Source organism: Neoarius graeffei, chromosome 28 (assembly GCF_027579695.1).
Source record: "Neoarius graeffei isolate fNeoGra1 chromosome 28, fNeoGra1.pri, whole genome shotgun sequence".
In the NCBI taxonomy this organism is placed as follows: domain Eukaryota; kingdom Metazoa; phylum Chordata; class Actinopteri; order Siluriformes; family Ariidae; genus Neoarius; species Neoarius graeffei.
In genome coordinates, this window is record NC_083596.1 from 12,582,712 (window position 1) to 12,654,800 (window position 72,089).

At 38.5% G+C, this 72,089-nt stretch overlaps 1 protein-coding gene across 1 annotated transcript; it reads left to right on the top strand.

The window, feature by feature from the left end:
* The first annotated feature begins 9,876 nt into the window (after nucleotides 1-9,876).
* Nucleotides 9,877-37,212, top strand: tbx5a (T-box transcription factor 5a). The gene is made up of 9 exons (XM_060913017.1): nucleotides 9,877-10,219; nucleotides 11,235-11,414; nucleotides 12,400-12,494; nucleotides 14,204-14,323; nucleotides 16,427-16,574; nucleotides 21,086-21,238; nucleotides 28,773-28,864; nucleotides 33,664-33,893; nucleotides 35,322-37,212. Exons 2-9 carry the CDS (start codon nucleotides 11,274-11,276, stop codon nucleotides 35,894-35,896), a joined length of 1,554 nt encoding a protein of 517 aa, XP_060769000.1. The 5' UTR covers nucleotides 9,877-10,219; nucleotides 11,235-11,273; the 3' UTR covers nucleotides 35,897-37,212.
* Nucleotides 37,213-72,089: the final 34,877 nt, after the last annotated feature.

Sequence of the window (72,089 nt, forward strand, 5' to 3'; positions counted from 1 at the left end):
CAAGGAAGCCTTTTTTTTTTTTTAATAATAACACTAGTTTACCAGAAGGGCGGCACAGTGGTGTAGTGGTTAGCACTGTCACCTCACAGCAAGAAGGTTCTGCGTTCAAGCCCAGTGGCTGACAGGGGTCTTTCTGTGTGGAGTTTGCATGTTCTCCCCGTGCTTGTGTGGGTTTCCTCCGGGTGCTCTGGGTTCCCCCAAAGACATGCAGGTTAGACTAATTGGTGGCTCTAAATTGACCGTAGGTGTGAATGTGAGTGTGAATGGTTGTTTGTCTCTATGTGTCAGCTCTATGATGATCTGGCAGCTTGTCCAGGGTGTACCCCACCTCTCGCCCATAGTCAGCTGGGATAAGCTCCAGCTTGCCCACGACCCTGCACAGGATAAATGGCTACAGATAATGGAATGGAATAGTTTACCAGAAGAAGAGGTGGACGCATGTAGGCTTGATGGTGTTTCCAATTAACACATTTTAAACAAGCATATTGGGCTTTTATGAACCCATTTATAACACACTCACTTTACCTTTTGAAAACTTAAAAACAAATAACTGATTTGATAATATAACTGGGTAGTGTGAAGTAGACACTTGTGGGACAAAGACCACTTTCATTAACATTTACAATGTTCATTCATTTGTCTTTAGTAATAGGCTGGGTGGTTTGAAGTACATGACTAGTTTCTTAATATTTTGGGAAATTGTGTAGGTACAAAAAAAGAACTTCACAAACCGGATTAACAAAAAAAACCACTCAAACACACATCTCTAGTTGGGACCAATTATGAACTGAAGTACACTGTCAGAAATGGGGGTACAGTAGCAGTCCAATTCTGTCCTCCAAGGTACAATCTACACTAATGTACCCCCTAGGGCTCATTATTGGGCCTCAAGGTAACTATGTGTACCCTTTTTTGGGTAGGTTCCAAACTGACCACAACCCTAAACCTTCTGTTAGTGGTTACTGAAGATGAATGAATGAATTTTTTTTAACGTGTAACCTTAAAATCCCAAATCCAAAAATCTTTATCTAGCCCAAAACAAAGTATAAAAAAGTAATGATATGTAATATATGATCAGATGATGTTTTGAAAGAAAGAAACAAAGAAAGAACCCAAAAGAGGCCATAAATATTGAGTAAAGCTCATCTTGAGTAAGCTGTTTACAGTAACTGCTTACAGCACTTTTGATGCAAACCTCTCAAAAACTCTAGCACCACCATCAGGGAAAAATTGGACACACGCCAACAATAATAAAGTCACAAAGCAAAGTTTCCTCTAATCTTTGGTCATGTCAAGTTCAACAGATACCATGATATTAATTCCTGCCATATTGGATTTTCCATCATTTCACTTTTTTTTCCTTTTAAAATATGGAACTACAAATCTACAAAACCACTGATCTACGTATGTTATCCAATCATCACCAAATTTGAATCACATCATTGTGAAACCAATCCAAAAAACAAGGACCGGGACCTGAGGGACTCCAAGAAAATATCTCTAAATTCATGTCTAGGGGGCGCTATAATATCTCATCTCATCATCTCTAGCCGCTTTATCCTGTTCTACAGGGTCGCAGGCAAGCTGGAGCCTATTCCAGCTGACTACGGGCGAAAGGCGGGGTACACCCTGGACAAGTCGCCAGGTCATCACAGGGCTGACACATAGACACAGACAACCATTCACACTCACATTCACACCTACAGTCAATTTAGAGTCACCAGTTAACCTAACCTGCATGTCTTTGGACTGTGGGGGAAACCGGAGCACCCGGAGGAAACCCACGCGGACACGGGGAGAACATGCAAACTCCGTACAGAAAGGCCCTCACCGGCCCCGGGGCTCAAACCCAGGACCTTCTTGCTGTGAGGCGACAGCGCTAACCACTACACCACCGTGCCGCCCGCGCTATAATATACGAATCAGTAAAACTTCTCATAACTTTTGAACCACTCACCATCACACCATGATCCTTCCTTCTGATGATCTTCTGGAAGGAGCCGAGAGTACATTCTCAATGTAACGAATCTCTGATTTGCTGAACAGGAAGTCAGCCATTTTTAGTTTTAACAAAAACCAAGGGGTTTTCTTTCACTTCTTCTCTTTTGGATTTTGTCCAATCATCATGAAATTTGAATCAGAGTATCAAGGCACTAACCCAAGCAAAGCTTGTTTCTCACTTTTATGAGACACCAAATGGTTTGTCCAGAATGCACAAATTAATTGAATGGTGAAGTCACAAAACAGGATGTCAGAGCCTATATTTAGCAACATGATCTGATGTTAACAATCAAGTTTTGAGTTCATTTACATTACATTACCGGCATTTAGCAGACACATATCTAGAGTGATGTACAACATACCTAGACCAGCCTGGGGAGCAGTTGGGGGTTAGGTGCCTTGCTCGAGGGTATTTCAGCCATTCCTGCTGGTCCAGGGAATCAAACCAGCAAACTTTTGGTCCCAAAGCTGCTTTTCTAACCATTATGTCATGGCTTCCCATTTGCAACTTTGGGTGGCTACTGAAAACAGGACATGATGCAATATCTCAACAAATTTAGTATATCTCTTTGGGAATAAGTGCTGATGGTTCCAATCGTTTTTGGTCTTTCTTCCTTTGTTGCTATGGGTGAGGGTCAGAAAGTGCCTATCTATTTAATCACTGCTTGCAGCTATATTTATGCCTATAATTTGCTGATCTGGGAGTTGTTCTTTATATGTTGCTCATACAGAATATTATTGATCCAAATTTAGGGTTAATAATTGAACCTATTACTACTTATGCCCAGTGGAGGGCACTACAACACAACAAGACAGCTGTGGACTGTCTCTCAATGATGTTTGTGATCGTTACAATTTAATTAACCCACTGAATTATTACTAATATCACAATGTTACAGCATACCATGATAGTATTGCAAAGACTGTAACTTCCAAATACAAAAGATGTCCTAATCTCGAATGTGTCTGAACTCTTTTAATGGTTATAGTTTTTGAGCAATCACTGCCTACATGACCCATGGACTTGTACATGTATGTGTACTTGCCTATGTGGCATATATGTGCGAGGGTGTTGGGGAAGGAGTGTGTTGGTTTGATGAAGCCATTGGTGGGATGCTTGTGGAAATGAATAGGGGGGAAAAGCAAGGGACCAGGAAAGCGGAATGTTGGTCCGTGTGATGTGATTGTTAGCAGAAATGTGTCAGCCCAGGCCCACCAACCCCAAAGCCCTTGGCCCCAGACAGGCTGTGGAGTTGTGAGTGAGGCGTGAGGTATGGGGGACGACGCTGCTGAGCACTGTGCTCTAGTAAAGACCCCAGATACCTTATCAGCTATGCCTTTAGTGGAACAAGCAAACAGAGGGCATTCGGCCCTACTGGATGACCATGTGTGGCCATTTCAGGTTCCAATAAAAGCCTGACCATTGCTTTAATACTAAGTGTGTTTGCTTATTAGAGATGGAGATCTACATCTTGATTTGCGTGGAGATAATTTATTGTAAAACCCACTGTACAAATGATACTGGATATTAATCCTGCACCAAAAAACTACATTTATACTTGAAACATCACTTCTGTTTAAATGGATTGCAAGTTCAAGATAATGGCTCAATGACACAAAGAGGGCAGTATGATCCATAGCGTCGACTGGATTTGAGAAAGGAAAAACCTAATAACAAATACAGAACATGCTCTAGTGCAAGAGATTTCTTCAAACATGGCTTTAATCTGAATGCATGTTTATTCTCATATGCATGCTTGATCTATTTAACCATGTTCATAAGGATAGAAAAAAGCATATCAGCAATATCCAGATCAGCACTCATCCTCTCAGATATGCGATACACATGAGCGTTGAGTGTTGATGTTGACTTAAAAGTCAAATCCCGTAGCTCTCAACATTAGGAGCATGTCTCTCATATATGGAAGATATATTAGGTGCTCGGATTTCGTCCCTTCACTGATGATTCAAAACAAGCTCAAAATGTAGATTACTTTTGATTCTCAGTCCAGCACACAGACACACGGACACAAGCATATATGCACATGCAAGTGTGTATATGTATGTGTATATGTATGTAAGAGTGAGTATTTCAACAATATGCATGAGAGACATAAGAGATTTCAGGTAAAGTGAACCAGTGGTGGGTCTCTTTGGCCTGTTTTTCATTTGCCTGCTCAAACTGCTTTCTTCCTTCTGGAAGCCAATCTGGGCAAGTTAATGTGTGCACCATCCAACTTACAGCCAGCTGCCACCTTAACCCTCTCATATTACCCAAGCATGTGTGTGTGCACCCTCATTATGCCTACCAATATGATTAGGCTTCACATACTGGTCTTGTCAGCACGTCGGAAGTAGTAACTTTCATTCCACTATGCTTCCATGGGCATTCACGAGTTCTTTCTCGAAATATGCATATTCGCCTTAGTCCCTACCACAAGTGACTCAGAGCCAAGTTTAAGGGATTTACTCACATTTGTATTTCAGTAAAGCAATCTCATATGCTCCGAGTAATTGGACTGGAATCCTATGGTTGACATATATGACATAAAATGGAGTCAAATGAATTTGCAATGATGAAAGTGTGTGTAATATATATATATATATATATATATATATATATATATATATATATATATATATATATATATATATATATATATGGTAAATCAAATGTTCTTTTAACATGGTGGTTTCACATTCAAACATATCACATCTTTCCTGAAAAAAACCCCAACTTTTTCTCCACATTGGTTTTCTGTTTTGTTTTAGTCGATCACACTGTTCTGTTCATAAAGGAATAATAGAGTACATACGGATTCAAACTTATAATTATTCAGATGGTTTTTATTTCATAAATGACCATTTTTTGTGGTGTAACTGTTAATTCCCATAGGATGTACTGGCTAACTAACAGTCATTATGCTGATTATGTTAATTATTTCCTGATTTAGGCTATGGATAACAATTATAATGAACCTTTTTAAGTTAGCAGCATCTTTAATCAATTTCTTTAATTACTAAAACATATATCAATGTTCCTGAGATGGATTGATTTTTCCAGCCAGTGTGTTTTCCCGCATGGCGGACAGTATTCCCGGGATGGACTTTGGATCCACTGCGAGCCCAACAAGGAAAAAGTGCTTGCTGGAGATGAATGAATGAATGAATGGTCTATATTGTGTTAGAAAAATTCACATTATGTCTGCTATTTGCAGATTTTTTTTTTTTTAAGTTGAAGAAGAGATAAGTGCAGCTTAATGGTGTTGTGCAGATCTTTATTAATATATGAATATATTCTCCTTTGAATTTCTCCTTTGAAGTTTGTTTTGATTTATTTGTTTGGATATCTAAGGTAAATTTATCAAGGTATAACAAACCTATAAAGGATTGTTTCATTCACGCAGATCAGTTCTTTTCCCCTCATTCCGATTTCCATATTTGTTTTGCAGTATAGCGGAATTTCCTTTTTCCTTTTTACCTTTTTTTTTTTTTTTACGCCACAATTTCTAAAGCCTTTTGTTTTTGGTTAACGACTGTAATTTGCAAGATGTGTGCATTTTCTTCAAATACTCTTCTGAGAGACAGATTTTACTCGCAGAACAGGATACAGATCAACATATTTTCCCGTTCAATACAGTCCTTATTCTATCTTTATAATAATAACTTATTCATATAGCTACGATCACATCTGGATAAAGTAGGCCTGTTTTATTTAAAATATTTATGAAGGTTAAAATATGCATGTGAAACCTAAAACATTTAGTTTAGGATGTAAACCATGTCCTTTTTTGTGTTGATGACAATATCTTATTATAGATGAGTAATTAAACTGAGATGTCCCTGATGCGTTTCCGGTTACCTCCAGTCCTCTCTGTGTGTCGATGCTCCCTACAGTGCTATTTAAAGAAATGACATTTTTTAGTGTGTGTATCAGAAACGCCTCGTTCATTCGATACGATTATAAAATAACTTTTGCAGAGTAGATTTACAAATCGAGTAAAGTTAATCTGGGAGAATATAAGCTTATTCACAAATGCTAGGAAAAGTACATAAATTATATATGTTTTGGTATATATGTTAACTTTTTTTTGCACTTTTTAATTCTGGACGAATGTTTAAAAAAGTTTCTGCAATATATACTCCTAGTGTTAGTTACTCCTGTAAGGTGTTTTTTTTTTTTCATGTGTATCAGTTCCCTGTAGCATAACAGATTTACAGATTCCCCGTTAGCTTTACATCCTTTAAAAACCTTTTAATCTTGTAGCAAATGCAGACACAAAGTACATCGACATTTTGCCAGACAATATGTGTCAAAAGTTATATAGATAGATAGATAGATAGATAGATAGATAGATAGATAGATAGATAGATAGATAGATAGATAGATAGATAGATAGATAGATAGATAGATAAATGTTAATTGCTAAATTTGGTCTCTATCATATTGGCCAACATGTGCCATTTTTTAACGCGTTACCTACATAATTCATACCAAAATAAACCAATATTTTACGCATCGGCTGTCTGCTTTGGACTTTTGTCGGCCCGACAAGTCTGAATATAACATGCAATCTTACCATTCACTCAAGCTTGTGGCATGGTTTCTTTTCTTTTATACTTTTTTGTGACACTTGTTGACATTGACATCTGTCAGGCAGGAATTTATTTTTTGACCAGGGCAAGCGCATTAAAATGAGACTGATCACAGAAATGCGTAAAAAGCCCAAAGATGATGACTGTTACGCAGATCTGATCTGGCCTCCTGTGTGCATACACTCTTAGAAATAAGGGGGGGTTAAGGATCTTTACGGATTTTAAAAGGATTCATTGCAAAATCAAGCATTCTTAGCTTTTAAGAAGTTAAATATCTGGAAAATTTTCTGATAGGAAACACTTTTGTTGGGTTCCACATAGAACCTTTTAAAGTGTCCTGGAATTTTTAAGGGTTATACATTCTGTGTGCGCGCGCGCACACACACACACACACACACACACACACACACACAGAGCGCCTATATCAGTATGAACACACGCAGGCTATGTTTAGCAAAAGTATACGTCACAAAATGACGTGTTAAAACTATTCCAACAATAATTAACAGTTTGTTAAACAGTACATTCTGACGGTTTGATAAAGCAGCTGGAGCCCACGTGACACAGAGTCTTACGTTCCGAACAAACTGGCCCAACAATTTAGCAATAATCAAGTGAGTTCAGATCAATGGATTATCCTCACTGGAATTGTTTCGTCACTGGATGTTGTTATGACGTCATACACTTGTGGTATTTTTGATGAGTAAAAGTCTGTTCCGAAAGACTTGTGAAGAGAAGGGCGAAGGATTTACCTTAGTCACATTTTAGAAGACGTGTGTGTGTGCGTGTGTTTTATATATAATACTGAGGACCAAATGTCTCCACAAAGATAACAAAATCTGATCATTTCGACCTTGTGGGGACATTTGGATGGTCCCCACAAGGAAATTGCTGTTGGGTGTTTTTTTTTTTTTAACAAACATCGAAATAAATAAATAAATTTTAAAAAGAGCCAAAAAGTTTCCTTTTCATTACTGGGGTTAAGGTTAGGGTCAGGTTTAGGTGCAGGCACAGCATTAATTAACTGCATTAATAATTATGTCACTGGAAGGTCCTCACAGGGATAGTGAGACAAACGTGTGTGTGTGTGTGTGTGTGTGTGTGTGTGTGTGTGTGTGTGTGTGTGTGTGTGTGTGTGTGTGTGTTGGATGTGGTGGGCAATAGTTTCAGCTTCTAACGTTTCATTTAAAAGCTGCTAACTTAGAGTTGGGCAAGAAAGAAAGAAAGAAAGAAAGAAAGAAAGAAAGAAAGAAAGAAAGAAAGAAAGAAAGATTTTTATTAAAGTGCTAATAAATTTCAACAAATACATGACGCAAGGAGAGAATATTAACATGCATTTAGCGTGCATAGCACAGATACACACTGTGTGATCTAATCTGCTCTCTGACCCGCGGTTTGTTACAATAAAGTTATTATTATTATTATTATTATTATTATTATTATTATTATTATTATTATTATTATTAGCCTATAGCAATACTGGACAATGTGCAATATAATGTGCAATATAAAGTGCAATATCTCTCCTGCTGGCCCTCCCCCCTTCCTCTCTTCCCCATATCTTATTCTTTTTATATTTGTACATGTAAATACTTAATTTAATTTAATTTATCTAGAAGTTTTTTTCTCTATTTTCTATTCTCTGTTTATCCTGTAATGATGCTGCTGGAATCTTAATTTCCCTGAGGGAACCCTCCCAAAGGGATCAATAAAGTTCTATCTAATCTAATCTAATCTAATCTAATCTAATCTAATCTATTATTATTATTATTATTATTATTATTATTATTATTATTATTATTATTATTACTGTTACTGCCAAATATAAAAACGCACGCCTTTTTACTTGAACCTTTTTGCTAGACTGCTAAATATAAGCTAAGTTTATAGCCTGCATTAGTATTTTATTATGTTACTATCATCCTCTATCCTCAAAATTCACCTATTTAAAGAGATGAAAAGCACAATTTTGTTGAGACTTACTCAGTAAAACAGTAAACGACACGACTGCCCTCTTTGTGACATAGCATTGTGGCCTATTGATATGAAGCATAAGTAATAGACCCCATTATTTAAGTAATAAATACATTAAAACGCTTATGTTTAATAATATAAGATCAACACTTAGCTGGATAATGTGCAAAAACTTCAGCTGTAGTGATTGGTGTCCAAAAAAAAAAAAACCTAAAGGATAATAGTCCATTGGTTTCACTTCAACTGTTCCATTGACACATCATGCTCCTGGCGTTTCCTGTTCTCATTTGTCACCGGCTAGTTTGTGGTGACTTGAATTTCATCGTGCATGCTCACGGTGCAAGTGACATTCACAAGTGTTAAAGCGGTTTCTTGGCGTATTGTCTAAATTTCAGCTTAAACACTGTGTACTTAAATACTTTACACAGACTGACCTGCTCAGATTATCTTTCTCATCAAAGATTTTGGTCGTTGCATGCAATGCAATGATGCTCCAGCACAAAAATAAAGCAAAGGCCCTCGGTTTGATTTGCTTCACCTAACACACGCTGTAATAAAATAATTTATTTTTTTTATAGCCTACTGTTACTATAATAATCAAACTTTGCGCAGAGCCATATTGTATCCTTGCGGACCTATTTGTGGTTGTTATATTTTTGGTTATCCCTGTGCTTTTGTCTTGGTGGAAAAGATGTCATTTATAAACTTGTATATCATATATATAAAGTTAGACTCTGATCCATAACTCAGTTATAGGCTAACTCTGGTTTACGTGTGTGTGTGTGTAGTGGTGTGTGTGTGTGTGTGTGTGTGTGTGTGTGTGTGTGTGTGTGTGTGTGTGTGTGTGTGTGTGTGTGTGTGTGTGTGTGTGTGTGTAGGCTTCGTCCCATTCATCCAAGAGATTAAGGTTGACTTCACAGGGGCAAAATGTGTCAGAAATGACATTTGCAGCTGTAAAGGTCCAGCTGTTGTGGAGGATTATCAAGAAGACTGGCAAACTAGGTTTAAGAGCCTCCTGGACTGTCAGTTGTGCGCCTTCTGGTCTGGTCTTCCTTCGAGAAGTGAAGTTTATTTATTTTTTTTTTTTTGTGTGTGTGTGTGTGTGTGTGTGTGTGTGTGTGTGTGTGTGTGAGAGAGAGAGAGAGAGAGAGAGAGAGAGAGAGAGAGAGAGTGGGTGGGTGGAGAGACTGAGGACAGCTGAACCGGGGCGGACCAATACCATTCCGGCACAGCGTGTCCACGGCGCTTCCGTTTTCCAACGTCTCAACTCACTGACCAGTTGAAAGCAGCAGGCGGAGAGAGAGAGAGAGAAGGCGGTGACAGAAGTGGCCTCCTGGACGTGATGGTCTTCCTGAGCCGATGGTCTCGGCTAAACCAGGCTCACGGAAAAACAGCTCCCTCGGTGTGAACGTCAGCGCGTGCGCGGTCTCCTCCATCATCCCAGTCTTTTGCATCGAAGCCTGTAGTCTCAGTCGGCGGAGACTGTGGAAATACAGGAGAGGAAAAGAAAGGAAATCCATGGGTTCGCAGAGCAGCGGTCCGTGAGCTGGGGATAGGATATATCTCGCCTTGAAGAAAAAAAAAGAAAGAAAAGAAAAAACCCAGCGTCACGGAAAATCACGGAATTCAGCACCAATCTGTGCACAAGGTAAAATGATTTCCAAAGCTGTACTGCTGTTGTGTTTTGTTTTTTTCTTTCTGGTTCTTTAAGCCATTGTTGTAGTGAACCATAAACACATCCAGGCCCGCAGTAATAATCTGGAGCTGTGTACCACTGATAAAGAGCCATGCTTGTGTTCACACTGTGCTAGATTTTGAAATCGGTCTTTTTTTTTTTTCTTGTGTGTAGCTGAAGCAAACCGGCGTTAATCAAGCACTGCTGTAGCGCTGTTAGTCCAACTGAAATGGCCTACAGAGCCTAAATCAGTGCATGACCTTAACTACATTCTTGCCTAATGTTATGATTGACTAGTGAGTCTGTATTGTGTGTATTATTTATATTAGGCTGTACGTATTATTATTATTATTATTATTATTATTATTATTATTATTATTATTGGAGATGGTATCAGTATTAGTAGCTTATTAGTAGACTCTAGTAGTAGTAGTAGTATGTTTACTGATTAAACTGATTTCCAGAAATAAAGCTGACTCCATATCACTTTTTCTTTCTTACTTTCTTTATTCACTTATTTACTGGAAAGATTGGAATAATAGTTTAATATTTAGTCCAATATGAGCTAGAAATAAATACCTGTACAAATTAGATTATATGAGCTCGGTGTTGAATTTGTTGTTAAATATAATGTAGTGTGTTCATAGGGTTTAGAGACAACCTAATACTTTGGCTCTGAATATTTTCTGCTTTATTATTATTATTATTATTATTATTATTATTATTATTATTATTATTATTGGAAAACTTGTTTTATTATATTCACATTCATTGGATCTTGAGAAACAGAGCACCTTTATTTTTATTTTTTGCAAATTCAATCAATAAAAACTTTATACAAAACGTCCGACCAAACCACCTCCGCCTAGAATGCATTATTATTATTATTATTATTATTATTATTAGTATTATTATTATTATTACTGTTGTTGCTGTTGTTGTTTTGTTGTTGTTGATGTTGCTGTAATTATTAAATTCTGTCACCCAGGCTTAAGGATAGAAAGCGGTGGGGAAACAGGATCCTGACATGGCTGACAACGAAGAAGGTTCTGGGCTCCAAAAACCTCCAAATGATCTCGATTCAAAGGATTTACATGAGAGTAAAGCGGAGAAACAAAATGGAAGCTCCAGCAAATCTCCATCATCCCAAACAACTTACATTCAACAGGTAGGGATAGGGATTGCTTTTCTCTCTCTCTCTCTCTCTCTCTCTCTCTCTCTCTCTCTCTCTCTCTGTGTGAGAGAGAGAGAGAGAGAGAGAGAGAGAGATTCACTGAATACAGATTTAGGAAACATCAAGGATGTATTTAAATAAGGCGTGTGTAAGTAAATGGAGAGGAGAGGTTGGATAATATAATCCTTATTTATTTATTTATTTATTTATTTAGTTAGTTAGTTATACAAAGGAAAAACTACAGTGTGGAAATAATACCTACATTTATTTTTTACAGCGTCTAGTTAGAGATGGATTCAGTATTAGATTGTACTGTGTATACCTCCAGGCCCAAACTACAGCGATGATAATAAACCTTATGGATCATTCACAATACTTCACGTTCATAAGCAATAGCTAACACAGGTATGAACTGATTAATAAGTAGACAAATTTGACATTTAGCCAGTCAGAAACACTTCAAAATGGTGCAGCAGAAAAATACGGAAATGTGTAATAAGTATACGAGGATGTACGGTATTTGTTTTGTTTGTTAGTTTGTTTGTAGTAATCGATCTGCGACGCTTAAAGCTGATGTTGGCTCTATTTTTTTAAACGCATTCATTTTTTTTTTATGTAACACGATGCATATACACATTTCCTTATATTTTTATTCAACCTTAGTATTTTCTCTTTATTCGAAACTCTTTATTTTTGCCCGAACACAACTGATGGCGTAGTCTTATTCTAGCATTCTAAACTGCATTTTAATTTTATTACCCCTGTGCAAAATACACTTCCTAATATTTGTCTCAGTTCCCTCAGGGGGAAATAAATAAATAAATAAAATCCTGTGGGAAATTGAATTTTCTTGATGATTATTTTTATCTTGCGCAACTCCAGTCTTTTGTTTTGCTCCGCATGTGGTGTTCAGTGGTTCCAGCAGTTGACGGTGCTATATTTGTTCTTGCTCCATTTTGAACTGTGTGTCTTCTTGCAGGGAATGGAGGGAATAAAAGTTTACTTACACGAACGTGAATTGTGGATGAAATTCCATGAAGTAGGAACGGAAATGATCATCACTAAAGCAGGGAGGTAGGTCGCTTTATAGGTTAAACCTGTTTTGTTTTGTTTTTCCCAATAACTAACATTTTGAGGCAAAACCCGTATATGGCACAGTGAAGTCTTTTTCATCAGTTTATGACTATAAAGATCATTTTAATTGAATGTCAGTGATGTCTCAAAATATACCGAGTTTAAAAAGAAAAAAAAATCCGACTCATACAGGATAATTAATTTCTCTTCTTTTCAGCTATCCTCTATACGATCGCGTTCTTGTCTTGAGAGGATTTTAAGTGTTTGTACAATCTCCGAATGCTTTCTGTATATTATTGCTGTATATACTATATTACTCTATAGTTTACAGAACCCTAATCCTAGTTTGTCCCCTTATGTGCTCACACCATCATTTTGTTGGCCAAAGATATTATAGGATTATTATCTGAAGCTCTGAAGTGCACTTTTTCAGCTTAAAGTTTCTATTTTTTGCTGCAACGGCTGCACTTTTTCTTTATAGTATTTAGTTGCTTGTAGCAAATTCAAGTAACTGACTGCAAACCGTGCACTGGGACAAGTCGCATTCTAGCCGAGAGTAAGAATAAACGCGTTTATGCGTAAAATGCATACGACGAAATAAACGAGGAATTGATAAGAACTGTGTGTGAACCAAGGTATTTATTATTACAGTAACAGTCTGAGGAGAGAGAGAGAGAGAGAGAGAGAGAGAGAGAGAGAGAGAGAGAGAGAGAGAGAGATTATTGTTTCTCCTCCAGATTTAGCTACAATAGGTGGCTTTTATATTCAGCTCGTTTTCTTCTTTTTGGAAACGTGTTTGCCATCCCTCCCACATCATTCAAACTACTCCCGAAGGCCTGCAGTTCTCTGGACTCCAATCGGCCTCACAAGTCCAGAAACAGGCTCAGGCTTGATGCATGGGCTTTTCTCCATGCATTCACTTCGTTCACGTTAATAAGTGAAAAGGGTCAACTTGGTTGCACATTGCATGAAGTTCTGGAACAGAAATGCTGCTTATTAGCAGACTTGAGGCACAATGCACCACCACAGCCACAAAACAAAATACACAACTGTCCAGTTCTTTTACGGTGACTATATATTTTCATCTTTTTTGAGCGCTTTATGTTACAGAATTTGTGAGTCATAAACGCGTAACAAACTGATGCGTGGGCTGAAATGACCAGCCTGGTACAAAGGAATGTTTCATACAATGATCAACAACAACAACAACAACAATAATAATAATAATAATAATAATAATAATAATAATAATAACCCCTTCGGACATAACGTGTACAATAATAATAATAATAATAATAATAATAATAATAATAATAATTGTTGTTGTTGTTGATGATGATGATGATGATGATGATGATGATGATATTGCTGCTGCTTGTATTATTATTATTATTATTATTATTATTATTATTATTAACAAAAGCAGCAGCAGGAGCATTATCATCAACTATTATTATTATTATTATTATTATTATTATTATTATTATTTTGACCAAATATTTAAACAAAGCTTATGCATTGATGCTATGTTTGCATTATTATCTAATTTACATCAGTCGAATGCCTGCTGCTGATAAATTATACACTATACGTCTTAAGAATAAAACTATGTGGAACCCGGAGACGGAGGGAAATTCTACATTTGCCCATTGTTTTTAATCATCCCAGGCCTATTTTCAATGCCATAATGTTCCCATTTTCATCTACAGGCGAATGTTCCCGAGCTTCAAAGTGAAGGTCACTGGACTGAACCCCAAAACGAAATACATTCTCCTGATGGATGTCGTGCCAGCGGACGACCACCGCTATAAATTCGCCGATAATAAATGGTTGGTAGGACACCTCTGAAAGTTATTTATGCACGATAGAGTTAACTTGTAGGACTGCTGTATATTTACACAGAATTGTTTTCACTCTATAGAGGAGGCTAGCAGAATATTTTTGGAAGTTTCGGGAAGCCGGAGCCACATTCGAGCCAAGAAATGAAAGTTTTCGGGCTTGCCAATTTTGTCCTCGACTAATGCTTAGTATTCAGAGGCTGCCTGCTTCATAAGAGAGGAAAATGTAGGCATTTCTCGTTTCTCTTGTTTCAACCACATTTGGTTATTCCAAGAAACACCCCGTTAACCTCTTACTGCCTCACATTCAGGCCACAATGGACTCCTTGCACGACATGTACAGAAAAGTTTACATTTAAACGTGGGTGTATTTCTTGCATTGTGCTTTAGCTGGAAGATTTAAAATCTTATTGGGTGGTGTGTTGGTTTTTCATTGAACACGTAAGCAAACTGATGAATACAATCAACAGCATAACAAATCAATATTAGTAGTATTAGTGTAGCATTGATCAGAAGTCTTTTTCTCATTCAGAACCTGGAAACACAATGGTTTTAAGAAAGTTTGACAAACTTACATGGGCTCAAATATGTGTGAGTATAGTTGGCAAGGGGTGTGACCGCCAAACAAATGGAGTTATTTTTCTTTCTTTCAAAACAATAAACAGGACAGTTATGAAGTATTATGAAAATAATTATTTAAACACTTCATGTGTACCCCCCCACACCTCTCTCTCTCTCTCTCTCTCTCTCTCTGCTCCCAGAAACGAGGCAGAATTTAGATTTGTTTGAGGCTCTTTTCTGGATCAGCGATTTTAAATGTAAGGTTATTCAGTGAGGATGACCACATGGCAATATCGCTGATAACTATCCCTTCTGTGCAAGCACTGGAAGTAATGGCGCTCTCAGCCAGCTACTGTTTTATCTCTTTTAGATCTTTACGCATCAAACGGGTCTTTAAAAAAATAACAGAAGGGAGAAATTTGTGTCAGAATGCCACTGCACATGTGGACTAACGAGCCATGCAAAATAAGCGTGTCAATTAGATTAGATTTTTTTGGGGGGAGGATAATAAAATAAAATCCTAACCCTGTTTCAGAGTGGATATGAACTCCAATACACCTGCTCAAACTTTTATTATTATTATTATTATTATTATTATTATTATTATTATTATTATTATTATTATTATTATTATTATTATCCTCAAATCCCAAACTTGACTTATGGATTAAAATTAAAAACACTACTAGTGAATCTCATTATGTTTCCAACATGAGCTCTAAGATAACATCAGAAAATAAGAAACTATTTTAACAAACCTGTTGCTGGTACCGATCTAGTGTATTATCAGAAATAGAAAAGACACTAGGTTTGGAACTGGAAATGGACCCAATGTCTCTCTAGGCCTCCCTGCCAGAAATGTAATACTAAAAAACAGAAGATTGTACTGTATTCTTACTGCAAGGAAGAACATACTGCAATAGTGAAAAAGAACCAACTGTTCAAGGCTGGCGTAGAATAGTGTTTGGTTTAATGCCATAGAGTACCTTACATGTGCATTAGATTCAAACTCAGACCAGTTTTATAAAGTTTGGGAACCTTATTTGAATTACTTGGAGGCTGATGTCTTTGCCATTTTGCTGCAGGGATTTTCTGAAAGGTCCTGATAAGGGAGAGCAGACTGCACATTATTATTATTATTATTATTATTATTATTATTATTATTATTATTATTATTATTGTTGTTGTTGTTGTTGTTGTTGTTGCAACTTTTGGTGCGGTGTGTATGAAACTGAGAACAGTTGTTTCTGTTTTTGATTTTGGTTTATTTGTTTCTTTGAAATGTGTTTGTGTGTTTGATCTGCTTTTTTTCTGTGGATTTCATCCATCTTTTTACTTGTTGTAAAAGTGAAAACCAATAAATATATATATATATTTTAAAAACTGTTGCTGCGTAATTCCCTCACTCTCTGCGTATCCTAGAGAATTCGTATAGCTACTTTTGTATGGATTTTAGACTTAAATGGAAATGTTAGGAAAACTGTATGGGACACATGACTGACTGTGTGATGATATTTTTGTCGTGTGTTCTAGGTCAGTGACAGGAAAGGCAGAACCCGCAATGCCCGGCCGGCTCTATGTGCATCCCGACTCTCCAGCCACAGGCGCGCACTGGATGCGACAACTCGTCTCCTTCCAGAAACTCAAACTCACCAACAACCACCTCGATCCTTTTGGACATGTAAGTAAACACTGTTGTTGTTGTATTTCCTTCTTTTGCTTGTCTACTAAAAGACCTAAGGTTTTAAAACGCCTCTTGTTGCTTTACGCATATTTTATTTGGCTATTACGCATTTCAGACACACTCGACTCGGAAGTGCACTTGCAAGAACATGCATAAAACTCGCATTGTGGAAGTTTTAAGACTTTTTAAAGTGCAATTAGGTAGTCTTGCTTTTGGAGCTGCTTGCAGGCATCGGAGCTCGAGAAGAAGGTGAAGCAGCTTTAGGCGTCACTAACAAATGCCAGAGCAGAGGCAATAAGCGGTTTTTGTAATTAAAAAAAAAAATCTGATGGAGGCAAGACACTTTTAATGTACTAGAAACACCGCATGATAAATGTAGTCTGTTTTTGGCTATTAAGTGATATAACACGGGCTTCTATAATACCATGACTAAATGGTTAGAGCTACAGCTTTGGGATTAAAAGGCTGCTGGTTCGAGCCCCTGAATCAGCAGGCTTGGCTCAAGTTAGATTCTTGAGTAAGGCACCTAACCTCCAGTTGTTCTGGTAAGTGTGGTGGTGTCTGTCTAGCCAAAGATGATGATGTGATTATCAGTTTGAGGAAGAACCTGGCCATATATATATATGTAGTAATCTAGTTCTTGAAGACACTCTTGGTAACATAGACAGGCTCCTTGACCTGAAATGAAGTTTTCAGCTTCTATACAGAATGTAATCTAAAATAGATTTCCTTTGGGCTGTTTGTAATATTTTTAATAAGGTGCCACAGGAATGATTTTGTAGCCCTTGATATTAGTGAAGGTCAGCTCATGTGCTTCACTCTGTAGGTTTTGTGTGTGTGTGTGTGTGTGTGTGTGTGTGAGTGAGACTTTTAAACCTACATCTGGATTGCCAATTTTTCTTCAGTATTTTCCAGCATGAAGTACAGTAGTGTGTGGGCTTATTTATAGCCTAGCACCTGGATTGGGATGTGAGCATAATTAACATGATGGGATCTATTTTTCTACATGTATGCCTTTTCACCAAGCTTCAGGATTACTATATGTACATGCGTGAGAGTTTTGTTGTTGTTGTTGTTGTTGTTTAACTGAGATGATACATAGATTAAGAAAATCTATTTTATTGCAAAAAAAAAACCCATGCTCAATCAGAAAGCTTTTTATTTATTTATTTAAACATCCTGTCTACTGTTTAGACTTTTAGGCCTGTGTAAATCTGCGCTGCTTGATATTTTTGCAAATCTAGTCACACTGTGAAGATGCAGGATCATCCCATGTCACTATTTAGTGCTGATCATAAGTTTTCCATTGGTTTGCACTGAAGTTAATCATGCTTTTTTAAATTTATTTATTTATTTATTTATTTTTTGCCAAACCCCAGCTGGCAAAATGAAATTGGACCCCATTTGGAATGTGAGCAGTGTTGTAATTTTTTTTTTTTTTACCAGAATGCATTTTTGATTGGTTGCAGTGGTTCTTGGCATTCCCCTCCATTTTTTTTTAATCCTGAAAGAGCAACCTGGGATTTATAAATGAAGTATGGCTTCTCAACCAAAATAACAATCTATCGACTTGTTGTTCCAGGTGCTTGAAATCATTTCAGACCTATGAATAATTACTGAACATAGCGATGTCAGCTAAATATGCAGCAGACCGGACTGGATCCATTAAGGAACTACATCAAATTGGCACAAGTTTTGGGGGGATTGGTCTTAATTAGGATCGCAAATAATAAAACTTCACATCAAGACTTAATGGAAAACAACAATTATTGATGAAAGAGCTGATCACATTAGTGAAATGTGATGGTTATCCAAGGAGAGCGCATTGCTCTGAGTACTCCAAATGAAAACTGTCTGCTTTTGTCTCTCCAAATCTACTTTGATCATTTTTAGGACCAAACACCATTCCACATTCTTTCAAGAAATAGTTGAGTCACAGCGTGGCGTTTGGATATCAGTGCTGCAAACTGTTTATGTTATAATGACAGTGCAAGATGAGTGATGGACAAAGGTATACAAAATTTGTTAATCTAGACAGTTTTGAAATCCCTGTGATGTCAGGGACATGAAAGAGAGGAGCAAGCAATCAGGGCCCTCTGTGAGCCCTTGCTATGATAAAAAAAAATAATAAGAATAACTATCAGGACAAATGAAGATACAGAGCAACAGGGCACCAAACTCACAGTAATGCTGTACTCCTAGTGGGTGGTCCAGCCACAAGCATGCCAGAAAAACTGTCTTCTGCCTGATCACAATTCAGATTCAAACCCTTGGTTTGATGTAGTTCTGTGGTGAAGCTTTGCAAGCTTTATTCCTCTTCAATCACAAGCGTGGTGTGTGTGTGTGTGTGTGTGTGTGTGTGTATGCATGCATTTTCTTCAGTCATTTTGAACCTGATAACCTATATATAAGTTTTTGTGTTATACTAGAAGATCAGCCAGTACAGTATTGTTTCTCTAACTCTAACCATCCCATAAGGTCTCTGAATGGTGGACTATGTAGGTTAATAAGTGCAGGACTTAAAGAGTAGATGTTCTGCTTTGCAACCAGTTACTGCGCCAATCAATCAGTGAGCCAAGACCAGATAGAAAAATGCATGATGCATAAGAGGATGAATTCCAGAACGGTCAATATGTCCAAGTGAAACATTTTTCTAATATTATGGGATTCTCAAACTTTTTGCAGCCAGAGACTTCTTTAGTAGTTAAAAAAATAATAATAATTTAAAAAAAAACCTGACCCCCTCAGCCCACAAATATTTCATGAAATATTAAAATACCATATTTCAAATATGTACCCCGATATTCTGGTTATTTCTTAGGGCTTTTTATTCCTTATGGACATTATTTGTAACTTGTTACTTTTCACGTATTAGGTTTTGGATGAATTCAAGCGACTAGTCAAGTAGGTTAATAACTAGCCTAAACAAACTCGGTAATAATAAAATAAACTTTCGTAGTAGTGGATTGTGATTTATATGACTGTTACAAAAATCGGTGTGAATAATAATAATAATAATAATAATAATAATAATAATAATAATAATAATTCACCACCGGAAACCAGATATTGTAATTCAGAAAAAGCCGACTAGAGAGACGATCATTGTGGACACTGCTGTCCTTGGGGACTGTAAAGTCATCCAGAAGGAATTAGAAAAGTGTGACACATACCAAGATCTAGATAGAGAGATTGGAATTCAAAGACAAAAGTTGTGCCAGTAGTTGTTGGGGCGTTGGGCGCAACGTCAAACAAGTTGACAGGACACTTGAAGGAACTGGGTGTTCCAGACAGGAAAAGAACAGTACAAAAGTCTGCTCTCCTTGGATCAGCACATATCCTTAGGAAGGTGTTAGAAGTCTAAGGTCTCAGGATGAGACTTGACTGGAAGCTATTTATCCAGGGATGAACCCTGTGTTTAATCCAAATAAGAATAATAATTCACAAGGTTGGCTACACTTCAGTCTTCAAGTAAGTTATGGATTAACTTTTTGTTGTTACAAATCAATACAAATCTATACAAGAACAAACAATTTGAACAAACACAACTCAGCTCACCCCATCCCCAAAATACCAGACCAGTAGTACGGATAAACATAGCCAAACATCAAGAACAAAAATTACAAGCGGCTTATCTCATTCATGTCAACAATTTCACCGGGTCACATACCTGTAGAACACAGCCATAATAGTTATACAGTTATATATGTTATGTTGGTAGCTGCCATGCTTTCAACAAAGGATATAAATGGTTGCCAGATAACATAGAGTTTTCCAGTAGAGCCTCTAATGGTTTATCTGATTTTTTTTCTAGATGAATATGACACATAACATCTTGAATCCAGTGATTAACTATACAGATCTATAAAATCTACTTTAGTATCCATTTCTGTGTGTAGTGTATAATTATTTAAGATACATAAATGAAGCTTTAAATGTACAAGCAGATCTTTCCAAGCAAAATATAATTTGAATATTAAAGGTACAAAAAGTTGTAGCTTTGGGAGTACTACCCCATTGCCCCTTTGTTTGTTTGTTTCTTTGAGAGTGCAGGATTTCCTTGTTTTTTTTATCTCTACATAAAAGTGGGCATTAAAAGGCATTATTAGATTCTTCACGGGTGATGCCCATGACTCCTGAGTGTGTCAGTACAATTAGGCTTAGCTCCATGGATAACAGGGACTCGAGCTTCGAGTCGAGGGCTCAAGTTCAACTGAGTGAGCAGCGTCTGGGTGTCGCCAGGCCATGCCGCAAAGCAACTCCAAGTAGTGCTTTACTCCCAAAAGGTCACAGAGGTCAAAAAAAGAAGCAAAATGAAGGACAAGGTGATCAGATATCAGTGAGGGGATGGAACACATTGTGCATGTAGGCTATACGTTTATATTAGATCACATTTGAGTTTTGTGCACTGGATGAATGCGTAATGAGTGCAAATTTGTGTGTTTACCTTTCAGGAAAAAAAAATACTTTTCTGAAAACTGCTCTAACATGCTCTCTGTCCCCCTTAGATCATTTTGAACTCGATGCATAAATACCAGCCAAGGATCCACATTGTAAAGGCGGATGAAAATAACGGTTTCGGCTCCAAAAACACCGCCTTCTGCACTCATGTGTTCCCCGAAACATCGTTCATTGCGGTCACGTCTTACCAGAACCACAAGGTAAGTTAAGGAGATGATGTGTGCGCAGTTTGAGAAGTAATTTTTAGACACATCCTTCACTGTTTTGCCTTTGGTTGGCTCGGATCAGATGTTGCACTAAAAAAAACCCATCAAATAGAAGTGTATGAAGGATCAGGACATATTTCAGGACTGGAGATTACACAAAATATCACTGGGTTGAACATTGGTCAAGTCAAAGATCATTAGTCTACAACTATGTTTACATAATGTTAGCTTATTCATGAAAGAAATACTCAGCCTAATATCTATTAAGTGACTGTTATTTTTTATTTTTTTAATATTAAAAACCTTCATGCACTGTTCCATGAGTGTATTATATCCTGTTCGTTCAAAACAATATATTAAGGTCGTTTCATTTTTCCACAAAAATATAACTTCATTAGCTTCATTTCTAATTTCTAAGTCTTCTTGCTGGCTATCTTGGATGTTTTTTGGGTTTTTTTTTAATCTAAATCAGGTTTTGTTACACGTTTGAGCTCCATGTTAAATCCAGAATAGTCTGTTTTCTAATCACTGCTGTGTTTAAGCTGCTTGTCTGTAATTCAGAGATTATAAGAGAACCAGCATTTCCTGATTAGATGTGAACTTTACTGTGTAATATTTGAATACTTCAAAAACTTTGGTATGTGATTAATAAGGGGAAAAAAATCTTGCCTGCCAACATAGGTGTTTATGTGCATGTTGTATGTGCAGTGGTGGGTTGTTTTGGGGTTTTTTTTTAATCATGGTTGCCTGTAACAGTGAAACTTTCTTTACAGCCCTTATCAAAAAGAAGTATAGTTCAAGTTCATTTTATTAAGTATACTTAAGTAAAGTTAAAGTATATTTCCTTAAGTATACTTTTGTGTACCAAGTATACTGATATAAATGCACTTACAGTATACTTGTAAGTAAACTAATCTAATACTTCTTGGGACTAAATTGGCCCACTTTTAGTTTATAAAAAGTATACTTTAAGTCTAAGAGAAGTAAACTCTGAGTATACAACTAGTATTTTTTATTTTCTACTGCAAGCATACCACAAGTAAGCTTATATACTAATAGTTTACTAGTTCTATACAGTACTTGTAGTCCACGCTTTAGTTTACAAAAGCATACTTCATAGTGTACTGGAAATATACTATGAGTTTACTTGTTTTATACTTCTAGTCCACGTTTTAGTTTACTAAAGTATACTTTGTAGTATGCTGGAAATCAGGGCCGGTTCTGGAGGGGTAGCAACGGTAGCATTTGCACCCGGGACTGGTGTGGAGAGGGGCCCCAAAAAATAAGATAAAATAAAAAATAAAGAGTTCTCTCTGTTCCTGAATAAGTGCATTACTAATGGTTACTTTTTAAGGCAGCCCGCCGTGGCTGCAGGCTTATTTATTATAGCCAATTTAGTTAAAATAGTTGATGTAAAATGTTTATAGTTAGGACAACCATCACATAACTATAACTATAAACATTTTACATCAACTATTTTAACTAAATTGGCTATAATAAACACTTTTTTTGGGGGGGGGGGGGGGGGGGGGGGTTGCGCGATGTTGCACCCGGGTCCAGATTAGGGCAGAACCGACCCTGCTGGAAATATACTTTTAGTTACTGGTTATATACATCTAGTCCACTTTTTAGTTTTGAAGTATACTGCACTTACCCTTCTTGGTATACTATTAGTTTTCTAGCCCTAACCCTTACCTCATGCACACTACCAGTAGACAACTTAAGTGTTCTGTACCTGAAGTTACAATGAAGTTATAAAGGTAAGAATTCACAAAATAACAACAGATACTCAGGATTAAGAACATATTCATTTTCTTCAAAAATCAAAATTTAAAGCAACATTGTATTAAATGCCAAAGTATAAAAACATGTCAATGAGAACTGAAATTGACATCCAAGCTCTATAGACAAATAAATAAATAAATAAATAGAAATTAATTATCCCACTCAGGAGAAATTAAAAAAAAAAAACCTTATATGGAACCACAGACATATCTAAGAGTCAACAATGCTGAAGCACAACTACAGGGCAAGTACACTTAAACATAAGGCTGAAATATTTTAACACTTTATTACACTTTTGTTAAGTATATCTTGATCAAAATTTTAAGTACACAGCAAATTCCTCAGTGTTGAATTAACACTTTTAGAGTTAATTTGTGTCCAATTGGACCTATATAAACACAGTAGGGTGTTAAATCAACACTCTGGGTGTTAATTCAACACTGGGGATTTTGTTGTGTATAAGTTTAATATACTTAGACTTTTCTATATATTTTTCAGTATAAGCCAAGTATACTTATGTATAACTTTATTAAGTATATCTGTGATAAGTAAATAAAAAGTAAACTGAAAGCATACGCTCTTATTTTTAGTTTAAAAGAAATATACTAGAAGCACACTTGAATAAACTTCTTTTTTGTAAAAGAGACTAGAAGCGAGTTTTAAGATTTCTAAATGCTTTAAAAACAAATCTGTGCAAGCTGTTCAAATTATTTCTTGAAATTTTTGTGGCATAACTGGATAGTTTCAGGTTGGTTTACATCCCTGCCGAATGTGTATCTACGGTAATCCTGGGCTACAGATAATAGAAATGTGTTGCACTTGGACATTCTTAGAGGTTTGGTACAACTGCTCATAAGATTTGTTCTAATAAAAAGGTAGCTGTTTTATTTATAATAATGCCCCCATTTGTCTTTTGTCTTGTAATTAACAATACAGCCATATGAGTGCTTAAAGTCATTAAAGTCTGTGTTAGTGAAAAAAGCTTTATTAGAGGTTATCTGTCACTATTCAAACCCTCCTGCATTTAATGGTAAAAATAACAAGTTTAATTGGTGTATAAAAGAAAGTTTGCAGAGTGAAAGAGGTTAAAAACTTGTCGTTTGATCTGGGAAATTTGATTTCTCGTGCAAAATTGACAAAACCATTCAATCTAATGGTCTACAGAAAAATGGACTGGAATTTAATAGATTTCACAGAAATAAAAAAGGTAAAATAAAAAGTTAAAAAATATATTTGAATATTTCTTTGTTTCTTTTTAATTTTCTTTATTTCATTAATTTATTATTTGTTCTTGTTTGTTTGTTTTCATGAACACAATACAAATTAATTATTTTTTTTTAAAAATCCAATTGGTGACTTGGGCATCATCAATTTTGAGAAAGATTTCATGGGCATACAGTCTGGGGAAAAAAAGGCATTGGGTACAACTAAGAGTCTTTGAATAAGGAGTTGAACTGGTGCTGAATATTTTTGTTTTTTATTTTTTTATTTTTTTATTTTTTTTAAATATGTCATCGTTTGTTTGGTTGTTGTTGTTGTTGTTGTTTTTGAAGCAATCACCCTTGTTTAAAATATCAAGGACCTCATACACAACTGTACTAGCTTTCTTTCTTTCTTTCTTTCTTTCTTTCTTTCTTTCTTTCTTTCTTTCTTTCTTTCAAAGCAACTTGTTAAATGTATTTGTATATAAACTCTGCTAACTTAGCACTACTTAAACATCTTTAACAACCTTTTTAAAAAATATTTCTCAAACATTCAGGCCAAAAATATTGTCTCATAACATATTTAACTGTAACTTGAACTATGTATGCAGCATTTTGGATTTTTTTTTACTGTTAATTCTAACAACAAACATATGATAATCACAAGCATTTGTGACAAAATTATGTTACACAACAATATAATGTTTTTATTTATTTAACCCTTTAGTGACATTGGGTGTTTTTGGCTTTCTTTACATGTCTTTGTTTGGCTTAGTAAATGAAGCATTTTTAAAATGTTTCATAGTTTATATCAGATTTTTTTTCCAGCACATCCTAGACAATATGATGAGATGGTCAGGTTTTAACTTTACTCTACTATTTCAGTACAGTAGACCCAAAACTGAGCAAAAATCAGAAAATCGGATTGGCTTTTTTATGGGTTGGGTTTTTTTTTTTTTTTTTTGGCCAGACCCAAAAACAGACTGATTGATTGATTTTTCTACCTTCAAATTATAAATAGATTGGTCCTATAATATGGTCTAAGGTGCACTAATTCCGTTTTTTTTTCTTTTTATTGAAACTGCATTTACTCAAAAACATTCCTTCAGAAAGAAAAGTGAAAAGTTGTATAATACATTCTTCATAGGCTCAGGGGAATTTTTCCATAATTATTTTAAAATGTTTATTTTCACTGCTGTTTTCTGAAAATTGTCACCAGATATTTTTTATCACCCTGACTTATTTTACCCCAAGCATTCCCCATAATACTAACAATTTAGTCCCATTATGTAAAGTAGTATGTACAGGAAGTGCCAGCAGGCCAGATGAGAACAGCATGGAGCCTTGAGCAGTCTGGAATCAAATAGTTCAAGCTACCTTCTGCTCATTCATCACAATCCTGACCAGATTTCATTCAGACCATTTCTACAATGTCCCACATGCTTGAAAACACTCTAAAGGTTTATTCTGACATTCTGCAAACAAGTGTGGTGATTTGAGTTTGATGTTTTTGGTGTTTAAACCTGATCCACTGCTCAGTAGTCAGCAGGCCTCCAGCTGTAGGCAGGCAGCTAAGTAGATTATTGTGCTCCATGACTGTCGATCAGAGGCACTTAATGAGGTCTGTTCAATGCTGCCTAATAGGCCACTTGTTACACTACAGCCAAGTGTGTTGCTTGGCTTGATTCTGAGTTCATTTCAATCCTCTCCGATATGTTCCCAGACTTCCTTTATTCAGGATTTAAGTAAACATTCCTGAAGTGTCTGTTTCACATCCCTGCTGTTAAGACATTGAGTGTCAGGTGCTCGTGCACACACTGAGCAATAAGGCAGTGGGAGGCGACGACTGCTAATGATGTGTGAGCCAATCAAAACTCAGTACCTCTCAGAACCGGAAATCCTTCAGCGCACGAGACACAATGATTACATTCAGTGAGTTAATTAACTGGCGACTTTGAGAGAAAACTAATTGGGATTTTGTACAGCTATAAAATAAAATATTGATTCCTATTATAAGTTTTTGCTCGAACACTCAGGAATCCCAGAAGTATATTTCAATCTTAAACAGTGATTCATTCAAAGATTCAAAGTATGATTTTTGCTAGAATTATAAAGAAGTAGATTTAAGCACAGTATTATGAGTCAAAACATTTAAATAAGAATAAACTATTCATGGTTTTTGTTGTCACTCAACAACAAAAAAAAAACCTTAAGGTTACATGTTTTACCTTTGATTGAATATGTTTCACTGGAAACATGGATCTTTGAAATGATTTAAGGTGCTTTGTTTTTGTTTTTAGTTTGTAGTGTAAAGATTTAAAGGCAAAGAACATGCACCTTTAGAGATGGTAGTGATGATGATGATGATGATGATGATGACAGCAATATGCGACATGGAAAAGGTAGAGTTTAGTATTATAATAATATTTTTTTAAATAATGACTATAATAAATAATGAATATAAATAATAATATAATATGAATTCGACAATCTGTTTTTAAGAAAAGCGGAAAACAAAACTGTTGTGTTTGGAAATGTAGGCCGTTTCAGACCCGTGCGCTTTTTTCTTTTTTTTTTTTTTGCGCATTTTGCGCAAATTAATTAACATTGACGTATTTAAGCGATTTAAACATATCATGCACAAAATACCACACTTAAAGAAACTGTCTATCTGCCAAGATTTCAGTGTGTTTACGAGAGCTCAAAAACGAGTCCCAACATGAAGATCTTTGACGGGGTCTTAAGTGAGAGCCAACACGCAGTTTAAAGTTCCCGTCTTGTTGGGAAACACAACACACCGCCAGCAGCTCACCTGCCAAGGAAAGCCTGGATTGCGTGGGAGATGCGAGAAACCTCTGAGCTGGACAGCATCATGCACTCTAAACGCCTCTGTCTCCAAACCTTGTCATTTTATAATGTATTCAGCTATTTTTGAAATGCACAGATCATCAGGTTTAGGAGGAGAGGAGGTTTCATGTTTTGCAATATGCGATGCAACTCACTCACACACACACACACACACACACACACACACTCTCTCTCTCTCTCTCTCTCTCTCTCTCTTTCTCTCACACTCTCTCTCTGTCTCTCAATTTGGTGCCACAAAGGAGCGCTGTGTTATCTGGTTCATAACATGGAACGGTGTGGGTTCATTCATTCATTCATTCATTCATTCCTAATAATTGTCTATTTACTGTTACCATGATTTGAGGAATTGTAAAGAAACGTCCTTTTAAAATTCATCTCTCTCTCTCTCTCTCTCTCTCTCTCTCTCTCTCTCTCTCTCTCTCTCTCTGTGTGTTTAATATTTACACTAATTATAGGTATGGAATCAAGGATACATTGGAATGGACAATGCGTTTGTAATGTACTATAATAATAATAATAATAATAATAATAATAATAATAATAATAATGAGAAAAAGATCATTATTATTATTATTATTATTATTATTATTATTATTGCTGTTGTCGTCATAATCATCATCAACAACAACAATAATAATAGCAATAATAATTTTAAAAATAAATAAATTAATAATAATAATAATAATAATAATGAGAAAAAGATCATTATTATTATTATTATTATTATTATTATTATTATTATTGCTGTTGTCGTCATAATCATCATCAACAACAACAATAATAATAGTAATAATAATTTTAAAAATAAATAAATTAATAATAATAATAATAATAATAATAATAATAATAATAATAATAATAATAATAATAATAATAATCTGTATAATGATTGACACTGCATGCCAGAGTGACAGCAGGGTGGCTGCTAAAGAGCATAAAAAGATAGAGAAGTACCAACACTTCAAAAGAGAGGTAGCACGGCTTTGGGTTATGAAGAAGATGGAAATAGTTCCAACTGTTGTTGGCACCTCAGGCACAGGGACAAAGAACCTGAATCAGTCATTGGAAAAGTTGGGAATGGAGATTAGAACAGAATTTCTGCAGAAGACGGCGCTCTGAGGGACAGCCAGGATTTTGAGAAAAGTATTGGAAATGTGAAGGTAGAAGATTTGAGAGGAACCTTTGGTCATTTGTTATGACTCACTTTCTTTCAAGAAAAATGGCACAACACCTGGTTGTGAAATAATAACAACAACAACAATAATAATAATAATAATAATAATAATAATAATGTGTTTGGGTTTTTTATAAGAAAACATACACTGAATTATAGTTGAATCACTTAACATGAAGCACATACATGGTTTTACTTATAGGAGAAGGAAAAAAAAACTGTGGACTGACATCAGCTTTGTTTTATTACATTGTCCACAGCTGGAAAACACCAACAGCACACAGTGCCAAAAAAAAATAATAATAACAACAATAATAACTGCTCTTTTGATAAAGGTGACAAGAAAATGAACTTAATTTTCTTCCTCCATATAACAGATTCAGTACAGTCCATCAAACAACTCTATATCTAGAGTATGTTTAACTTTTGCAAGTAAGTTTTTTTTCTTTTGTAATGTCTGGGAGGAAAATCTGTAACTGGTTTGCTCATTGTTTTGTAGATTACTCAGCTAAAGATTGAGAACAATCCTTTTGCAAAGGGCTTTCGTGGCAGCGATGATATGGAACTGCACCGCATGTCAAGAATGCAGAGGTAAGCAAAGATGAAGTTCTCTCAAGTAAAGGATTTGTAAAGTGTAATATATGATTTGTAATTTTTTAGGCAAACTGTTATGGTCATTTATCTGAGCTGTCCTAATGGTTTATGTGACTTGTGTTGAATTAATGTATAAATAGTTTGATTTAAATCTGATTATTATTATTATTGTTATTATTATTGTGTGTAGTAAATCTCCTATTGGTAGGTCTCCTATTCAATCTTTTCATGTTTCCACAGTGCAAGCCATTAACTGCTTTCGAGTACTCTCCTGCGAGATATAGGTGCCATAAATACACAATGCATTTAAGGGTCATCCCTGACAAGAGGCTTGATTGACGTTACAAGATAAGCCGAGCCTTAAAAGAAGAGTCAACAATCTCACAAGTTCCATAATTATCACCAAGAAGAACTGTGCTAATCAATGCACATGCACAACCAGGAGAAACAGCGTTTTAGATCCAAGCCAGAAGTGCTCATTTGCCAAAAAGTAGTTTCTCTGTCTCCCTTTTCCCCAGTGAGGAGGTTCTGATGTAAGTGTAGCTCTTGAAGGAGGACCAGACTTTCGGCTGATGGCTTTCAAGGCCGATTTATCTTGGCCTTGAAACCACAGCAATATCTCAGCTTCATGCAAAGCCTCTGCGTTTCGTGCATATTCTGAACAATTGTCTGCGGTGGTGCTGCAGTTGGTCCTTTGGAAGCAAAGCCCACATGGCTTTTCCTCTTATTCACTCCAGATGACTGATGTATAACATGCGTCCATATAGTGTGGAAAAACACGTTTTCAAAGGAGAAAATCTGGTCTATGAATCGCGGCAGCCAACAAAGGCGGTGTCCAGTCTGAAATGAGAATTTGTGATACATAAGGAAAAAATACGACTGGCCTTTCCTCAGGGCAGTTAACATGATCTGTCATTACTTTTTTGGCCGAGCAAAACCATGCTTATTAAGCAGTTTTTTTGATAGATAGATAGATAGATAGATAGATAGATAGATAGATAGATAGATAGATAGATAGATAGATAGATAGATAGATAGGATATAGTTCTGTAGAGTTTCAAAATAATTTTAAGATTTTGACCAATATTCAAAGCCAGAAGGATAATCAATATTATTCTAACCACAGTCACTGGATATGAGCAATCGTGCGCTCTGACTGGCTATTTTACTACTAGGATATCAGGTCATATACCATGAATAGAGAAAAACAAAATGGTGGAGCCTGTTGCTGAACCAACTGAGGACGAAATAAAAAATTTACTTGAAAACAAAACCCTTAAAAATACAAAAAAAAGCAACAAAATATGGAATTAAAGTATTTCATGGTAAGATTGTATCTTTTTTATTTTTCAAGAATTATCATTATTATTATAGCATTTTTCATTTTTTGTATAAAATGACGTTTTGTATAAAGTTTTTATTTATGATCTGTGGTTGGTAGAAGAGAGCAACTGGACTTGCTTGAAAAGTCTTGAAGACGTTTCGCCTCTCATCCGAAAGGCATCCTCAGTTCTGTCTGTCTAATAGGGAGTATCAAGTATTTATCCTCTCATGGATCATCATAGAATCCGAATCAGAATGCTGATGGCTGCATTGTAGGTGGCTGATAGATGTCATAGACACCCACCTCTGTTCAGTGATGGTCGTTCCAGGTTGACAAAAATGAACGATCCTCTCTGGCTAAGATGTCTGCCAGTTTTCTGGAAGTCCTCTCATACTCCCGCACCAGTGAAGGGAACTCATCCCAAAGTGCGTAGAAACATATCTATTCGGATTCGGATTCTATGATGATCCATGAGAGGATAAATACTTGATACTCCCTATTAGACAGACAGAACTGAGGATGCCTTTCGGACGAGAGGCGAAACGTCTTCAAGACTTTTCAAGCAAGTCCAGTTGCTCTCTTCTACCAACCACAGATTACTATGTACCTGGATGACTGAGTATCTTCACAGATATGTTTTTATTTATGATATTTGCAAAAAAATGCAAATAAAAATGCTCTGTTTCTCAAAATCCAGTGAATGTAGATAGAATAAAACAGTTATTCCACTCAATCTTGTCGTACATGGCTTATAGCCAACTCGGCGCTATCAGCTCATGTACGACTCAATTTCATGGAATAACTGTTCAATATTCAATAGTCATCATTCAAAAGCTCCTCTTTACTGTCCTATAATTAGCATACAAGAGCACGGAGTTATCACCACAGCAAGTATGACACATTCCTATAATGCCAAAGAGGAATGGAAAATGTGACCAGAATTTAAAGCTACAAAAATGTTTCATAATAATCGTTAAGTAAGTATCATATACATCATTTGCAAAATAACAGATGTGAAATGGACATCATGTTTGTCCTTTATCATCATGCACTGGTCAAAGGTCTTATTGCCCTTTCTGTCCTTAAGCACGTCCTTATCTGAAATAAAGCAGATCTCTTCTTCGGATTTGAGCCAAGCAAAAAAATGTCCATGCGCTCTTGGGGGGGAAAAAAGAAATCTGGATCTTTTGCATGCCTTCAATATTTTTTTCAAAGAAACTTTTAATGGTTCAACACTCACCAGATACTTTAATAGGACCTGTTAATTAGGAATTGTTCAGTCAATCTGCAGCACAATGCATAAAATCATGCAGATTTTTAAACGACCAGAGCTTCAGTTTATCTTCAGCTTATCAAACATCAAACTGGGGGCAAAAATTATTGTCACTGACTTTAACCATTGTGCTTTCCAAGATGCTTTTCTGCTCACCATGGTGTAAAGAATGACTGAGTTATTATCTGAGTTCCTGTCAGCTCAAAACATTCTCACCATTCTCTTCTGACCTCTCGAATCAGCAAAGCATTTCCGCCCACAGAACTGTTGTTCAGTGGATTGTTTTGGGTTTTTTTAAAACATTGTGTGTAAATTCGAGAGACTGTTGTGAGTAAAAATCCCAAGATATCAGCAGTTTCTGTAACACTCAGACCAGTTCATCTGGCACCAAGAATCATGCTACAGTCAAAGTTACTAAGATCGTAGATATTTAGGGTTTAGGTTTTAGGCTTTTCTTCACGCGGATGTTTGATATGAACATTAACTGAAGCTCTTGACCTGTATCTACAACATGATTAGCTGATTGGATAACTGACTGAATGACCAAGTGTATCGGTATCGGTATTCCTATTAAAGTGGCTAATGAGCATAGTTAGGATGGTACACCAATGAGTTTTCCTATCAAAGATGCAAAGAACCCTTAACTATCCAAAGAACCTTTCAGAAACCCTTTTTCTTTCTCAATAACTAATGAAACATGGTGAATGAGCACTCCTTATGAGTTTTAAAATGTTATTGGAATCAAATGGATCAAATGGTTTATCATGTTTTCATAGTACTGGAGTGAATAAATGCATATTTAACAGTTATTCCATGAAATCGAGTCATACATGAGCTGATATAAGCCATGGACGACGAGATTGAGTGGAATAGCTGTTTTATTCTATCTACATTCACTGGATTTTGAGAAAAGGAGCATTTTTATTTTTATCTCATCTCATTATCTCTAGCTGCTTTATCCTGTTCTACAGGGTCGCAGGCAAGCTGGAGCCTATCCCAGCTGACTACGGGCGAAAGGCGGGGTACACCCTGGACAAGTCGCCAGGTCATCACAGGGCTGACACATAGACACAGACAACCATTCACACTCACATTCACACCTACGGTCAATTTAGAGTCACCAGTTAACCTAACCTGCATGTCTTTGGACTGTGGGGGAAACCGGAGCACCCGGAGGAAACCCACGCGGACACAGGGAGAACATGCAAACTCCACACAGAAAGGCCCTTGCCGGCCACGGGGCTCGAACCCGGACCTTCTTGCTGTGAGGCAACAGCGCTAACCACTACACCACCATGCCGCCCTTTTATTTTTATTTTTTGCAAATATCTATCGATAAATAAATACTTTATACAAAACCTCTGACAAAACAATTTCCGCTTAAGGCAAGGCAAGGCAAGTTTATTTATATAGCACATTTCATACACAATGGCAGTTCAATGTGCTTTACAGAAGTAAAAACAAAACAGTAAACAATAGAGAATAAAATTACATAAAATAATTTTATTTTTATTCTAATATATAATATTAAAAGAATTAAACAATTAATTAAAAGAATTAAAAGAAAATAATAAGAATTAAACAATAGTAGAAATAAAATAATAAAATGAAGTAGTAGTTCAAATAGGAGGAGAAAAAGAAAAAAAAACCCAGCAGAATAAAATAGAATAAAGTTAAAGTTAAAGTAAATTTGAAACATGCAGAGAAAGTAAAAATTATAAAAAATGTAAAGAAGACAATATTAATTATTTAACAGAAAGCATCTGAAAACAGCTTGGTCTTTAACCTAGATTGTTCATTTGATAATGAATGCTTAGAATGCAAACAAACCGGCGAAATGACAGGAGCAATTTGTGGAAAATATGATGATGATGATCATGATGATAATAATAATTCTTGAAAAATAAAAAAGATACGTTTTTACCATGAAATATTTTCATTCCATATTTTGTTGCACTTTTAAAATATTTTTTGCGGTTTTGTTTTCGAGTAGAGTTTTAATTTCGTCCTTGGTTGGTTCAGCAACATGCGCCGCCATTTTGTTTTTCTCTACTCACTGTATATGAGCTGATATCCTAGTAGTAGAGTAGCCAATCAGAGCACACGATTGCTCATATCCAGTGACTGTGGATAGAATAAAAGAGTATATCAGGCATATCTAATACCTATCACTCATGTAATTCTTGTCTCTTCCATCAGCACCAAGGAGTATCCAGTGGTTCCTCGAAGCACAGTACGTCAAAGAGTTGGTGCCAGTCAAAGTCCCTTTAGTGGCGACATTCAGGGGATGCCAACACCCAGCAGCATGAGCTCTCAGTACTCCTGTGAGAACGGAGTTACCAGTACCTCCCAGGATCTCCTGCCTCAGTCCAGCTCCTACCCATTACCCCATGAACACAGCCAAGACTATCACTGCATCAAGAGAAAAGGTATGCACACTGGTGTTTACCCTTCTTTTAACATGTTGGCTTTACAGTATGTCTATTTCTGTTGCACTACTACAATCAGCTCCAGAATTGTTGGCACCCTTCAGGAAAATGAGCAATTAACAGTTATTCCACGAAATCGAGTCATACATGAGCTGATACAAGCCATGTACAATGAGATTAAGTGGAATAACTGTTTTATTCTATCCATATTCACTGGATTTTGAGAAACAGAGCATTTTTATTGTTATTTTTTGCAAATATCGATAAATAAAACTTTATACAAAAAAATCTGACAATCATTTCCACATAGAATGTAAACAAACTGGTGAAATGACAGGAGCAATTTGTGAAAAATGCGATAATAATAATTCTTGAAAAATAAATAAGATGCGTTCTTACCATCAAATACTTATATTCCATATTTTGTTGTTTTTTGTAGTTTTTTTTCCCAAGTAGAGTTTTTATTTCCTCCTCCGTTGGATCAGCAACACATTCCGCCATTTTGTTTTTCTCTACTCATGGTATATGAGCTGATAGCATCATAGTAGAATAGCCAATCAGAGCGCACAATTGCTCATATCCAGTGACTGTGGATAGAATAACAATCAATATATCATAATTACCACATGCAGTGAGTGATATTCTGAGCTAAAACATATCATTTCGACACAGTAATTTGTTCAAAGGTTTTTCTAAGTAGTGCTTTTTTTATCAGCAACCCTACAAATAATATTTGGTGAAGTTTTGCCAGTGCTGATGATGATGGAGAATGATTATAGATGGATTTGGACAACTTGACCAGGCAGAACATTTTAAACTCCTATAAATAATATATTTTTTTTGTGTGTAAGGTTAATGTCATGTATTTTTTGCCCAATTTCATGAAGTGTTCCAATAATTTTGGAGTTATAATTCTGTATTTGATTGCATTTTAATAATGAAAAGGTCAAATCAACCCAATTTCATGCCACAGCCACCCATTGTTGGGAGCCAAGAGAGCTAAATTAGCCATGATGTCTGGGTGGAAGGGATGGCATTACTTTCTTCTTTCCCAATTACAGTGACACTAGATAGTTGTGGGCATGTGTGAGCTCATGTATGCGGAAAAGGGCAGATAGAGCTTTTTCCTGAGGGTGCTACCCTGGCCTGTGGTGCACCATGAGCAGCAGTTTGAAAAGACGTGGTTGGCTGGCTTCATGTGTCTCAGAGGAAACGTGTTAGGCTCCAGAGTTGGTAGCCAGAATTGGCAGGTGACCAAGCAACCCAATTTTGTTCAAAATTCTAACCCACCTTCTTTAAAATGTAAAAAGCTACCGAATTGTTCATCACAGTTGGCTATAATGTTGGTTCAAACATGGAATACTGTAATTATACCATAAAATTCCACATTAGGATTGGCACTAACTTATCCTCTCACTTCCTCTTCAGTTGAGGATGACTGTCACACAGATCACTCCTATAAGAAGGCCTACATGGAGAGCTCATCTAGCGAAGACGACCATTACTACCGCCCTGTCAGCTATTCTCAAACGCTGGGCCTTTCCACTGCCCCTTATCGGACCGAGTCTGGACAGCGGCAGGCGTGCATGTACGCCAGTGCTTCACAAGCCAGCGAGGCTGTTCCAAGCCTAGAAGACATCAGCTGCAACACCTGGGCCAGCGTGTCCCCTTATAGCAGTTGTTCCATGCAACCTATGGAGCGGTTGCCTTACCAGCACTTCTCTGCCCACTTCACCTCCAGCCCTCTAGTGTCCAGGTTGAGTGGAGTGGCTGGCCATGCCTCGCCACAACTGGGTGATGCCCACGCTATGTACCAGGGCTCGATGCCCCACCAGACTCTCAGCCGTCAGTGTAGCCCTGGAGCAGGAATCCAGTCACCCAGTGCTAGCCTGCAGGGGAATGAATACTTGTACACACACGGTATTCCTCGCACCCTATCGCCCCACCAGTATCATGCTGTCCACAGTGTAAGCATCATGCCTGAATGGAATGAGGGCAGCTAACTGGATTCTCATACACTCCATACAATATTGGAGTTGCACACGCAAAGGCATATGTGTATATTTATATTTTGAAGCTCTTCACCACACCAGCAGTCATGTGATTTTTGTCATTGAGTTTGGACACAGATGTTGTAACCGATTGCTTGGATACATGATAAATTGGTTCAAATAGCAATGAATGTCTGAGCTGTTGTCCAGTGTGATTGTTTTGTTTTATTACAACGCAGGAAAACAGATTTATTAATACTATGGGAATTTTTTTACCATGTTCTGTAAATTGTATATTGTATTCTGTAAATCAGAGCTGAAGATATGCCATGTAATTACAGTTCATTTTTAATCAGAGGATGCACTTGGGACTGCCCCGATTTTATATACTTCTTTTTAAAAGCAAAACAGAAATTGAAAAGTCCATTTTTATAGCATTTTTCCTCTTGATGTTTGTGTTATGTTTTGTTTTTGTACTCCAGGACAAGTCCTTAAGATGTATTGTTGAATTGTCCATGTTTGGCCATTTGTCCAAGTCTCAAAAGCATTTATCAGTGGACACATTCATGTCAAATTCACAAATTCTGTTTGGAGTACTGGCATTTAGTGAGTGCAGATAAATGCACAAAGTAGTTTTACACATTCAAGGTACAAATTTGTAGGATGTATAATTGATTACTCTGCTCAAGTAGCTGTTTGAAAAGAATATTTTCAACTGTCATTTCATAATATCAGAGGGAGATGATACGTACCACACGCCATTACTTGTGATTGCCATTTAATGGATTAGTAATTAAGTAATTTTAATAGCACTATTATAGCTAATGCTAACCGTCATAGACCAGTAGGTCCCTTATAACAAAGTTATAAACCAGCAGAGTGGAGGCATATTTTTTTTAAAAGCAAAAAGGTACAAATCTTTTTCAAATGACTCACCATTCAATACTTGGCGCTACAGGCACCCACCCCAACAGATGTCAAAATGATGTTTCAATAATAATCTTCTTATTATTAAACAAAAACAGTAAAAACATAACTGTTAGTTAAAGCTGAATGTCTGTATGGAATAATGGTGTACAGTCACTACATTTCTTCCTGTTAATAGTATTTATTTTTTGTTATTATGAAGCCTATCAGTGTTTTATCTGCAATATTTGTTTGTCTGTCTTTTCTAGTATGTAAGTTTAACTTAGATTCTTCTCTTTTTTTAGGAAAAAAACGGACTGGTTTAGAAATTCTGACATCTATTGACAGGTGACAGAAGGACAATTTGAAGAAACAATATAAAAATAATTTGTAAATAAAAATACAAATGTACATAGAAAACAGAATGGAAATAAATCTAAATGGTGTACTTTGAATTTGTATGGTGTGTATGATTTGGAAGTGGAACATGCAGCTCTATTAATTATAATTACATTACATTACATTACATTACAGCTAGATGGCCTTTCAATTTCATAAAATCTGTGAAATTTAGTTCCCTCTGAAATTTGGTCATTGTGATATATGTTTATTTCTGTAATATCTCACAAAATATCAGGCCATTCTGTGGCTGGGAAGTTATTTAATTTGAGGGAATTCCTGAGCAAATAATGTGCATGAAATCGCTCACTTCGCGCAATCAAGCAGACAGAGGAGGTCCGTGTGCGCATGTGCAGGTTCACTTTGAGCGTGCACTGACAGTTCCATCATTCTGTCGCTAAACGAACAGCTGATCACACCGAGGTGCTTGCTGACTGCCGATATTTATTAGTTTGGTCCTGTATTTCCTTTCCTTCATATATAACAAAACATCTTTTCTTCTCGCTTTCTTTCCATTACTGTAGTCAGTCTTTCACGTTTCATTCACATACTCACATCCTCCATTTTTCTCTCCTGTTTCAAATTTGTATCCCACAATGCCTTGCGCAAACAGGGAAAGCCCACCACGTGATGCATGATGTAATATCTTGTATTGGGTCATGGTGAAGCAGGAAAAAATAGCAGAGAATTTAGGGACATGTGGTCTTAAATTCATTAATTGTTTTATTTAAAAAAACTAATAAAATTGGAAGTCTGTGATTTGAATTCAGTAGCTTTCACTCCACTAAACAAAAATAATTGGGTGTCAGGGAAAATTCTTTTTATGACCTACACTTGAAAAATCTGAAAGGCAGTACAGTTTTAATGGCATTTACCAGACGCTGTTATCCAGAGCGACGTACAACATACCCAGAGCAACCTGGGGAGCAGTTGGGGGTTAGGTGCCTTGCTCAAGGCCACTTCAGCCATTCCTGCTGGTCCAGGGAATCGAACCTGTGAACTTTTGGTCCCAAAGCTGCTTCTCTAAATATTAGACCATGGCTTCCCCCAGTATGACAACATGTCAAATCTTGTGGTGGATGCATACAAGCACATTATAAATGAACATGAACTAAAAAAGTAGCTATTTCTCACTGCACTTGCTGTTTGTAGTTTGCCTTGATGTGATCAGGTTGTACATTTGGGCAGAGCGAATCATTGGCACGAATGACTCATGTCATTGAAAAGACTCGTCTTTAAGAAAGTTCATGTTTACTCTGGAAAGCTTCTATTCATAACCATTTGCATGACTCATTATCATTTCCATAGGAAAAGTATGAGGTCGGGTTAGCATTAATACCTTTTCTTACATTTTAATTTATATGAAATTGCAAACACAATCACATCAACTTTCGATGTGATTGTGACTTTCATGTTAACACTATCAGGGAAATGCAACAGAAATGGGAAGGTCATTAAAATAGAATTTAAAGGAAAGTGACACTGATATTTATAAATTAACCAGAAGCCTAAACATGCTCATTTCTCCCATGTTCTGTTGGTCTATTTAACAGTTATTCCACAAAATCAAGTCGTACATGAGATGATAGCACCGATAAAAATTATTACAGTCTCTTTATATGTTATCTCAGTCTATGAAAAAGTTATAAAAGTTTGCCAAAGGATTGTAACACTACAAATACACTATAATGACACATGCTCTCATTATCGTAATACAGTGGTGCTTGAAAGTTTGTGAACCCTTTAGAATTTTCTATATTTCTGCATAAATATGACCTAAAACATCATCAGATTTTCACACAAGTCCTAAAAGTAGATAAAGAGAACCCAATTAAACAAATGAGACAAAAATATTATACTTGGTCATTTATTTATTGAGGAAAATGATCCAATATTACATATCTGTGAGTGGCAAAAGTATGTGAACCTCTAGGATTAGCAGTTAATTTGAAGGTGAAATTAGAGTCAGGTGTTTTCAATCAATGGGATGACAATCAGGTGTGAGTGGGCATCCTGTTTTATTTAAAGAACAGGGATCTATCAAAGTCTGATCTTCACAACACATGTTTGTGGAAGTGTATCATGGCACAAACAAAGGAGATTTCTGAGGACCTCAGAAAAAGTGTTGTTGATGCTCATCAGGCTGTAAAAGGTTACAAAACCATCTCTAAAGAGTTTGGACTCCACCAATCCACAGTCAGACAGATTGTGTACAAATGGAGGAAATTCAAGACCATTGTTACCCTCCCCAGGAGTGGTCGACCAACAAAGATCACTCCAAGAGCAAGGCGTGTAATAGTCGGCGAGGTCACAAAGCACCCCAGGGTAAATTCTAAGCAACTGAAGGCCTCTCTCACATTGGCTAATGTTCATGTTTATGAGTCCACCATCAGGAGAACACTGAACAACAATGGTGTGCATGGCAGGGTTGCAAGGAGAAAGCCACTGCTCTCCAAAAAGAACATTGCTGCTCGTCTGCAGTTTGCTAAACATCATGTGGATAAGCCAGAAGGCTATTGGAAAAATGTTTTGTGGACGGATGAGACCAAAATAGAACTTTTTGCTGTAAATGAGAAACGTTATTTGGAGAAAGGAAAACACTGCATTCCAGCATAAGAACCTTATCCCATCTGTGAAACATGGTGGTGGTAGTATCATGGTTTGGGCCTGTTTTGCTGCATCTGGGCCAGGACAGATTGCCATCATTGATGAAACAATGAATTTTGAATTATACCAGTGAATTCTAAAGGAAAATGTCAGGACATCTGTCCATGAACTGAATCTCAAAAGAAGGTGGGTCATGCAGCAAGACAATGACCCTAAGCACACAAGTCGTTCTACCAAAGAATGGTTAAAGAAGAATAGTGTTAATGTTTTGGAATGGCCAAGTCAAAGTCCTGACCTTAATCCAATGGAAATGCTGTGGAAGGACCTGAAGCGAGCAGTTCATGTGAAGAAACCCACCAACATCCCAGAGTTGAAGCTGTTCTGTACGGAGGAATGGGCTAAAATTCCTCCAAGCCGGTGTGCAGGACTGATCAACAGTTACCGGAAATGTTTAGTTGCAGTTATTGCTGCACAAGGGGGTCACACCAGATACTGAAAGCAAAGGTTCACATACTTTTGCCACTCACAGATATGTAATATTGGATCATTTTCCTCAATACAGAAATGACCAAGTATAATATTTTTGTCTCATTTGTTTAAGTGGGTTCTCTTTATCTACTTTTAGGACTTGTGTGAAAATCTGATGATGTTTTAGGTCATACTTATGCAGAAATATAGAAAATTCTAAAGGGTTCACAAACTTTCAAGCACCACTGTATATGGTTAGTCAAAATTATGTTAACACTTAAATGGTAGAAATCATTTCTTCACAAAATATACGTCATATGTGCAAGATAATTTACAGGAGAGTCTCAACCTCTTCATCATGTTCGGCACACAAAAACCAGCAAGCAACAGCACCATTTAATCTGTCACCCATGTTGTACGTCTATCTGCAGGAGTAAAATAATCCATTAGTGTTAACATAACTTTGACTAATCCTGTATATTTCATGGTCTGCTTTATGACTATGATTCAAAGATTCAAGATTCAAAGATTCTTTATTGTCAATTCACCAGGACATATAGGAGAATCGAAATGCCGTTTCTCTCTCACCTTACTTGTAAAAAAAACAGATAAAGATTACACCCAAAAAAAAAATATGAAAAAATAATATCTCATCTCATCTCATCTCATCTCATTATCTCTAGCTGCTTTATCCTGTTCTACAGGGTCGCAGGCAAGCTGGAGCCTATCCCAGCTGACTACGGGCGAAAGGTGGGGTACACCCTGGACAAGTCACCAGGCCATCACAGGGCTAACACATAGACACACAACCATTCACACTCACATTCACACCTACGGTCAATTTAGAGTCACCAGTTAACCTAACCTGCATGTCTTTGGACTGTGGGGGAAACCGGAGCACCCGGAGGAAACCCACGCGGACACGGGGAGAACATGCAAACTCCACACAGAAAGGCCCTCACCGGCCACGGGGCTCGAACTCGGACCTTCTTGCTGTGAGGCGACAGCACTAACCACTACACCACCATGCTGCCCCCCAAAAAATAATATATATAAATATTTATAAATATAGATAATATAGATTTTTAAAAATTAAGAAAAACAATATATATAAATATAGATCTCATCTCATCTCATTATTTCTAGCCACTTTATCCTTCTACAGGGTTGCAGGCAAGCTGGAGCCCATCCCAGCTGACTACGGGCGAAAGGCGGGGTACACTTTGGACAAGTCATCAGGTCATCACGGGGCTATAAATATAGATAATATAGATAAAAAATACACTCTAAAATCAAACAATGTACAAAATAGCAGTAGTGCAATACAGTACAATAATGGAGAAGGTGCTAGTAGAGCAGCTTATATGACAGTAGTGCAAATGAGCAATAGCAGCAGATACAGCAGTAATGCTAATGTTTGTGGTGTGATGTGCAAACGGATGAGTAATGCTAATGTTTGTGGTGTGATGTGCAAACGGATGAGTAATGCTAATGTTTGTGGTATGATGTGCAAACAGATGAGGTAGTTTTCTTGTGTGAATGAATGTGTTACAGACCAGGAGTAGGGGGTAGGTAGTGGACAGAGTTCAGCATCCTGACAGCCTGGTGGATGAAGCTGTTTAGCAGTCTTGTGGAGCGGGCCCGGAGTCTCTGGTACCTTTTCCCTGAGGGCAGGAGGCTGAAGAGTGAGTGTGAAGGGTGAGAGGTGTTGATAAGGTTGCTAGTTTAAACTATGATTAAGCCTAAATGGAAAAGGCTGTGATTATACATGTATTCACAGATGAATTTTTGGTTTGACAAATTGGCCTATTTTCACAGTTTCCTACCTTACCCACAATGCCAAATGACTACCTGCTGAAAGTAGTGCCAGTATGAATTAATCTCTGCTCAAAGACAGTGACATAACAGCACATTACTCTGCTTAAACAGATCAGCTTCCAAAACTTAAACTGTTATCCTAATACAGCCATCAGTGTCATCTTGTAGATCACTAACTCGTCGAGCCAAGTGTCTGCATCGGAAAGTTCCAACAGATTGTGGAACTTTCAGTACAGCATTTTTATTAATGTCTCCACTTTGGATTGATCATTAAACAGACATTGAATGATACTGTTAATTTATGAGTGACAAAAGAGGTCTTTGCTCCATTGCATCTATTTATTTATCATAGTAGCACACAACCAATAACTCTCACAGGAACACCAAAAATACAGCACCAACTAACAACCAGGCACCAGAATCACTATGCACATCACAAATAATCCAATATAAACTAATTTTTATGTGCTTCTGGATGGATATTTCCTTTAAGATCTGTATTTCATGATTCCAAGAAGCAGAAAGATTTCCAGCGGGCTGCCGTTGATCCATTGATTGGCTGGTTAAAGAATCAGTAAAAACAATGGTCTTGTAACTGGATTATCAGCTTCTGCTTTCAATGGCTCACGATCATGCACACTGCTAATGCCATGATCCCAGCATAGTCCCATTTTGAGCCAGTGAGTGGTAATAAAGCTCCTGATTATATATTGCCTGGCCAAAAAAAATCACCATTTGGATTTAAATAAATAAGTATTTAAGAGCCTTTAATTTGATAATTACTGCAGTGATTAATATGTTTCAGCTGATAAAAAGTATTTTAACCCTAACTGATGCAATGAGTAGCTTCTCACTTCTTTAAAATCAAGTCAGAAGACGTATCCCGTGGTCATGGAAAAGATGTTACTGTGTTTCAGAAGGGTCAAATTATTGGCCTGGCTCAAGCAAAGAAAACAACGAAGAAGATTATTGAAATTGCTGGAATTGGCTAAAGAACTGTTCAACGCATTATTAAAACTTGGAAAGACAGTGGTGAACCATAAACTTGGTGGAAGAAATGTGGTCGGAAAAAAATTCTTGACTGACCATGATCAGAGATCACTTAAAGGCTTGGTGAAGTTGAATTGTAAAAATTCAGCAGTTGAACTCATGGCTCTGTTTAATAGAGAAAGTTAGAGCATTTCCACATGCATAGTGTGACAAGAATGCAGAGAATTGGGACTAAACAGCTATGTGGCCATAAGAAAACCACTTGTTAATGAAGCTAATCAGAAGAAAAGGCTTCAGTTTGTAGGGTGCATAAAGATTGGACTCTGAAGCAATGGAAAAAGTCATGTGATCTGATGAGTCTAGATTGACCCTATTCCTGAGTGATGTATGCATCAGGGTAAGAAGGGAAGCTCATGAAGCGATGCACCCATCATACATAGTGGCCACTGTACAAGCCTCTGGAGGCACTGTTATGATCTGGGCTTGCTTCAGTTGGTCAGGTCGAGGCTCAGCAACATTACATGGCAATAAAATGAAGTCAGCTGACTAATTGAAAGTACAGAATGATCAGGGTAGGCAGCCCTTGCACAGTGGTGTAGTGGTTAGTACTGTTGCCTCACAGCAAGAAGAGTTCTGGGTTCGAGCCCAGCAGCCAACGGGGGCCTTTCTGTGTGGAGTTTGCATGTTCTCCCTGTGTCTGTGTGGGTTTCTTCTGGGTGCTCTGGTTTTGCCCACAGTTTAAAGACGTGGTCAGGTTAACATGGGGCGGCCTTGAGTTGAAGTGCCCTTGAGCAAGGTACCTAACCCCCAACTGCTCCCTGGGTGCTGTAGTATAGCTGCCCACTGCTCTGGGTATGCATATGTGCTCATTGCTCACTTGTGTCAAGTTTATTTGTATAGCACTTTTAACAATAGACATTGTTGCAAAGCAGCTTTACAGAATTTTAATGACTTTAAACATGAGGTAATTTTATCCCTAATCTATCCCCAATAAGCAAGCCTGTGGCAAAAGTGGCAAGGAAAAACTCCCTCAGATGACATGAAGAAGAAACTTCGAGAGGAACCAGACTCAAAAGGGAACCCATCCTCATTTAGGTGATAACAGACAACGTGATTATAACACTGCGTGTGCGCATGCGTGTGTTCACTGCTTCAAATGGGTTAAAAGCAGAGGACAAATTTCACTGTGCTTGAGTGTGCATGTGACAAATAAAGGCTTCTTCTTCTTCCTTAGAATTGAAGCTTGTGGAAAATCCATCCACCCATTATCTGTAGCCACTACAGGGTCGCAGGCAAGCTGGAGCCTATCTCAGCTGACTATGGGTGAGAGGCAGGGTACACCCTGGACAAGTTGCCAGGTTATCGCAGGGCTGACACAGAGACAAACAACCATTCACACCTATGGTCAATTTAGATCCACCAATTAACCTAACCTGCATGTCTTTGGACCATGGGGGAAACCGGAGCACCCCCACGCAGACACGGGGAGAACACGCAAACTCCACACAGAAAGGCCCTTGCCAGCCACTGGGCTTGAACCCATGACCTTCTTGCTGTGAGGCGACACTGCTAACCACTACACCACCGTGCCGCCCCCTTGTGGAAAATCAATAATGAATAACAGAAGTTCTGGAGTAGAAAAAAACCAAATGTACAAAATTCACTGATCTGTTTAGCATTCAAATCACCTCACAGTTGTTCAATAATGGCCCAATGATTGAGGACAGCATTGTTAGAAATGAGACATACTGAACATCAAAGATCCACTCTCAAAAAAATTACAACTTACAAATGCATTGTGTGAGCAGCTTTCTAATAAAATTCTGGAGCAAACCGTAATTACTACTTACACTACCACTACTATTACCACCAGTACTATTACTACTAACAACAACAACAACACTACTACTACTGCTGCTGTGATGAATTGGCATCCCTTTCAGGCGGTGTGCCCAATGTTTCCAGGATAGGCTTCAGGTCCACTGCGATCCTTGCTAGGCTTTTGCAAAATCAAAAACATTCTGCATTTGTTCCAACCTCTGTCACATTTACACATATTTGGATCTGTTCACTATTACTTAAATTATTTGACACAATTATCACAATATCTAGGACTGTCAGGTCTCCATGATGGATCCTGGATATCATGAGCTGGTCTGATGCATAAATCTCCCAGGCTGACTGTATGCTTAGGCAGAAAATACATTTCAGTATTTCAAACAGATGCTACCGCAAGTTGGCCTAGTGGTTAGCATGTCCAGCTCTCAATCGGGAGATCGTGAGTTCTACTTGTGGGCAGGGCATACCAAAGACCATCGTGAAAAATGGTACCTACTGCTGTCTGGTAAGGCATGCTACAATACAGATAAAAGTGGGGAGTCAAACTCTTGTGGTTACCAGAGGACTAGCCCTCTACTGTAACCCTAGCTGTATAATAGGTGAGAGGCCGAGGGTTATTGAAGTGGAGATTGGTGTTGCGTAATGCGCCTTAAAGCTAGACAGACTTTTGATTTCATAAAACCTGTGAAATTTGGTCATTGTGATATATGTCTGTAATATCTCAAAAAATATATATCAGGCCATTCTGTGGCTGGGGAATTTAAGGGAATTCCCGAGCAAATAATGTGCATGAAATCACTCACTTCGAGCAGTCAAGCAGACAGAAGTCCATTTGCGCATGTGTAGGTTTACCACCTTCTTCTTCTTTTGGGTTTTACAGCAGCTGAAATCCACAGTGTTGTATTACTGCTATCTACAGGTTTACCTTTGCCCGTGCACTGACAGTTCCATCATTCTGTCGCTAAACAAACAGCTGATCACACCGAGGTGCTCGCTGACCGCCGATATTTATTAGTTTGGTCCTGCGTTTCCTTTCCTTCACAACATAACGTCTTTCCTTCTCGCTTTCCATTACTGTAGTATGTCTTTCACATTTCATTCGCGCACTCACGTCCTCCAGTTTTCTCTCCTGTTTCAAATTTGTATCCCACAATGCCTTACGTGAACAGGGAAAGCCCACCATGTGATGCATGATGTAGTATCTTGAATTGGGTCATGGTGAAGCAGGAAAAAATAGCAGAGAATTTAGGGCCACATGGCCCTAAATTCATTAATTGTTCTATTTTAAAAAAAACTAATAAAATTGGTAGTCTGTGATTCGAATTCAGTAGCTTTTGGTCCACTAAACAAAAATAATTGGGTGTCTGAGAAAATTCTTTTTATGACCTACACTTGAAAAATCTGAAAGGCAGTGTATCTTTAATGGCCTGATTAGTACTGGGATGGGAGACTGCCTGGGAAGGCCAGGTTCTGGCACAAGAGGAACTTTGACTTTTTAAATAGACACTCATGCAGTGATATATACACACACCCTTATCTTTGTCCTCTACAATAATAGTACTGTATTAATAAATTACAAGGCTCTGTTCATGAACAGTATGTCACCACACCCTTGAATATTTCATTCATGTTTTCACAAACGCTGCAGAGTCTTCACTTTATCTCTGCTTCAACAATGTGAAGAATGACAGCAGTGAAAGCAGAACTGCAGAAAGAGCATTATTCCCTTTTTGCTTTTTATCCACCCCACCTACCCACCCCCTCCCCCCTTGCTTTTCTTCCCTTTTTCTCCTTCTCTGGGCAGGTCTTCGGCCAAATGTGATGACCTTCCCTACATATGCCTTTGATCTGATAGATGAAGCCTCTCTGGACTACCTGCTCCTACGCGGCCATCCTTATCCATCGCTGAAATCCTTGACGTCGTCCCCCCACAGGCCAGAGAAATTCATTAACCCTGTAGCCCCGGCCCTGCTGCTTAATGTCTGATTTATCGCTATGTCCACCCCACACATCATTCAATCAGACCAACATTTGTGTGTAAGACAAGACAGATTACAGCGAAGATTTTAAAAAAAAGAGAGAGAGAGAGAGAGAGAGAGAGAGAGAGAGAGAGAGAGAGAGAGAGCAAGAGATGCTTTAATCCAGGGTCAATTTTCAAAGCAAGATTTTGAATAGATTGGTTCAATAGTCATGATTTTACATGTACAGTATTTCAATACAGTAGCCTTGGTTGAGTTTTAACTAGTTTTAATGAAAAAAACGAAAAATTTGATAACAGTAATACTCAGTTTATCCATATTTTATTAAAGTACGCCATTCTTATTTTTATTAAATGGTCTCACATTTATCTTGCTTTAAATATTCCTATTAAAAAAACAATAAAACAAATAGTAAGTGAAGAAATTAATTCCAGCCATGCCAATTTCTTTTTTTTTTTAAAAAGAGAGAGAAGAATCCCCAAATAATCCTTTTTTTAATCCATATTTGCAGAAGGGCAATTTCAATTCAGTTGCAGTCTCTAACATTCTTACTTTTCGTATCTAATTTCTCATTAAACGTGTGGGTTGTTTTTTTTTGGTTAATATTTAAGCACCACTGCTCCATGTACAATATCATACCTGGAACAAGCCATACATTTTGCAAAGACATCCAGAGTAAGGTTGGAGTAATGATAAGCCATGGCCCTTCTCAACCTAGAATTTGAAAAGAAAACAAATCATTGCCGGGATGCCCTGAATGAGTAAAGAGAAACAGAAAGAACAAGAGCATTCCAAAGGGGAGGGAAAAAATGAGAGAGAGGGGGATTACTTTATTAAGATGCACTGAAATGCAGCCAGTCAGTGATGGATGACTAGTTCAAAAAGGAAGAGTCTGGAGGAGACAAATCTATCTGCCATAGGAGTCGCGCTGCTTCTTTGAAAATGTGCTTGGACACAACTGTAGCAGCCAAAACCCTATTATTTGAAGCTAGGATGTTTCGAACTTCCTGATAGTAGTTCCTCCAGCATCTCGCACCAGAAAGGCATTCTTGGTTTGCAATTTTTGCTCTCACGTGAATTTAATATTCTACTTCATAAATCTTTAATTGTCAGTTATAGGTGTAATATTTGTCAATTTTTAATACCTACGATATAAAATCTCACCAACGTTCATCTAGACCGTGTATCTGAGCAAACATGGGGCACTGAATTAAGCCAAGCCTCCAGCAGACAGCACATTTTCTGGTTCATGTAAAGATGTCCGGCATATCAACAGAGACATACATCATGCAGATGACATGCAGCATCTGTGTCAAGCACTAGGTTTTGCGGTGCTTAGATGGGAACTGAGGCCCTCTGCCGATTCTCACATTCAGTCTTTCAGCACTCAGTACAGGCCTGGAGCTGGAGGAATAGACGTACTGAGAGAGTGAGAAACAGAGCTGCTGAGCTGGGGAGGCTTGCAAAGGCTGTCGAGGCTAAAAGGAACTGATATGAAAGGAAGTTCTTTCCATTTGATAGGAATATTTAATCATAAGGTCAAAAAAATTATACAAAGCAACATGAATGATTCATGACAAAGGAATTATTAGGAAACCCTGATAAACTATAAAGAAGGAAGGAACAATGAAGATGAATTCAGTTTGCTGATCAGCTTTCATCATCATCTTAGCAATGGCAATGCACCGATGTTCACCGTTAATCACAAACTCATTTCATCACAGAGTTTCTTGCAATATGATTCATGAGGTCAGAGCAGCAGTGAAAAAATAATGGCATTGATGTAAAATGCAGTCATATCAGATTTTAATGTGTATCAGAGCGTCTCCATTCGTCCTTGTCACTGGAAGGCTGGATGGGCCAGTAAAGGTTGCAAAGCTTAATCTAGCCGTGGGTCTGGAAAATGGCTTCCAGCTGTCTAATCATTAGAGCTGATAAGGCACCCCATTCCCTCCACCTTTAGGCGGCCTGTGGGAGAAGGTAAGCGCCCTTTCGGGTGCTCTGGTACACCCAGATAGCTCTTTCACCTGCATTTGGGCTCCATATGGAAAGCATTTAGGTTCTTTTCTTACTTCGATGGTGACTGGGTATTACATAGACAGTCTGTGTCATTTCAGACTTTCTCATTATTTGCCAATAGCATCACTCTCACTTGCTATTCTCTCATCACATATTATTATACTTTTTTTGTGATCTACTACATATAAAGTGCTCATGCTGCTACTGCTTTAGTCATTCTGCAGTAGGAAATTTTAATGAACAATGAGAAATCTGTACAATATTTTTGACCAAAAAAATGATAAAGAATTTTATATTATTATCTGCCTCAGAATTCAGCATGTTGTTCTTCCTGAATGATTCTGAAACAGAGACCCTTATGGAAAAATCATAAACATATTACATGTGAATATGTAAATAATCTGCAATCACATGAAAAACATGTGAAACTGCATTTCAACATGGACACAGTTGCGCAGAGATATGAAGTTTATCTTCGAGTGGTGAACATATTTCACAAGTGAGTGAAGGGTGAAGTGAATGAGTGATATGTTTTTCAACACAATAAGATAAATTTCATATCTTCGCGCCACCGTGTAATGTTCAAAGGTGGACAAAGTACCCAACTTCATTACTAAAGTCAAAGTACAGATCCCACTGGTCAAATGTTACTCCGATACAAGTGAAAGTTGCACAGTCAAATTTTTACTTAAGTTAAAGTACTGAAGTGCTTGCTTCTAAAAATACTTAAGTATTAAAAGTACATTTTCTGTCAATGCATCGTTGTATTATTGCCACAACACTTACAAAACCTAACGCCGTTACCAAAGACAGAAATGTGAATTCACAAAATGAACGCATGCTGTGTCATCATGATGGTTTAATGTTAAGCTAGCTAGTCAGTGAAACTCCACCTGACATGCTAGCAAACTCTTTTCAAACTCGAAATCATATTGGGTAGCTAACGCTACTAGAAAAGAAAGATTTCTACATTCTGTTTATTTGGCAAGATTATGCTAAAACATATTTCTGAAAGGACTTCAGATAAGTTAAAATTATTCATGTTAGCCTAACTCCATTTTTACATGCTAACAGTGTCCAAGTTAACTAGCTATGTGTAAACATTAGCCGTGAACAAGGCTATGGCAACTTAGCGGGCAAATCCATAGAAAGTCATTTGACTAACCAGAATGCATAGCTACATTTGCAATGTCATCGCTAGCTCTAAAAGCACAGACAACTTCATTGCAAGCTTTCTTTTGGAATAAAACATTTATATACCTCGATATGCTCCCGCAGGTTGGACGGCGAGTTTTTGTAGGCCATGATGTGGTTCATTTTAGGCAAACAAAGCAAGCATTTCAAACGAAACATCTTTAATCTTTTCAGAAAACTGAAACATAGGTTATAGGTATAGCCATGAGTGCATGCATTCCCCAGAAGAACTGCCTCCTTTCATTCTGCCATCAACTGATCGTGTTCAAATAATGCTGTTAAGAAATAATTGAGCTTGTGTCACAGTCCGGTCCAGTCCATCCATGCCTTAGATTGTGGGACTTCCATACCAGCTCCAGGCCGGATCCAGGACAGGAACTCAGTCCTGCCTTGCTGAAGGCCATTTCCTGAAGCAGGACTCCCACACCTGCTACCACTCCTCTCCCATCAGCCAGGGCTTTTTAAGAACTGTTTGGAGTTACTCCATTTGCTAGACTGTCTCTTGTAGACTTTCCTTGCTACAGCTCATTGGTATTGTGTCTTCTTAAGTCCCCCTGCTTGAATTTCTCCTTGTTCTCTGTCCAGTTTTTTGTCCCTGTTTTTGCTTGCCTGTTCTTTTGAATTGTGTCTTTTCCTACCTCTGCCTGGATTTCCCTTGTCCCTGTGTTCATCAGTTTTTGTGAAGATTTTTCTGTCCTGTTTTTTTGTCCCTGATCGTGTCTACCTGCTCCTGTGTTTTTGACCTCCTGGCCTGTTTTTTTGACTACTGATTTTTGCCTGAGCCCTACTGTACCTTTTTTTTGTCTTTCTGCTATCTTCATTAAAGAAGTTTTCTCTTTACACCATCTGTTTTCTGAGTCTGCTCTTGGGTCCTCACTTTACCTCAGCTTGCCACTCCTGACAGCACAGTCTGGCCAACATGGACCCAGCAGATTTTGCCCAGCTAAGAGCAGTGGTGCAGAAGCAGGGCATTCTCCTTGGGACCCACCAACAAGATTGCCAACAGGTGGATCAAAACCTTGTTGCCATCTCTGACACTCAGTCTTCTTGCCACTCAGCTACAACAGCTTCAAGTAACGTCTGCTCCTACACAACCCACTCCTCCTGCTCCAGCCCTCTTCAGAGACTTCCCGCCCCACAGCCATACAACGGAGAACCAGAGCATTCCTGAGTGGCCTACACCATCACTCTCCTCACTGGCAAAGCTAGGGAGTGGGGAGCATCTATGTGGGACGCCAATTCACCATGCTGCACCAGCTTCAAGGATTTCAGAGGAGATGAGGTGAACCTTTGATTGCTCTCTGTCTGGCAGAGAAGCAGCAAGAGAAATCCTGGGGCTGCAGCAGGGTGCCTGGTCTGCTTTTGACTGTGATTGAATTTTGCTCTTTGGTGGCATCTTGTGGCTGGAATGGAGGCTGAGCAAGACTAGTCCGAGTTCTCGCCTTTACCCACTGTCTGATCCGGGAGTCAATACGACTGGCAAGGTCCATGAGACCAGGGAGATTAGCCTTGTCTGACACATTTTTGAATAGTCTGTCAGACTCCAAGGGTGAGCTGGTCTCATGAGAACTGCCACCTAATCTCCCTGGTCTCATGGACCTTGCCAGTCATATTGACTCCCGGATCAGACAGTGGGTAAAGGCGAGAACTCGGACTAGTCTTGCTCAGCCTCCATTCCTTCTGCTGAGCCAATGCCGGTAGACAGAGTCCACATCTCACCTGAGGAATGACCTCGCTGTCGGGATATGAGGGCATGTTTTTATTGCGGACAGTTGGGGCATTTCTGCCAATCTTGCCCTTTAAAAGGAAGAACCCAACAGTGAGTTTAGGGGCCCTGGTGGGCAATGCCCAGAATCCGCCCCTTACCAATCGACCACTACTCCCAGTGGTCATATCCATGGCAATCAGCCCCACAACCTCCAGGAACTCATTGATTCAGGGGCTGACAGGAACCTGATCTGCTTGACCACCACCAAGCACCTGGGGATTCCACTACTGGCCCTGAACCCATCCCTCATTGTCCTGACCCTTAATGGTACTGGTCTAACCACCATCACCCATAGAACATCCCCGGTCACCTTAAGAATTTCTGGCAACCACTCTGAATCCATCCTCTTTTTTTTGTCATGAGTAATCCTCATGTGTCCATAGTTCTTGGTCTGCCCTGGCTAACTCTACATAACCCCCATGTCAAATGGACTAACTCCATTTTTAGGATGGAGTCAACTCTGTTTATCGTCATGCCTGAGATCTGCCCTCCCTCATGCTGAGCTGCTCCAGCCCACCATTGGTGAATATCCTGACCTCTCTAACATGCCTCCTGAGTATAATGATTTAAAACCTGTGTTCAGCAAGTCTCAAGCTGTTTCCCTTCCTCCCCATAGGCCCTATGACTGTGGAATTGACCTTCTCCCTGGGACTGCACCACCTAAGGGGTGACTTTACTCTCCTTCTGAGAGGCAAGTCATGGATAAATACATCAGAGTCCTTAGCAGCTGGAAGTGGCTCTCGGGTGCATGGTGTCCAAGGATGCTGCCTCCTGGAGCAAGACCCTTCCTTGGATAGAGTATGCTCACAACTCCTTACCCACCTCTGCTACAGGTCTTTCCCCCTTCCAGGGCTCTCTGGGTTACCAGCCACCACTCTTCCCCATCCAAGAAGTTGTCGCCATGCCCTCTGCCCAGATGTTTGTGTGCTGCTGCAGGAGAGCGTGGGCATTGACCAGGAAAAAGCTCCTATGTTCTATCAAGATGTTTAAAGAACAAGCTGACAAACACTGCTTGGCAGCTCCCATCTATTAGGTGGGACATTGGGTAATGCTCTCCACTTGTTCCTCAAGACGGTCTTCCACAAATTGGCTCCCAGATTCATAGGACCGCTCCCTGTCTCCAAGGTAATTAATCCCTGCTCTGTAAGACTGTCTCTGCCTGTAACCATGTGCCGTATTCACCCAACTTTCCATGCCTCCCAAGTCAAACCCCTTGTCTCCTGTTCCCAATCTCCAAACCCCCTCCTCCTCCCAGGTTCATAGATGGTGGTGAGGTCTTCACTGTCAGGAGGTTGCTGAAGGCACAACGCTGAGGCAGAGGATTCCAGTACCTGGTTGATTGGGAGGGGTATGGCCCTGAGAAGAGGAGCTGGGTTCCTGCCAGGTTCATTATGGACTTCCACCAACACCCTGAGGCACTTTCTAAGGCACCTGGAGGTGCCCGTTGAAGGGAGGTACTATCACAGTCTGGTCCAGTCCATCCATGCCTTAGATTGTGGGACTTCCATGCTGGCTTCAGGCTGGATCCAGGACAGGAATTCAGTCCTGCCTTGCTGAAGGCCATTTCCTAAAGTGGTGCCACCACTCCTCTCCCATCAGCCAGGGCTTTTTAAGAACTGTTTGGAGCTACTCCATTTGCCAGACTGTCTCTTGTAGACTTTTCTCACCTCGCTACAACTCATTGGTATTGTCTTCTTGATTCCCCCTGCCTGAATTTCTCTTTGTTTTGTCCTTGGTTTTTTGCCTGCCTGTTCTTTTGAATTCTCTTGCTACCTCTGCCTGGATTTTTTTTTTTTTGGTCCCTGATTGTGTCTACCTGCTCCTGTTTTTGACCACCTGGTCTGTTTTTTGACTACTGATTTTTGCCTGAGCCCTACTTTGCCTTTCTGCCATCTACTTCATTAAAGAAGTTTTCTCTTTACGCTGCCTGTTTTCTGAGTCTGCTCTTGGGTACTCACTTCACCTCAGCTTGCCACTCCTGACAGCTTGATTTTAGTCTATGGATGTGATGTGACCCTACTGATAGGTTGTCTCAGTGTCACCTGTGAAAAAAACAATCATGTTTAGAATAGAAAAAAAAATCCACTTTCAAAGCTGCTTCATAGTAATGAGGACCTTGACAGAAATGCAGTGGAGTAAAAAGTATATTTACCTTTCAAATGTAGTGAAGTTAAAGTTACAAGTTTCCAAAAAAAAAACTCAAGTAAAGTACAGATACTCAGTGTACTTAAGTACAGTACTCAAGTAAGTGTACTTCATTACTGTCCACCTCTGGTAATGTTTAGATTATATGGACACAAAAAAAAACTCGCAAGTTAATCAATTTTAATTTTGAACCAGTTTGCAATTTTGACAATGCATGTCTAGTCAGCGGGAAAACACTGGGAGTGATGTCATTGGAGTGAAATATCAGAAATTATGATACACACACACACACACACACACACACACAGGACACATTTTCCATGGAATGAAAACATATATTCTATTCCCTTCTAGCAGGTTTATTGATAGCATGCAATATTAGCATATTGCTTATCCTCCATGTATTATGCCACTCTCCCCAATGGAGAAAGAGCATGCAATATAGTTATAATATTGCACATTGTCAAGACAACACATCAGAGCTTATATGAAGATCCAATGACAACTTTTCTGTTGTGCATGCACACAATCATTTCTTTGTCAGCTGGGAAAGAGAGATGATCCAGTGCTTGGTTTAAGCACTAAATAAAGAAACCGAAGATGCACTGAACACCCAAAAGGCTACCAAAACTTCATTATATAGTCTTCATGCATATTTATAAGAGAAAAGCATACCAATGACATCAAAAAACTGGAAAAGAGACACATCATAGATGTAAAACTTCTGCGCTAGTGAGTGACACTGATAGTTTATACACAAACATGGCCACCAGGTTTGCTTCATTAAAAGCCAAAGCTTTAAAGAGAAAGACACACTCAACACCCAAAAGGCTACCAAAATTTCACTGGATATTCTTCACGCATTTAATCTTCCGTATCAAATATATGGAAAAACTGGAAAAGAGACATGTCAGAGATGTAAAACTTCCATGCTAGCGAGTGACTGACAGTTTGCAAACAAACATGGCTGCAAGGTTTGCTTCATTAAAAGCCGAAGATTTAAAGAGACAGATGTGCTGAACACCCAACAGGCTACCAAAACTTTACAGGGTATTCTCCATGCATATTTACAAGAGAAAAACATACCAATGGACATCGAAAAACTGGAAAAGAGAGCAATAGTGGAAATATTGTCAAAGTTCTACTTGGATGTGAGGAAAAGTGACGGAGATTTTTACAAGAGGACCTCACTCAGCAAAGCCCTTTTGTTTTGAACAACTGCAATGTAACAATTAACTATGATCAAAAGTAACTTTGAACTTGAACTGTCTACCTGGATATAGCTTGTATACAAGTTGGGTTGTTGTTCAGGGATTTTGGACGTGTACCATTTTTATTGTTAGAACTTTGACTTTGTACAGTACACTGGATTGGCAGAACATTGAATTACATTCGATCAGCATTCAGTATTGGTAAGTTACCCCCCTGTTCTTAACTTTTTGTAAAATCTATAATTGTTCCATCGAATGTGTATTATAATAATGGCTTTTTCATGGTATATCAGGTATATTCCATTCAGCTACTCGTCTTCAACTCATTCAGTATCAAGCTAGCTGAATGGAATATATCTGATATACCATGAAAAAAGCCAGCCAATATTATTTAGTTATTATACATACAGGATACTTTTTCAATGGAATAAAAACATGTATTCGATTCCCTTCTAGCGGATTTCATTCATTTGGTTTGATAGCATAGACGTCGCCAGACCCATTTTAGGGTAGCTCCAGCCACCCTATCTTATGGCAAAGCCACCCTATATTTTTTGACCTTTTTTAAATTATTTATTTTTCCCCAAAAAAAACAAAGGCAGTAAAGCACTGAACATGAGCCATCAAGAACGCAAGTTAATCCGAACAACAGTTTCTGCTTGCTTATTTATTGTTTAATGCAATATTATTAATATCGTTATGATTCCTCCTCATTGGCTCTGTGTCAAGCGTCACGTCGAGTGGTAGGCTAGTAGGACTTAAAAAACTACGCGGGCATTCTGCAGCAGGCGCGGTGCGGGCTTCCATTGAGTTGGGTTTGCAGAGAGTCAGAATTCTATGCTTTCATTTGCAGACACACACGGTGAGATTGTAATTTGATGTCAGTGGTTTGCATTTGCTTAACTTTACCTAGGCTATATTGAGTCTTCTGTAGAATGTTTACATGATGATTTGTGAAGCACTTGCCCTCTTCAGTTTGCGCAGGAATGCATGACACCTACCGTTGTTTTTTTTTTCACATTTTTGTAGTTTAGCTGGTGAAGTTGCTTGAGCAAGCAATTAAATGATGAAAGCAATTTTAAAATAGAATAGAAATGGTGGGAAGTGTGTCCCCAAGGTGTGATGCTCTTGAAATAATGAATTGATTGACAGTCTTAGTAGGTGCTCTGAAAAATGTTCGGCGCGCGCTGCGAGCGCACAATACCTTTTCTCCTCTGGGTGCTAAGCTCCCCCTGTCTCTCAAACCTAGTGACGTCCCTGTTTGATAGCATGCAATATTGTTAGCATATCACTTATCCCATGTGTATTACATCACTCTACCCAATGGAGAATGAGGGTTGAATATAGTTTACAATATTGCATGGTTGTCAAGACAACATGATGTCACACGTCGGAGCTGATGTGAATATTCAATGAGAGAAGCATTTCTTTGTTTGCCAGGAAAGAGAAAGACACATTGAACACCCAAAAGTCTACCAAAACTTCATGAGATATTCTTCATATTTATAAGAGAAAAACATACCAACAGACATTGAAAAACTGGAAAAGAGACATGTCAGAGACATAAAACTTCTGCGCTGGCAAGCAACTGTGACAATTTGTGAACAAACATGGCCGACAGGCTTGCTTCATTAAAAATGGAAGATTTTGACAGAATTTTGAAAGAGAAAGATGTGTTGGACACCCAAAAAGAATGTGTATGTATAATAATAATAATAATATTGGCTGGCTTTTTTCATGGTATAGCAGATATATTCCATTCAGCTAGCATGATACTGAACTCATCTTTGATTTGTTCAATACCATGCTACCTGGCAGCACAGTGGTGTAGTGGTTCGCGCTGTCGCCTCACAGCAAGAAGGTCCAGGTTCGAGCCCCGTGGCCAGCGAGGGCCTTTCTGTGTGGAGTTTGCATGTTCTCCCCATGTCCACATGGGTTTCCTCTGGGTGCTCCGGTTTCCCCCACAGTCAAAAGACATGCAGGTTAGGTTAACTGGTGACTCTAAATTGACCGTAGGTGTGAGTGTGAATGATTGCCTGTGTCTATGTGTCAGCCCTGTGATGACCTGGCAACTTGTCCAGGGTGTACCCCACCTTTCGCCTGTAGTCAGCTGGGATAGGCTCCAGCTTGCCTGCGACCCTGTAGAACAGGATAAAGCGGCTAGAGATAATGAGATGAGATTACATATCTGTGAGTGACAAAAGTATGTGAACCTCGAGGATTAGCAGTTAATTTGAAGATGAAATTAGAGTCAGGTGTTTTCAATCAATGGGATAACAATCAGGTGTGAGTGGGCACCCTCATCTCATCTCATCTCATTATCTCTAGCCGCTTTATCCTTCTACAGGGTCGCAGGCAGCTGGAGCCTATCCCAGCTGACTAGGGGCGAAAGGCGGGGTACACCCTGGACAAGTCGCCAGGTCATCACAGGGCTGACACATAGACACAGACAACCATTCACACTCACGTTCACACCTACGGTCAATTTTAGAGTCACCAGTTAACCTAACCTGCATGTCTTTGGACTGTGGGGGAAACCGGAGCACCCGGAGGAAACCCACGCGGACACGGGGAGAACATGCAAACTCCACACAGAAAGGCCCTCGCCGGCCCCGGGGCTCGAACCCAGGACCTTCTTGCTGTGAGGCGACAGCGCTAACCACTACACCACCGTGCCGTGAGTGGGCACCCTGTTTTATTTAAAGAACAGGGATCTATCAAAGTCTGATCTTCACAACACGTTTGTGGAAGTGTATCATGGCACATACAAAGGAAATTTCTGAGGACCTCAGAAAAAGCGTTGTTGATGCTCATCAGGCTGGAAAAGGTTACAAAACCATCTCTAAAGGCCCGGTCCCACTGCACTTACAGATGCAAAGAGGATGTAAAACGTAAAAAAATCTTTGCCATCCGTTGGAAAACGCTATGCATCCGTTGTGTACTCATTGCATACGTGCTTCATACGCTCTATCCATCGAGCAGCCGTCCACTGTGATTTCATCCGCGCAAAAAGTTTTGAGCTGCACAAAACTTTTAGAACGGATGAACTTTCCGCCGTGTGCGATGTAAATCCGCGACATATACGAGCAACAAACGTTCTATGTCCGTTATCATCCGTTAAACGTCTGCTGTATCCTCTCTGCATCCTCTGGGCATCCTCGCAACTCACATCCGCTGCAGCTGAAAACGGAAAGAGGGAGGAAAGATAAGGTACATGAAACGTCTATTCATCGTTAGTAGCACGGAAATAGAAAGGATGTAAGCGTATGCATCTCGTATATAAAGTATTCAAAACGGACAAAGCGTTTATATCTGGGATGTATCTCGTATATTTAGGATGTCTGGAGTATGTCTAGAGTATGTAGAAGGACACCTAGCGGACAATCGATATTTTGTATAAAAAGGGGGAGAAAATCATCTAGTAGTAGAGATGTATCGATGTAGCCGCCAGCACGTCTTTCCGCTTTATGCTGACGGCGTGCGTGCTGCATCCCTTTATATCCGCGGAGCAGACGCAATTCATACCCCCCGCATGCGCAGTGAACGGTCTGCATCCGATATACATCCGCGCAACATCCCCTTTGTTACCATTAGGCGTACGTGATGCATCCCCTTCATCCGCTATGCATCTGCTCTTTCTGCTATGCGTCCGCTTCTCAGTTATCACCGGTAACCCCTTCGGAGCTGTCATCCACTTCCATCCGTTTTCATCCGCTAGGCTTCCTATGAACATGCGTTTAACATCCCCGCTATATACTACCCACGTCCGTTCTTTTCCGTTCTGTTTTCGCAAATTTTGTCCATTTCTGGAGCGGATAAAAATGGATAGAGCCACCCCCGAAATTTTGCTCGTCCGCTGTGTCCTTTTTGCATACGTTTTGTGTCCATCGGCCAGTGGGACCGGGCCTTAAAGAGTTTGGACTCCACCAATCCACAGTCAGACAGATTGTGTACAAATGGAGGAAATTCAAGACCATTGTTACCCTCCCAAGGAGTGGTCGACCAACAAAGATCACTCCAAGAGCAAGGCATGTAATAGTCGGTGAGGTCACAAAGGACCCCAGGGTAACTTCTAAGCAACTGAAGGCTTCTCTCACATTGGCTAATGTTAATGTTCATGAGTCCACCATCAGGAGAACACTGAACAACAATGGTGTTCATGGCAGGGTTGCAAGGAGAAAGCCACTGCTCTCCAAAAAGAACATTGCTGCACGTCTGCAGTTTGCTAAAGATCATGTGGACAAGCCAGAAAGCTATTGGAAAAATGTTTTGTGGACGGATGAGACCAAAATAGAACTTTTTGGTTTAAATGAGAAGCGTTATGTTTGGAGAAAGGGAAACACTGCATTCCAGCATAAGAACCTTATCCCATCTGTGAAACATAGTGGTGGTAGTATCATGGTTTGGGCCTGTTTTGCTGCATCTGGGCCAGGATGGCTTGCCATCATTGATGGAACAATGAATTCTGAATTATACCAGCGAATTCTAAAGGAAAATGTCAGGACATCTGTCCATGAACTGAATCTCAAGAGAAGGTGGGTCATGCAGCAAGACAATGACCCTAAGCACACAAGTTGTTGTACCAAAGAATGGTTAAAGAAGAATAAAGTTAATGTTTTGGAATGGCCAAGTCAAAGTCCTGACCTTAATCCACTTGAAATGTTGTGGAAGGACCTGAAGCGAGCAGTTCATGTGAGGAAACCCACCAACATCCCAGAGTTGAAGCTGTTCTGTACAGTGGAATTGGCTAAAATTCCTCCAAGCCGGTGTGCAGGAATGATCAACAGTTACCGGAAACATTTAGGCCAAGTTTACATTAGACTGTATCTGTCTCGTTTTCTTTGCGGATGCACTGTCTGTTTACATTAAAACGCCTGGAAACGCCGGGAAATGGGAATCCGCCAGCGTCCACGTATTCAATCCAAATCGTGTCTGGTCCGGTGCTGTGTAAACATTGAGAATACGCGGATACGCGGATACGCTGTGCTGAGCTCGAGCTGGGGTCGTCATTGTCACTGTGACATCCACCTTCCTGATTCGCTGGCGTTGGTCATGTGACGCGACTGCTGAAAAACGGCGCGGACTTCCGCCTTGTATCACCTTTCATTAAAGAGTATAAAAGTATGAAAATACTGCAAATACTGATGCAAATACTGCCCATTGTGTAGTTATGATTGTCTTTAGGCTTGCCATCCTTCCACTTGCAAGTGGTAAGTGACGCGCATGCCCGACATGCACTGAGATCACACACACAGCGGTTCAGTCCCAAATCACTGCTCGTGCGCTATACTCGCGCGCTCTGTGAGCTGCGCAGGGCCGGAGTGCGCACCCTCCAGAGGGCACTCGCTGTTCAGGGCGGAGTGATTTGGAGCGCAGGATGCCTGTGGAGCCGAGCGTATCCGTGTATTGGCGTTGCTGTGTGCACGCGAATCGTGTATTGGCATTGCTGTGTGCACACTAATCGTTTTAAAAACATTAATCTGATGATCCGCTGATACGGTCTAATGTAAACCCCACCTTAGTTGCAGTCATTGCTGCAACTATGTTGTGGAAGGACCTGAAGTGAGCAGTTCATCATCATCCCAGAGTTGAAGCTGTTCTGTACGGAGGAACGGGCTAAAATTCCTCCAAGCCGGTGTGCAGGACTGATCAACAGTTACCGCAAGCGTTTAGTTGCAGTTATTGCTGCACAAGGGGGTCACACCAGATACTGAAAGCAAAGGTTCACATGCTTTTGCCACTCACAGATATGTAATATTGGATCATTTTCCTCAATAAATAAATGACCAAGTATAATATTTTTGTCTCATTTGTTTAACTGGGTTCTCTTTATCTACTTTTAGGACTTGTGTGAAAATCTGATGATGTTTTAGGTCATATTTATGCAGAAATATAGAAAATTCTAAAGGGTTCACAAACTTTCAAGCACCACTGTATTTCGTATGAAAAATGCGAGTTTTTCAACACGAGAAGATAAACTTCATATCTTCAAGCCAACGTGTGATTTTCTTTTTATTATATCAACACATTCACAAACAAAAAGTACCCAAATTTATCAAAACAATTCATTGATTTCCTCACAAGTGACATATTGAAAAATATACACTGAACAAAAATATAAATGCAGCGGTCCATATTTTATGAAATACAAATGTTCAGATAGAAATTCATTTTCATTTTTATTTTCTATGTGCCCGAGCCCAGTCCAGACGAGAACGTTGTCGCCCAGCAGTCAGGTCCAATCCTCGATGAGGTCTACGTGCATGGAGGCCAGCTTCTCTGAGTCGGTTTCTCACAGTTTGACTGCTGACCCTGCGATTGTGTCTCCCCATGGTCTCATCTGCGGTCCGTGTTGCAGTCCGGCACCAATCACGCAGGTGGGTCAGACGGATATGCCGGTCTTGTGCTGGAGTGGTGACACGTGGCCTGCGTGCATGTGGCATGTTGTCTGTGGTGCCATGCTGCTGAAATCGTCGTCGGAGGCGGACTATCGTGGAATAGCACCCCCAATTGACGCCCTACAGCTCTGATGGACATTCCAGCCTGCAGCATGCCAATGGCTCGTTCCCGGTTGATTCTGGTCATCTGTGGCATCTTGACATTTGAACATTTTTGTCATTTTAGGGTGGTCTTTTATTGGCCCCACATAAAGAATGGTCATGACATGCATTACTCAGTGAAATTTTTGTCTGCAATGGTCACACCCGACTGGATCATGGATTATCTCAAGTCTGGGCACTGCTCAGAACTTGAGTAGAGGGACATTTTTTTTTTTCAAAAAATGTTTACTGGTATGCTATACTATCATTTGATGTGGGCAGAAAAAAAAAATCAGTATCGGATGTACAAAATAAATAAAATCTTTAGGTGCTGCGTTTATATTTTTGTTCAGTGTATGTTACTCAATGTCCTGGATACAGTTTGTATGAAAAATACGAGTGGCATATTTCCAAGTAAAACACTTGTGTCCATATATATATATATATATATATATATATATATATATATATATATATATATATATATATATATATATATGATAAAACAACCATGTCCTACATGTGAATAAGTAACGTAGTAACATAACACAAGTAAAAGTAAACTGTGTTAAAAAAAATCATATGTGAAAATGAATGAATCGTGTTAAAAATAACATGTTGAAATCAATGATTCATATGTAAAAATTATTATTTTTACACAATTCATTTATAATTAAATTTTTTTTAAGCGTGATTCATTTTTACACGATTTTATGTGAATTATTTTCACACATGGAAAAATGAATCCTTTGTATATAACTTTAAAACTAATGTGGAAAAAAAAGATTCATAAGTAAAATTCACGTGATGCGTCTACTACAAGCCAAACATATCTCAAATCTGAAATATGAAGTCAAGGCAGCCAATTTGACCGAAACACTAAAAAACCCTGCAATCACCAAATGTTAAAAATAATCTCTGACATCCTTCAAGCCAAGAGTACTCATCATCACATCAGAGGATCTTCCATGTTTCCTGAACTTGCTTGTTGATCCGATTTATCATCTCTAGACTAGGCCGAGCCAACTGGACCAGAACGAAGAGGGACAAAGCTGCTGGAGATTGGTGGATGTTAGAGATGTGAGGTGGGAGTAATGTGGTCACAAGACCACGCATTTTGGAGTGAGAGGAAGCAGCTGTGAAGTGGAAGACACAACAGGAAAGCAGTATGCAGCCCATAAGATCAATATACTACTGCTGACCCACAGAGTCCTCAGAGAGCATGAACCATCAACACAGCAGGTCAATGAGTCGAGCCTTCTCACCATGGGGTAACACTCCTCCCGAAGAATAACACGAGAATGACTAATTCCTACTCTCAGTGTCATTTCACAATTTGATTTCGAAATTGCTGTCAGTGGTTTTTGTAGCAATTATAATGACAATAGATATACAACTGATAGAAATACAACTACTAATCCCTTTTTTTTTACTAGCAGTTAGAAATGTTCCAACTGAAACCAGATTTTTTAAAAATCCACTGAACAATGCATTTGCATGCTCAGAAAAATACTGTATAATGGTTTTATTGGATTCCATTCATCCCTCTGTTTTGTACCTCACACAAATGAGGTGTAAAGAATGAAACATAACAAGGTGTGCTGTGATTGGAAAATAATCAACACTAGTGTTGTGTGGGCTAGTTATCTCTCTGAAGTTGATTAGTTTCCAATAAATGCATGTCCCAAAAAGTTTTATTCCTCTCATACCGCTGTATGATTATTAATGAATAACAAATCATGTTACATTTAATGTTGTGGAACATCCATGAGAGCCACAAGTTCCTGTTACCATTTATATCAGGTGAAAATTCAAATTCAATCCAAATTGCTTGAACCTGCTCTCATATAGATACTCTCATTGAACTCAGAATTGAATGCTGAACAATATACTTTTTACTGAATTAATATATGTTTATCTGTTCTTGAGATATTACAAATCAAAGATTGAAAAAACAGCTTAATTTTTAGAAAACTGTCATAATATTCTGTATGAGGATCACATGATCCAAAACAGGCCTCATTAACCAATGAGATCAAAAGTTTTTTCTTCATAACTTTTCTATTTTTCAAGATATTTACATGGAAATTGGCAGGTACATAGATGGTTGTATACTGAATACAAAGTGTGAAAAATCAGTAAAAACAAATGATGCAAATTAGTATTTAATTAATACTAATTATGCTAATTGGGTTTTTAAAAAATTTTAAATTGGTATGCTCAATAAAAAAGTAATAAAATATTATTTCTAACACCCTCTTTGTGCTCTGTAGGCCTTTGTATTTCTCAAAAGTAGGGCCTACTAGTGTTTATATTAAAGAATATAAATGATAATATTCACAGCTTTCAAGGCTAACCTCGAAAAAACTGTCTGATCCACATCCAATAAACAATCCACATTAACTGAACTGAAATTGACACTCATGTTTCAGACTTCCGTTTTTTTTAATATATCATTCCGACCACTAAGATCTCAATATTTTTCATCAAAACAACTCCAGTTATATTCTAAAATAGTTACAGTGGTGCTTGAAACTTTGTGAACCCTTTAGAATTTTCTATATTTCTGCATAAATGTGACCTAAAACATCATCAGATTTTCACACAAGTCCTAAAAGTAGATAAAGAGAACCCAGTTAAACAAATGAGATAAAAATATTATACTTGGTCATTTATTTACTGAGGAAAATGATCCAATATTACATATCTGTGAGTGGCAAAAGTATGTGAACCTTTGCTTTCAGTATCTGGTGTGACCCCCTTGTGCAGCAATAACTGCAACTAAACATTTGCGGTAACTGTTGATCAGTCCTGCACACCGGCTTGGAGGAATTTTAGCCCATTCCTCCGTACAGAACAGCTTCAACTCTGGGATGTTGGTGGGTTTCCTCACATGAACTGCTCGCTTCAGGTCCTTCCACAACATTTCCATTGGATTAAGGTCAGGACTTTGACTTGGCCATTCCAAAACATTAACTTTATTCTTCTTTAATCATTCTTTGGTAGAACGACTTGTGTGCTTAGGGTCGTTATCTTCCTGCATGACCCACCTTCTCTTGAGATTCAGTTCATGGACAGATGTCCTGACATTTTCCTTTAGAATTCGCTGGTATAATTCAGAATTCATTGTTCCATCAATGATGGCAAGCCGTCCTGGCCCAGATGCAGCAAAACAGGCCCAAACCATGATGATACCTCCACCATGTTTCACAGATGGGATAAGGTTCTTATACTGGAATGCAGTGTTTTCCTTTCTCCAAACATAACGCTTCTCATTTAAACCAAAAAGTTCTATTTTGGTTTCATCCGTCCACAAAACATTTTTCCAATAGCCTTCTGGCTTGTCCACATGATTTTTAGCAAACTGCAGATGAGCAACAATGTTCTTTTTGGAGAGCAGTGGCTTTCTCCTTGCAACCCTGCCATGAACACCATTGTTGTTCAGTGTTCTCCTGATGGTGGACTCATGAACATTAACATTAGCCAATGTGAGAGAGGCCTTCAGTTGCTTAGAAGTTACCCTGTGGTCCTTTGTGACCTCGCCGACTATTACACACCTTGTTCTTGGAGTGATCTTTGTTGGTCGACCACTCCTGGGGAGGGGAACAATAGTCTTGAATTTCCTCCATTTGTACACAATCTGTCTGACTGTGGATTGGTGGAGTCCAAACTCTTTAGAGATGGTTTTGTAACCTTTTCCTGCCTGATGAGCATCAACAATGCTTTTTCTGAGGTCCTCAGAAATCTCCTTTGTTCGTGCCATGATACACTTCCACAAACATGTGTTGTGAAGATCAGACTTTGATAAATCCCTGTTCTTTAAATAAAACAGGGTGCCTATTTGCACCTGATTGTCATCCCATTGACTGAAAACACCTGACTCTAATTTTAGCTTCAAATTAACTGCTAATCCTAGAGGTTCACATACTTTTGCCACTCACAGATATGTAATATTGGATCATTTTCCTCAATAAATAAATGACCAAGTATAATATTTTTGTCTCATTTGTTTAACTGGGTTCTCTTTATCTACTTTTAGGACTTGTGTGAAAATCTGATGATGTTTTAGGTCATATTTATGCAGAAATATAGAAAATTCTAAAGGGTTCACAAACTTTCAAGCACCACTGTACTTATTTCCATGAATTGGTTTGATATGAAAAAATAAGTAGGTAAAGCTATAAAAACTCACTTCAAAATCTCCCGTGAATCATAACATCAAAACTAACAGACGGAAAATTTTGCTGAATACTTCATCAGAAACAGTGAGAGCGAGACAACATCCTTATAAAAGTTATCTGATTGATATCCACGAGTAATCCAGTCAGAAACTGATCAGAAGAGAGAGAGCCTGACCGCTTTCCCGTGACTCAATAAGCACCAGCAGTTTCCCGACGTCTCACGAGCAGAGAGTTTTTACTCTGTTGTATACTTCAACCTGCCGTTACTCCCAAAGTACTGAACAGATCTTAACAAGATAAATTTATTTTGAAAGCAGAGATTATAAGATTTTTAATGATACTATTTGCGATAGAAAATATTCAAGAGTTAAGCACTGACAGGTTTGGAAACAGCACGGTCAGCGAGCATCTGATATGCCTAGTTACAGCAGCCGTAAACAGTCATTTCACTCACTAGCCTCTTTTTCCTCTTTCTTTAAGTTAATAAAACAAAAAAAACACAGCTTGTTTTTTTTTCACAAAACAAAAACCCCTCTGATTCTGGAAACTCCTTCTATAAATGTTAAATAAATGTCTCCTTCGAGAAAACATCCCCATATCAATGATCGGATGTTTTTTCTTTCTTAAATGTGTTTTTTATTATTAGCTATTATAATAGAAACGCTAACTTAGACTGAGTGCATTAATACAAACCTATCATCTGGATTTTTAGCCAGCACTATGGTCTGAGAAAACTAACCAATCAGATTTGAGAATTCAACAGCGCTATTGTATAAGGTCACTTTATCACATTTTCCCAGAGAAATGCATCATGAAAATATCACAGATTTCCTAATTAAAGGGAAGAAAAAGAGAAGAATTCTTAAAACACTCATGTTAGACCGCCATTATTATTGATGTATCTGAAAATCGTTTTACTTCCTTAACATACTGCTATCATAGGCTTTATTTCCATCTTCTTTTCAGTATATATTACATGCAAACTCTTTATGTGGCAATATTATTTGGAAATTTTGTTCATTTCCAAGCCATAAGGAATAGATTACAGACATGGCAAACTAAACCTCAACTAAAATTAAAGCACTATTGCAAACTAAAATGCCATTTGTTCTCAAAGAGAAGGTAAAAAAGAACAAAACCTGCCAACTTTATCCACTTGCTTCATGAATACCAGTCTGAGGTCGATACGAACATATCCCTTGACACTGCTCATGCTGCTTTTGTTCAGGGGTATCGATCTGCCTAAATGCAGGGAGTCTGGAAAGGTCAGTCTCTGGATTGTCTGAATGCCTTGACACACCACAGCAAGACAGCAAGGGGCTTCTGAAGAAACCAATGTGTGATTTGATGCTCTCAATAAAATTTCTTTCCACTACAGACTGCAGCCATGACCCTTGTTTGTTGGACAGAGACAGGATAGTGACTCAACTGAGCCGAAAACAGCGGTCTCGGATTTCAGCACTCAATATCACTCTTATCTGACTGCTTCAATCCATAGAACTTAACATCTCTGTTTTTATTCATGTGTGTGCCATGTCATGCCTTCTGTGTTAAAGCAGTACATGTTGGCATTTACAGTGGTGCTTGAAAGTTTGTGAACCCTTTAGAATTTTCTATATTTCTGCATAAATATGACCTAAAACATCATCAGATTTTCACACAAGTCCTAAAAGTAGATAAAGAGAACCCAGTTAAACAAATGAGACAAAAATATTATCCTTGGTCATTTATTTATTGAGGAAAATGATCCAATATTACATATCTGTGAGTGGCAAAAAGTATGTGAACCTCTAGGATTAGCAGTTAATTTGAAGCTAAAATTAAAGTCAGGTGTTTTCAATCAATGGGATGACAATCAGGTGCAAATGGGCACCCTGTTTTATTTAAAGAACAGGGATTTATCAAAGTCTGATCTTCACAACACATGTTTGTGGAAGTGTATCATGGCACGAACAAAGGAGATTTCTGAGGACCTCAGAAAAAGCATTGTTGATGCTCATCAGGCAGGAAAAGGTTACAAAACCATCTCTAAAGAGTTTGGACTCCACCAATCCACAGTCAGACAGATTGTGTACAAATGGAGGAAATTCAAGACTATTGTTCCCCTCCCCAGGAGTGGTCGACCAACAAAGATCACTCCAAGAACAAGGTGTGTAATAGTCGGCGAGGTCACAAAGGACCCCAGGGTAACTTCTAAGCAACTGAAGGCCTCTCTCACATTGGCTAATGTTAATGTTCATGAGTCCACCATCAGGAGAACACTGAACAACAATGGTGTGCATGGCAGGGTTGCAAGGAGAAAGGCGCTGCTCTCCAAAAAGAACATTGTTGCTCATCTGCAGTTTGCTAAAAATCATGTGGACAAGCCAGAAGGCTATTGGAAAAATGTTTTGTGGACGGATGAGACCAAAATAGAACTTTTTGGTTTAAATGAGAAGCGTTATGTTTGGAGAAAGGAAAACACTGCATTCCAGCATAAGAACCTTATCCCATCTGTGAAACATGGTGGTGGTATCATCATGGTTTGGGTCTGTTTTGCTGCATCTGGGCCAGGACGGCTTGCCATCATTGATGGAACAATGAATTCTGAATTATACCAGCGAATTCTAAAGGAAAATGTCAGGACATCTGTCCATGAACTGAATCTCAAGAGAAGGTGGGTCATGCAGGAAGATAACGACCCTAAGCACACAAGTCATTCTACCAAAGAATGGTTAAAGAAGAATAAAGTTAATGTTTTGGAATGGCCAAGTCAAAGTCCTGACCTTAATCCAATGGAAATGTTGTGGAAGGACCTGAAGCGAGCAGTTCATGTGAGGAAACCCACCAACATCCCAGAGTTGAAGCTGTTCTGTACAGAGGAATGGGTTAAAATTCCTCCAAGCCGGTGTGCAGGACTGATCAACAGTTACCGCAAACGTTTAGTTGCAGTTATTGCTGCACAAGGGGGTCACACCAGATACTGAAAGCAAAGGTTCACATACTTTTGCCACTCACAGATATGTAATATTGGATCATTTTCCTCAGTAAATAAATGACCAAGTATAATATTTTTTATCTCATTTGTTTAACTGGGTTCTCTTTATCTACTTTTAGGACTTGTGTGAAAATCTGATGATGTTTTAGGTCACATTTATGCAGAAATATAGAAAATTCTAAAGGGTTCACAAACTTTCAAGCACCACTGTATACAGAGTGACATGTTCATAAAGAGTGTGTGAGGCCGTAAATGGAACAGATAAGACATAGAAGTTGTATGCTGGACATTTTGGATGAAGAACAGAAAGTTTCACTTTAAAAAATCACAATCTATCTATCTATCTATCTATCTATCTATCTATCTATCTATCTATCTATCTATCTATCTACTCTATCTATCTATCTATCTATCTATCTATCTATCCATCTATCCATTATCTGTAACCGTTTATCCTATACAGGGTAGTGGGCAAGCTGGAGCCTGTCCCAACTGACTATGGGCAAGTCTGTCTGTCTGTCTGTCTGTCTGTCTGTCCATTATCTGTAACCACTTAGACTGTTCAGGGTTGCAGGCAAGCTGGAGCCTATCCCAGCTGACTATGGGCGAGTCTGTCTGTCTGTCTGTCTGTCTGTCTGTCTGTCTGTCTGTCTGTCGCCAAGTTGCCCAACTGTCTTTATATGTACCCTCCATTGCTATTTATCCATAATTAACTTTGTGAGTTCTCCATTCCAGTATCTGCCAGCAAGTTATCAGCGTAGTTTCTTTTCCTTCTTCCCCTCTTGGTATGAGGGTCCTTCAAAAAGTTCTCGGCCTCACCCGGTAACAAGGGGCATAACTCCCATTTTGGGGCATACGTAACTGTATACTATAAAGCCTTACCTCACTGTCCACAAAAACTCAAGTGAAAGAAGCAATCAAAGAAAAAAGGAGAGGAAAGAAAGCTTCGAACTGGTGTGCTGTTGCTCCAGGACGATGCACCTGTCCACACAGTACAGGTGGCATGGGCAGAAGCAGCCAAATGTGGCTTTGAACTGTTGCCCCATGCACCTCCCTCACCTGACCTGGCACCATCTAACATCTGACATTGGTGTCTGTTTCCCAAACTGAAATCCCATTCGCATGGTCACCATTTTCAGAGTGATGATGAAGTCATTCATGCTGCTGAGGAGGATCTAGAGGCTCAAGGTGTGACCTTCTTCCGCAAAGGGATGGCAAAGCTTGAACATCAGTGGAGCAAGTGCATTGAAGTTAAAGAAGACTATGTAATAAAATAATGCAAGAACAGTCTTTCTCCTGTGACGTTTTCTGAGTGAGACTGAGAACTTTTTGAAGTACCCTTGTATATCCATCTGATGGTTCCCACTGAACAAGATCACTTACTATCTCTTCCTTGTGATGAACACAGTGACCTGAAAGCTGCATTATCCTTTGCCTGATCTTTCCTGTGACTGGTGGAACCTTCCTTCTGATACAATTCCTTGTTGGTAAGTTTTTGTCTCCATGAAACACTGAGTACCATGCGTAACATTCTTGTATAGCAGCCATCGATTCTCTTTTCTAGTTGCCTTGTAATGCTCCAAAAAGCACAAATTAATAAACCTTCAAACTCCTGGCTTGTTATTCAGTCACTGATCTTAAAGCACATTTAATAACTGAATTATTCAGTCAAATTAAAATGAAAAGTATGTTCTTATAAGAGGGAGGAATGAATGTAATTCTGGATCCATCAGTGAGTCCAGGCTGTTTGAGGGAATAGGATTAAGAAGAATCCAGAAAGTGTGTTTTGATGCAAATGAGTAACTTTTATGCACATCCTGACCTTATAGAATTTACCATAATATACTGAAATACAGTTCATTAACTGTGAAGTGTATGATGACATTTCAATGACATTAAGTGTTACAAAAAATTTGTGATGATTCTATAATCTGAGCTGACATTTGTGTCCCAGTGATATTACATTTACATATATGTACAGTACTCTGCAAAAGTCTGAGGCACATGTCAAGAAATGCTGTAAACCAAAAATGGCTAAATAATAATTATAATAATAATAATAATAATAATAATGAAGGGGCGGCACGGTGGTGTAGTGATTAGCGCTGTCGCCTCACAGCAAGAAGGTCCAGGTTTGAGCCCGTGGCTGGCGAGGGCCTTTCTGTGTGGAGTTTGCATGTTCTCCCCATGTCCACGTGGGTTTCCTCCGGGTGCTCCGGTTTCCCCCACAGTCCAAAGACATGCAGGTTAGGTTAACTGGTGACTCTAAATTGACCGTAGGCGTGAATGTGAGTGTGAATGGTTGTCTGTGTCTATGTGTCAGCCCTGTGATGACCTGGCGACTTGTCCAGGGTGTACCCCGCCTTTCGCCCGTAGTCAGCTGGGATAGGCTCCAGCTTGCCTGCAACCCTGTAGAACAGGATAAAGCGGCTAGAGATAATGAGATGAGATGAGATGAATAATAATGAAATGAAATGAAATGTTTCAACATTAAAAATACTATAAACAGTAAACAGTAAGCCATAATAAATGAAACAAAGTCACTATTTGGTGTTAGATGACCCTTTGCTCTAAAAAAAAAAGTAGTCTTGGGTACAATGAGTGCAGTTTTATAAAGAAATGAGCTGTAGGTTTTCCTGAGCATCTTGCAGAACCAGCCACAGTTCTTCTGGACACTTTGACTGTCACACTCGCTTCTTAATTTTGCACCAAAACCCAGTAGCCTTCATTATGTTTAATTTTTTAATCTGAAAAGCGCGCTCTTATGTATGTAATATGCTGCTAAGATACAAACTTTTTTTCTGTAACATTTAATTTTGTGCTTGAAAAAACACAAATGTTTGGAACTCTAAAATGTTTTTGTACTGACTCGATAATATAGAAGTCAAAATAGAAATCTATAACAAAGTTGATATGAAAAAATAGCATGCCGAAGACTTTTCTACAGTACTGTGTGTAAAAGTAAGTCATTTGAAACACAGCTAAAGTGTTTAACATTGTAGTGTTCCCAACAGCGTTTCAGATGTATAACTTAAAACATTAATAAAAGCATTTATCAAGTAAGTTCTAACCTTCTATAATGACACCATAACTTGATATGCTGGAACTTAATTCAAATAGTTCCAAAAGTTCAATATGATATATTTTTTTGCATTAATGTCTGAA

Coding starts and splice junctions, on each gene's coding strand:
- tbx5a (XM_060913017.1), top strand. CDS start 11,274: ATGGCTGACAACGAAGAAGGTTCTGGGCTCCAAAAACCTCCAAATGAT. Junction 16,575..21,085: donor ACCTCGATCCTTTTGGACAT/GTAAGTAAACAC, acceptor TGTCCCCCTTAG/ATCATTTTGAACTCGATGCA. Junction 21,239..28,772: donor CGTCTTACCAGAACCACAAG/GTAAGTTAAGGA, acceptor ATTGTTTTGTAG/ATTACTCAGCTAAAGATTGA.